Below are 72,089 nucleotides of genomic sequence, written 5' to 3'. Positions count from 1 at the left end.
ATAATAAAGATTGTCTCAATTGTACTTAAGAGGGAGTGAATTGATCGATAAAATAAACAAATTATTTGATAGAATTACAATATGATTTTTTTTGGCAAATATAATGCAAAAAGAAAATTTGTATTTAAATTAAAAGAAAGCCTTTTTTTAGTGAAAAATTGTTGTAACCAAATGTAATAGTTATTGTTCATTTATAAATTAAGTAATTATTTATCAATAAATTATTACTTTTAATCTAATTGATTATTTTCTGTATGACAAGTCTTAAAAAAACTTAAAATAATTTATTCTTTCACGTAATTGATTAAGTTTGAATACAAATATATCAATTATTAGTGAACATAATTGATCATATGTATATATAGTAAATTTTTTCACAAAATTGAAATACAGTAAACATCCGCTTAAGTCCGCACATATTTAAGTCCGCATTCTGCCTAAATCTGCATTTGAAAAAGGAAAAAATTCCCGGATCAATAATTTTGTGATTTTATTTTTAAAACAAAAAAAGAAATCATGTAAACTATATTTTTTATTTGTTCATGTGTGATTGTTAATTAACCATTTTGTAAAATGCGACAAAGAGGGAAGGACACACCTTTAGCTTGATTTAACTGATTTGATGAGCAATACATCACATGGACTGTGGTTTGGATTGGTTCAATAAAGCAATAATCTCAAGACGTTGACGATCATTTAGATGTAGACCTTGATCTTTGTGTTTCATATCTTCTTGACTACTCATCATTTGCAATACGACAAATTGCTTTTTCAATTGATTTTTTTAGAAAAATAGAATTTATTATATGACCCATTGTTGAAAATATTTATTTAATATGTTTTTTTATTTAAATTAGTTATTAGAAAATATTTATGTTTTTAAAAATATCTTTCAATTTTATAAATTAATAATTGTCTTAGAATTAGGAAACATTTTATATTTTATACTCTGATACACTTTGTTATATATTGAGAGAGTATATGAATAAAATAAAGGGTTAAATATGTTTTTGGTCCCTTAACTTTAAGTGAAAATTGGAATTAGTCTCTCTTGAAACTTTGACCTAATTTAGTCCTCAAACTTTAGAAAAGCATGGATTTAATCCTTTCAATCAACTTTTATTAAGTTTATTTGATGTTTCAGATACATTTCACAATAATATCTGAGTTAATATTGAAGTGAATGTGTCAAACGATGTAATCAACTCAAAAATATTATCATGAAATGCGCTTGAAATGTTAGATAAACTTAACAATATTTGATTAAAAAAACTAAATCCATACATTTATAAAGATGAATGACTAAATTGGTCAAAAATTTTTAAGAGTGACTAATTTCAATTTTCACTGAAACTTGAAGGACCAAAAACGTATTTAACGTTACAATAACATAACAGGTTTCTCCATATAAGAGAAAGAGACCACAATTTTATTGTTTTGTCCACATTTTCTATGGACAACTTTTAAAAAACTGTGAGCTAGTTCAATGTAGTTTAAAATAAAAAATGGTGTAGTGTTTGCATATAATATTGTTTTGCACAATAAATCATTTCCCAACATATAGTGAGTGGTTATAGTGTGAAAGGTTAGTTGCATGTTCCATATATGAAAAAAAAACACAAAATTATACTCGATTTAAGCATATCACGTTATTTCTTTTATCAAATGGTGTTTATAATGGGTAGGAGACTGTGAAAACTGGAAGAGTATTGTTTTATAGGAATAAAATTGTTTATTTTGTTTCATACGCTATTCACTTTAAACATTACTAGTGAGAAAACATGTGTTACGTCCATATATATGTTCACTTTTTTTATAATAACAAAAAATAATGAAATTATAATTATAAAAATAAATATAAATAACTATTACAATTTAATTATAGATACTATTTATATATTTTATAGATAAATTTAATTTATTTAATTTAAAAAATCAGTTACCATAAAAGTGGACATCAAAAAGGAAAGATTCCTTTTATATATAGGTATGGATAATATTTAATAAATCCTGACAATTTACTAAATTTATTATTACATGATAGACTAAAATTTATTTAAACAATACGAAAATTTAAAACATAAATATATAATTTAAATTTATGATAATATTTTATATAGCAATACAATGTCAATTACTTTTTTACTAGATGAAAAAAATAAATATATAAAGTTTTCACCTATATATTAATACTTTTTTACTTTCATCAAGGTAACAAATCGCTTCGAGTTATTCTATCAAAATCTCATTAAGTGATACCTTGAATGTAGTGTGTAATTACGAGTTTTGGTCTACGATCGGTTCACGTAAGATGAAGAAAATTACGGATTTAAGAGAATGAACATAGGTAAAAAATACTCTACAACTTTATGCATATTTCCTATTTGAATTTAAATAATTTCTAAGAGAATGAACAAAAGTTAAATAAAATGTTTAATCACGATAATAATTATTTATCAAGATAATTTATATATGTGAAAGTGTTTATTTATTATGAATTCTAAATACAGAAATTTGTAACATCAGATTAAATTTATATAGTTGAGTAAATAAAGTAAATTTCAAATTATTTATTTAACTCTGTAAACAATACAGACAATTTGATGAGAAAGAAATACACATCCATAACTTTAACCAAACAGAAAACAGCAACAAATGAAAACATCTTTAAAATTGCTTAAATGAAAGATTACAAGAAGGAGAGAGCTTTGAACATGATGATAGTCCTTCTATCATGTCAAGCTTCACTTTTTGTATATCAAAGCAGATTATCATATCCTTCAAAAATTTGGCATTCTCCATAATATATTTTGCAAATTCAAACTCCCAATTAGTTCCAGTATAATTTTTCAAAAGACATGTTTTGAGGTTTAATGAGATGCATCTGGGAACACACTCTAGAGAAGACCAATCATAAATGCTAGGTAGACTGTGAAATAACATACACTGTTAAGAATAACAAAGTAAAATAGATGTAAAAGATGAGTAAAAAGTAAAAATAAAGAAACAACGTTTGAAGATAGAATTCAACAAACCTTATCAGTGGAAAGATTTTGAAGCTTGGGACAATGCTCCAACAATCTGAACACATCATGGCAGTATATGGAAGGATTATTGCGATAATAATAATAACAATCCATAATTTCAAGATGAGTTAAACTATGAAATACAGGAATGGGATCACTAGTCTCTCCGTCACCTGCCTACAATAATTGCATCACAAAGAAAATTTCCAAATCAGTTTTTTGTTTAGGGTTTAAAGTATTCATTTCACCTAAAGAATCCATACCCTGACGAAACATACCTTGATGTTTATCTTCAGAAACTGAACATTGCAAACAACTTCCAAGGGAACTACATCTTTATCAATAACAGCTCTAAGCAAATTAGGCAATCGTTTAAACTCGTTTATATCCTCATAGCCACAAAAAGTTGGTTTATATGCAATCTCAATTTTCAAGTCCTCAACATCAGGACATGCAGATAGAATTTGATGAACATGATTACCATCTAAAATATGAATACTGGAAAGATGCAGGACTTTAAGTAAGGGAAAATCAGCCGAAGAAAACACGGCTAATGTCACGCTATTCAATTTGAGAACCCTTAGAGTTTTGCAACAAGCTAGGTCATATGACATATCAATTAAAGTAGAGAAATAAAGATGGAGATCAAGATGTTGAACCGTGCCTCGGGAAGCAGCACCTCTAACAAATGACATTATTACATTACCATCAACAAGCCTTGATTGAAAATGAGAAGTTCTGAGACGCAATCTTTGGATGGGTTGTTTCAAAATCTGGGAAACGATGAAGGTGCAAATGTAAATAAAAAAACCAGGATGTGATAATATATTCCAGTTGGGACAGGGATAGTCCAAATCGAACGCAGGAACTGAGCGCCAGAGAGGTCTCCACCTCTTGGAGAGAATACTGGTTGAAACCGATAGTTTGGTTGGAAGAAAAGAGAGAATGTAACACAACACTTCATCTGGCAAACTGCTTATTCTATCAGTCATTGTTTCGAACACATGAAGTGTTAAATTACGAAAATGATGAAAAGGGTAAAATTGGATTTTCACATGAATCATTAAATACACCAACTCAGCAGGGGCAGACAATAAAATCATCCCATTGAGCTGCAGAATTTTTTTCACTATCCACCGCTAACAACCTTAACAGATTATAGGCTGGCAATGTTACGATGGAGCATCATCTAGAATAGGATTTTACTGCACCCTTCTTTTATTATAAATAAAGGCAATTTTAATTGCTGTAACAGTTTTTTTTCTTCTGGAGATATCAATGAAATTCTATCTTTCATCTTTTTCTTCTAAATGTTCAAAATCTTAAGATGAAGTACACAAAATAATACTCCAAAATCGGAAAATGAAATGCATTTTATAGGTCCCCAACTCAAATACTAATGATTCAGCTTCTTCAAAGAAATATCTCACCACAACTGAAATCCAATGAAACTCTTATCTTACCCACCCGCTGAGCTTCTTATTCCTGGCATTGGTAAACTAAACCTCACCACTCTCTTAAATGAATGTCCAAACTTTAACCATTCTACCAAAAGGTCAGGTTAAGTTATTCAAAGAACACATATGTTCTACCAATTACTTTGTTAATAAGTTATTGTGTTAGTATTTGGGAGGATTTTTCACCAATATTAATATGTTGTTACTTATAAAATTTACTATATTATATACGAAAATGATATTTGAACATTATTTTTAGACTCAGTTTTGACATGCACAACACTTAAGTTTTAAAAATTTATTTTTATTAAATGATATTAACTCTTGCACGTGTGGACAATTTTGGAGGCAAAGGGAAAAGTATTTTGCAGAAAGAAGACAGAAATATTGTGTTTGGCTGAGAGAAGACAGAGGCAATGAGAAGACCTCAACGGGAGACCTATTTTCGTTGCCGTCATCCACACCCACGCCGATAGTGGTTTGTAAGTTTCCTTTGATTGTATCTCACACCTTTCCTAGACCTAAATCATCCTCATTTTTGTAACCCAACCATGATTTGTTCATTTTTTTGGCACAGAGAATCTGCAACCCAAATATCGAAAATGATTGGTTTTTGTGAGATTCAGTACAAAAGTTGAAACATTGGGTTTATGTAAGGAAAAGGTCATATCTTTTGACAATAGGACTCATTGCAAGCAAGGGATGCAGTAGGAGTGATTGCAAGGTTGGGAGAATCAAGTTTTTTGGGTGTTGTTGTTGGAATCCTTCCTTCGTCGACTATCATTTCGTTTTGGGTTCTGTATGTGGGGAGTAATGCTGGAATAAGTGGGGAGTTTTTCTTAATATTATGAACATCAATAACAGTTTTTTTAATGTAAAATATAAACTTAAGTGGGAACTTAAGATGGTCATTTTGATCTTGAGTTATGAACAACAAAAATAAACTATTTCCATGAAGACTAAATTGAATAACAACTTATTTGGATTGTAAACATTACAAATTGTCCCATAAGTAATGTAAATGGTATCTGGGGAGTCATGCTGGATTAACTAGGGAGTTATTGTAAATTTTTTTGATTATCAGTTGCAGTAACCCATTTTCATGAACATTACATCATAGATCAATCAATCACCTAGAAAAAGAAAAACCAAAATGATTGATGATCTTAACCCGCCCTATGGTTCAATTCTCTCGAAGTTAGTAACTTGACAAACAAATCCAACCATGAAAACTAGTTCATCATACCATATGCCATCTGAATAAGAGGACGTTATCGTGCTCAAAATTTTTCACATATAGAACAAATTACAAATCAACTTACATAGTGAGTTTATTAACTTTTTCACTACTTATAATCATAAATTTCCCATCTGTTAGAAAGTGACAAATTAAAGACATGATATAGACAAAAATCATTCACAACAAATTTAAGGTCTAAATGGTTGAAGAGGAAAGAAAGACCAGTGTGAAAAATTGAGAATAGTATTGTACCTCCATCTCCACAAGTTTTAAGCATCCTTCCTAGTCACACCACAGTCCATTAATGCAGCAGCAACAACAACATATGTTAGAACCCAATACCAAACATCCTGAAAATCCACAAACGTTCCTAAATTTCTAACCTAATTTATAAGCCATTTTCCCTAATTTATAACAAAAAGTAGAAAAAAACCTTTACAAGCGAAATGAAGAAAGGTTGAAACACCCATACCTTTTCTCGACCGATATGTGTTTAGTGCAAATGCCCTACAACGCCCCAAGATAGTCCAAAGGATAACCTATTAAGACTCAAAAACACTCAAAGAAAATTATGTTAAACTTTCTCCAGCCAAATCAAAATGCTCGATAAAACCCTAAATCAGTTTTTTTTCTTAAACTTACCAATCACTAGACAAATGGGTGCAAAAAGTGAAGCGAGAGTGAAGTGACCGAATATTCGAGCTTGAAAGGTTCGAGAACTTGAAACGTTGAGGCACTTTAAACATTGGGACGCTTGAAATCTCGGGGAAGAGAAGTTAAAATGTTGGGAGGAGAAGTTGAAATGTTGAAATAAATGAGAAGCGAGAGATAAGATTGGGAAGGAGAAATCAAGATAAAGGATCATTAAAGTGAAATGCAAAGTTGAGAATAAGGGAAAAAAATCCGGAAAAAAACTGAGAGGAAAAATTTTCAAACTTAAGAGGGAATTTGAACCCGAGAAAATTTTATTATTTAAATTTATTAAAATATGTCGGTTAAAACCGTTGTATTTTACATGTAAAATATTGCGGTTTAAAAAGTGACGATTAAAACCACCATATTTTACATGTAAATTGTGGCAGTTCAAAAATCGTCGTATTATATTGTAAAATGTGGCGATTTTTAACAACTATCATAATAAAATCGTCACAATTTACATGATTTTTTGTAGTGATAGTCATTCATAATTTGTAAGATGTCTGCAATGTGTACAAAATGCATAACGCAACTACCAAGTTATTTACACATGTCTCCTCACATTTGTGTGAGTGTTGATGTGATATGATTTTTTTCGTCAAGACTATCTCCAATATATTATTTTGTTCATAAAGACTCCAATGTAATTTATATTGTCTATATTGGATACATTGTACATGCTATTTGATAATTACAATACAATACATAATTTGTACAAAAACCTCAACTCAACTTCCCACTTATTTTAACATGGATCCCCACATATTAGTGATTGGTGATGCCATATTTTTTTTTGTTTAACGATGACTCCAATGGACTATTTAATTGTTCGTAAGGAATTCAATGTTTTTTTTTTCATTTTGGGTACAATAAACATGATCATTCATAATTTACAATTTGTTTGAAATGTGTACAAAATCCGTAACACAACTCTACAGTTATTTGCACATGTCTCCCCACATATATTTGAGTGTTGATGTGATTTTTTTTTCTTTAACAATTTTTCCATGCATCCATCCCATACCAAATTTAGTTGAGTTCTTAGTCTTTGACAAAATGGAAGAACCAACACCAAGGAAAACACATAATAACATACAAAATCTCTGCCAAAAGAAACAAATTTTCCCTATTACATGAAAAAAACTGTTATTGATGTTCATAATATTAAGAAAAACTCCCCACTTATTCCAGCACTACTCCCCACATACAGAACGAAAAACGAAATGAAAGTCGACGAAAGAAGGATTCCAACAACAACACCCAAAAAACTTGATTCTCCCAACCTTGCAATCACTCATACTGCATCCCTTGCTTGCAATGAGTGTTATTGCCAAAAGATATGACCTTTTTCCTTAAATAAACCTAATGTTTCAACTTTTGTGGTGAATCTCACAAAAACCAAACATTTTCGATGTTTGGGTTGTAGATTCTCTGTGCCAAAAAAATGAACAAATCACGGTTGGGTTACAAAGTTGAGGATGATTTAGGTATGAGAAAGGTGTGAGATAGAATCAAAGAAAACTTACAAACCACCGTCGGCATAGGTGTGGATGACGGTAACGAAAATAGGTCTCCTGTCAAGGTCTTCTCGTTGCCTCTATCTTCTTTCAGCCAAACAAAATATTTTTGTCTTCTTTCTGCAAAATACTTTTCCTTTGCCTCCAAAATTGTCCACACGTGCAAAAATTAATATCATTTAATAAAAATAAATTTTTAAAACTTAAGTGTTGAGCATGTCAAAACTGAGTCTAAAAATAATGTTCAAATATCTTTTTTGTATTATATATGTTTCATGAAAAATATGATATATTAACAGAGTTTTTCCTTACAAACTTTGACAAACTATCAATTTTGAGAAAAAAAAATATTACTTTATTATGTTATTTTACTTAAAAAATAAAAAATTAATCTATTTGAATTTTATTTAAGAAAAATTTGTCAACTTTTGTTAGAATTTTTTTTTCAAAAGATAATTTTCCTTTGTTCCACGGTTACATAAAAAAGAAAAACAAAAAAAAGATAGGAGTTCATCACGCACATCTTTTATTCCCAACTATCTTGTCTTAATTTTTTAATAATCATAAATTTATTATTTAATTTTCTTATATGATTTCCACTCATAATATTTAATTTTAACTATTTTATTTCTTAACTTTTTTTTTCTCCTTTTATATTAAAGTGTTTCTCTCACTCTCATTCTTTCTTTCTAAGCACTCTCCGTTTCCTTAATTTTAAGCTTCTCTTAAATTATTATTTAATATATTTCTTGATTTTTGTATGTCAAATATATTTTATTCTAAAATTGTCCCTCTTATTAAATCAAAATATCAATAACTTTTTAATATTTGTAATTTCAATTAAATAAGTTAAATATCAATTACATTTCGATTCTTGAATAAAATAATTGAATATCTCTTATGAGGTAAAATTTTATTTTAACAATATTTATTTTAATGTATAAAAATGTAAAATCAAATTTAAAAAATAGGTATAATTATTCATTTAGTCCCCCAAGTTTTTAGTTTGGTTCATTTTGGTCCCCTTATTATTTGTTAGTTTAATTTAGTCTTTCAATTATTTTAAAAGATTCAATTTGTTTTTCTCTGTTAAGTTGAAGTTAACACCGTGTCTGTACATGACATGTGTCAAGTCGTTGAATTTTCAATTTGGTCTTCTTCTTTGCTTCCTCCAACTACGCCACTTCTTTCTCTCAACCAGGTAGCCCTTGGAAAACCTTATGATAGGCATGACTCAAGCCAGCATAACCTCACCTAAAGCCATGCAGTTCTTAAGTCCAGAGAGTGTCACTCTCCACGCTCTCCCTATGCATGTTCAGAAGCTTAAGAGACTGTACGTTGGGCACGAGGTCGTGGCATGCTCAAGGCGGAAAGATGCGCTTCAACATGGATAGCTAGAAACCTCCCAGGAATCGTGGGTGGAACATAAAAAAGGAGCAATGGAAGCCTCGCCTTGAGGCAACTACTCCATTCCATCAACTTGTGGGCCCTGGCCAACACACACCCATCCACCTTGGTGACAACTCTTTCGAGCGCGACAAAGATCGATTTTGGAGATGTTGAATATTGACCTACTTCTCGTTCCTTGACGGGAGAAGCCACACTAACTTTCTTCCTCTTGGGAGTAGGAGAAGTCGCCCCCGTGATCGGCCTAGCGGCCTTGGCCTTCTACTTCTTCTCATGGGCGACCTTCCACGCCTTATAGTAAACCCCCGAGGACATGATGTCTGCAAAATAAAGAAAGAAGTCAATAATCAATCAAACATGGCAACAACAAGGATTCTGGTAACCTTAGCCTCAAAGAGAGTGGTAGGGTCCTTCGTTTGGGAAACTCAAAGCACGTCCGGATAATTAATGGGTCGAGGAAGCTACCCAATAAGTTTAATCCCCCTCTCCTTTTCGACACTCAACTGACCATCAGGTATCAAATTGAATTTCTTCATAAAAGAGCAAGAGATAGGAAATATTTAAGCTCGACCTCAAGAGAGGAGACCTTCACCTTAAAGAATTTGGACTTGAAATTCTTAAAGGATTGGGTGTACATAATAAATAAAGAGCCACATTAGGTACCATTTAGAGATATCTAACCAATCTTAGCCTTGTGCTTCATTTGATAAAAAAAGATGAGCATACAAGGCCTAAAGGTATGACCGAGTTGGCTACAGACAACTTCAAACAATTTTATGAAACCCCAAATGTTGGGGTGAAGCTGGCTTGGTGCCACTAACAACACGAACAAAAGGCCACACTCAAAAGCGGACAAAGGAAATGAAATATCAAAGTCTCGGAAATACTCATAAACATAGACCAAATTGCATTCTTTCTTGCTAAGACGAGTGAATACCATATCACTTGAAAGACAAGGATGGGTGGCATGTCCCTTTGGATAGAGTTTAAAAGTGGCCATAAGTTTGATCACCCTCACCTCACTTACATACTCAGAAGCATAAGAAGCGACCTCGTTTTGAATCCTAGTAAACTTGGAACCCCTAATAAGAGGAAATCGATCACGCTTCCTAGTATTGAATATAGTTAAACCTGGAATACAGGTAAACCTAGAATCCCTAATAAGAGCAGATGACTTTAACTGCGACGCAAAAGGCACGTTTTTTCGTCCTTGGACCATTTTCTTTTTCAACGTCTTCTACTTTTGAGGAACCGCTACAGTAACCACTGAAAGAAATGATCAAAGGGGAGTAACGATGAGAGACTCCACATCAACTATGATCAATGCATTTAATGCGATGAGATAATGCAATCATTACAACTCTTCAAAAGAAAACCACTCATTAATGCTCCACAACTCCCAATAAAGCTAGCCTAATTCGGCATCATAAATTAAAAGCTTGCGTAGCCCAACACATTCTGAAGCCTGTATAACTATGCTCCTAAGCCTACCTAAGTAGGCAACACTCAAACAAACCTCGTAGGATATGCAGGACAACCTATCACAACTCGGCTTGAACTCTAGACAGAGCTGCAAAAGGCTCCTTCATGGACTAATCAAACTCCAGAGACTAAGGGGGCTTATACACCTACCCGACCCATTAATGCAATTTAATAAGGTCCATTAAGCACAATAATATGGAGATATCCTAAGATACTCCTAAAAAATTTGATATTCTCGTATTAACGATAACTACACCAAATTTTTGTAGTCTAACTATTTTACGATATTCTTTAATACCATATATTTGCAGAATACTTTATATAGAGAGGTAAGTTGGCATAATATTTTTATGATTATCACATAATTAAGGTAAGACATTATTTGATATTGCATTACCAATTTTATTACATGGACCTCAAGATCCAAAAAGCCCTATAAATACCACCTGCATTCTCTAGGGAAACATACACTCTCAAATACTCATTCTCTCTTACTAAATATCTTAACTCTCTTACTCACTTTAGGCGTCAAAAAGTCTTTTGCAGATAGATCTTTCTCTATGTCTTAACCCTCAAGAGTATCTCATTAAGGTCTATCAAAGCCATCAAGATTTAACTACTTGTCTGAAGGCTTGTCTATGTCCCCATTAAGAACAGTTACAAATATAAGGACAGGTGATACTCTAATTATTATTATAAGATATTAATAATGTCATTTATATTTTTAATAATAAATGTGTATATCAAAAAAACAATTATTTAGTGTAATGATTATCCATCCAAAAATGATATTAAGATTCTGAGAACTTGTCATACCAGATAAAATCATGTTCATTATTTTTATAAATGATTAAATAAAAATAAATTAAAATTAAAAATTGAAAAACATAAATACTTAATTTAATTTTTTATAATAATTTATGATTTTATTTGAATATTTTAAATAGCATATACAAAACGCTTTTAGTCCAAAAAGGGATTGGTAAATCCTTAAATTTAACTAGCATCCATACAGGCGCTATCGCGTCTATGTGTACGCATTTTTTAGATATGAATAATAATATATTAATAGGTGATAATATGTAATGTTATTAAGTTAATATATAAAATAAATTTATATTTATTAAAAATAAAGTGAAATGAATAGAGAAATTTATTATTGATGAATAAAAAAAAGAAAAAAAGAAAAACAATTTTATAGAAAATAAGTAAAAATAATCATTAATTTTAAAAAAATTAATAAATAATTATATTATAAATGATAAAATTGATATTATGAAATGTGGACACAAAAGAGAGAATCTCTTTATACATGTTATAAATAAAATGCAAATAGTTATTTTTCTAAAAGAATGAAAACAAGTTAAAATTAATCCAGGACGTTAATTTTATTTTCCAGTTGAATTTAAATAATTTCTAAAAGAATGAACAAAAGTTAAAAATAATATTTTATAATCATAACAATTAGTTGTGAAAAAATAAATATAATTTATATATTTAAAAGTATGTATTTATTATAAATTTTAAATATATAAAATAAACATATATTTTACAAATTATAATTAGAATAGAACAATAATTTACCATACCAGACTAAATTTGTGATTAAACTATATATTCGTGTATAGAGTAAACTAAGTAAACCGCATATTTACCTAATCATAGGTAATATAAACCAAAATTGATAGGAAAAAAAAAATCAAATTATGTAAACAATATGACAACTTGATTAGAAACAGAAACATTCAGAACTTGAACTAAAACAATAAACATCCTCAAACGTCGTAAATGAGAGGTTGCAAGCAGGAGAGAGTTTTGAACATAGTGACAGTTCCTTTATTGTGTCAAGCTTGTTGACTTCTTTATTAGTGTCACTACAGATTACCATGTCCTTAAGAAATTTTGCATTCTCCATAATATATTTTGCAAATTCCAACTCCCAGTGTGCTCCAGTATACTTATTCAGAATACATGTTTTAAGGTTCATTGAGATGGATCTGGGAACACATCGTAAGAAGGCACAATCATCAATGCTAGGTGGACTCTGAAAGCTCCCCTGTCAACAATGGAAACAAAGTAAAATAAATAAAAAAATAAGGAAGTAAATAATAAAGAAGGATATAATTCAACTAACCACATCAATCGAAAGATTTCGAAGCTTAAGACAATGCTTCACCACTTCAAACACATCATGCCAGTGTATAGTAGGATTAAGATGATTATAAAAGTTACTGCGGACTTCAAGCTGAGTTAAATGATGAAACGTAGGAATTGGTTCATTAATCTTTTCATAAGCCTACAAGAGTTGCATCACAAAGAAATTTCAAAACCTGTTCTCTTTTAGGGTTTAGAGTCAAACTAGCATTTCCCTTAGCATAAATTGGACAGTAAATGAAACAGTACCTTAATGTTTAAGCTCAGAAACTGAACATTGCCAACAACTTCCAAGGGAACTACATTTTTATCGATAACAGCTCTAAGCAAATTAGGCAATCTTTTAAACTGGTTTATATCCTCATAGCCACCAAAAACTGGTATATATACATCCTCGATTTTCAAGTCCTCAACATTAAGACATGCAGATAGAATTTGATGAACATGATTACCATCAAAAATCTTAATACTGCAAAGATGCAGGACTTTAAGTAAAGGAAGATCAGCCGAAGAAAAGACCCATAATGTCACGCTATGCAATTTAAGAACCCTAAGAGTTTTGCAATAAAATAGGTCATATGACATATCAATACAAATAGAAAAATCAAGATGAAGATCAAGATGTTGAACTGTGCCACTGAAAGCAGCATCACTAACAAATGACAGTATTTCATCACCGACGAACTTTCGTTGAAAAGGACAAATTCTGAGACGCAATCTTTGGATAGGTTGTTTCAAAATCCGGGAAAGGATGAAGGTGCAAATGTAAACAAAAAGACCGGGATGTGATAATATATTCCAGTTGGTACAGTGTTAGTCCAAGTCCAGAGCAGGAACTGAGCGCCAGAGAGGTTTCCACCTTTTGGAGAAGATGCTGGTTGAAACAGATAGCTTGCTGGAAAGAAAAGATAAAATATAACCCAACACTTCATCTGGCAAAGAGCTTATTCTATCAGCCATTGTTTCGAACACATGCAGTGCAAACAATAATATCCAACAAGGGTAAGTGAAATGCATTTTATAGGTCTCAAACTCAAAGTCTAGTAATGGTTCAGCTTCTTCAAAGAAATAACTCACCCAACTCAAATCCAATGAAACTCTTATCTTACCTACCCATTGACCCTACGTATTCTTGGCATTGGGAAATTAAACCTCACCACTCTCTAAAATGAATGCGCAAAACTTTAACCATTCTTCTACCACTGTCAGGTTCAGTTATTCAGAAGACATGTTCTATCAATTTCTTTGTTAATAAGTTATTATGTTAGTATTTCTAAGGATTTTTCATCTATATTAATATTTTGTTACTTATAAAATTTATTATATTATTGTTCCACATTTACAGAAAAAGAAAACAGGATAGGAGTTCATCACCCACATCTTTTATTCCCAACCATCTTGTCTTAATTTTTTAATAATCACCAATTTATTATTTAATTTTCTGATATGATTTCCACTCATAATCTTTAAACTTTAGCCATTTTAATACTTAAACTTTTTTTCTTCTCCTTTTATATTAAAAGTGTTTTCTCACTTTCATTCTTTAGTTATTTCTAAACACTCTCCATTACCTTCATTTTAAGCTTCTCTTAAATTATTTAATATATTTCTTGATTTTTTTTACGTCAAATATCCTTCCTTCTAAAACTGTCCCTCTTATTAAAGTATGTCAAAATATCAATAACTTTTTAATATTTTTAATTTCAATTAAATAAGTTAAACAATGATTTTAGATAACAAAATTAATTTTATGAAAATTCAAATGTTTCACTACTAAAAAATCATAGATTCTTAAAAAAATAACAGGAAAAAGTCTTTTCCTGCAAATTTTTTTAACAAATTTGTAAGAAAAGTATCATGTAATATGAGAATTTTTAATAGTATATTTTCAGTAATTTTTTTAAAATTTAATTAAATATAAAACATTGAAGTCATTTTAAAAATATTTATTTCTCCTAAAGTAAGATAAAACCCTTATTTAGTTACTTATTTTTTTCAAGTTATAAAATAATTTATTTAGATCGAATAAAGATTTACCTTACTCTTACTCTTATACTCTTATGTATCTTTATTTACAATTAATGTTAAATTAGGATTATACATTACTGATTGAAAAGAAAGATCTTTTTTTTTGTGTGTGTAGGTTGATATATTCACATTTCCCTTTCTTGATATCTTACTTAAATCTCATCTTCTCTTAGGTTTTCATTACAATCACGGTTAAGAGTTCTCCAACTCTCTTCGATGAAAATCGAGAATAAAGTAAGTCCTCGTTTTTTTTTTTGTATCGTTGCCGGGGACGAAATTTGTGTGCATTGGAATGTAAATTTAGAAGACATGAAATATATGATTTTTAATCTTTTTTCCACTCCCATGAGAACAAAATAAGGATTATTCCATCTCCATTAAAATTTCTATGATCTTTCCCTTTCCCCTTCATTAAAATCGCTATTTTTTTAGTTATAAACCAAAATGATACAAATGCCTTTCAATCCAATTTTGTCCCCACCAGTGAACCCTAACCCTAATCCCAATTTCCTTTAATTCGTTAACCTAATCCCCTTTCAATTAAACAACATGCCATTATGTCATAGTAAATAAACGACCACGTCACTGTACAATGCACCACGTCAGTGGAAGAGTGACACGTATACATTGTAGATTTAGGAGCATCTCGCAACATGCAAACTCCAGTGTAGATCTAGCACAACTCACATTCCTTACACCTCCATGAACCCAACTGTAGATTCACCGCATCAACACAACACTGACAATGATCCTTCCATCAAATTTCTCATTGCAACTTCAGCAACTAAGGATGATTCTCTAACAAGGAATTAATTTTTCTGATGTGGAAGATTAGACTACGCTACATCCGCAGAGCATACTAAGAAAAAATCCTACCGAACCATAGTTGTGATACCACTATTGGTAGGAAAAAACACATCATCAATAATAAATATTATCGTATTTACCCCCAAGAATTACCCTATTAATAGAAAAATAAGATAGAAACAAGGAACATAAATAACGTGGAAACCCAAAAATCAGAGAAAAACCATGACCTACAAAGAATAACACTATTGAAAATTTGTACAATACATAGACTACCCTTCTATGCCCTTTGACCCCAAGTACATCCACACTCTCCAAAGCAAAAATTAAACTCAAACCTCACAACATTCTACTATAGTAGTATAAGAAAAGTCAAATACAAGCTAAAATGTGTTTGACTAGGGCAAGGAACATCATGGACTTAGAGTCCATTATATAATCACTAACACTCACCCTATTGGTTATCCTAGGCGATGTGGGACTTTTCAAGATATGTTATTTTCATCAGTCCAAGATTAAAATAAACACATCTTCATTGCCTATACTAGCAATCATACTCTACCATAAGGAGTATCACGTGAAATCAAGTCGTCCTGATAATTTCCACTTGGAATCAAACCATCCCAAGAATTTACACTTTAAATCAAGTCATCCCAAGAATTTCAACTCGGAATCAAACCATCCCAAGAATTTCCACTTGAAATTAAACCATCCAAAGAATTTTCATGCAACATGCATCAATGCTAACAATTGCCCATGTATAATCACCACATGCCTTGCATAAATACCATACACCCTTCATCCCAACGATGCCGCAACCCATGACGCAAAACCATATAACATTGCGAAAAGCCACAATTCAAACGTCCACACTTCGTAGCCACCGTGTCATTTGACTCCCACGCCGAAGACGCAACACCTATCGGCGTAGCACCACCATTGACTTTCATCGAAACATATCTATAAATTGCATAGCACTTCCTCCACGCACATGTCGCAAATTATGACTCATATAGATTAAATCTCCATCGTACATCACTCACCGGGCCATGTGAGCACCAACTACGACATTGTTTGCAGATCCAAGAGCATCTCGCAACAGGCTAACTCCACTACAGATTTAGCACAACTCACGGTCCTTGCACCTCCACAAAATCAACTGCAGATTCACCACATCAACACAACGCTGACAATGATCCTTCCATGAAATTTCTCATTGCAACTTCAACAACCAAGTATGATTATCCAACAATAAGGAATTAATCTTTTCTAATATGGAAGATCGGACTACGTTGCAATCACATAGCATACTAAGAAAAAATCCTACTGAACTATAATTGTGATACCACTATTAGGAAAAATGCATCATTAAAAACAAGGATTACAAGCATATAATGTGGAAACCCCAAAATCAAAGAAAAACCACGACCTCCAAAGAAACACGATGTAAAAATTTGTACAATACATAAACTATCCTCCCATGCCCTTTGACCCCAAGTACTCTCAAAAGCAAGAGTTAAACTTAAATCCCACAACACTCTACTACATGAGTATAAGAGAAGTTAAATACAATAAAGTGTGTTTGACTAGGACAAGGAACATCATGGACTCAAAGCCCATTATATAGTCACTAACACTCACCTCCTTGATTATCCTAGGCGATGTGAGACTTTTCAAAATATGTTATTTTCACCGTCCTAACGTATAGGTGGTAGTGGAACATTTTTATTATGTCAAGAAATGGAGATGTCACTCAGGCTCACTGTGTCATCGAGTAGGTTGAATTGGGACATTATGTTGAGGTGTGGGTTCAGGCTCGATGTGTTGTTGAGGCTTGTACGTTGTTTGATTATGTTAAGAAGTGGGGATGCCACTCAGGTTCATGGTGTTGTCAAATAGGTTTTATTCAAATATTTCAATTATATCGAGGAGTAGGGATGCATCTGAGGCTTGTTGTGTTATGGAGTCTATTGTACTTGGGCATTTCAGATATGTCAACGAGTGGGGAGGCCAACCGGGAAACATAATCCATAGGGTCTGAGCTATTTGAGGAGGAAAGGACAATGTAGAATAGACTTGGGTCATTTGAGTCTTGCCACAATGATGTCACAACCCTATTCGTTATTTTTGGGTCTCCTACATTGCCCACCCGTAAAAAATATGGAAAAGAGACAATTAACGTCATAAGGAATGCTAGTGACAATCAATAGATGCTAGATTGGAGGCATGGCTCAAATTTGACAACCTTTTCCTTACTGACCAAACCTTTGCTCTAGTGTTTGCCAACAAACTCAACGAAGTACTTGTCTGAGCCGGTTTTAACCATCGGCTCTGATACCACTTGTTAGGTTTTTAAGGAAGGGGTATCACTAGAGAGATACAACACCAATGAGACCTGAGCTCAACCATATAAGGCACTGACACCACTCTCAACCCAAAACCTTAAGGCAATGGATTTATGGGTCTTTATTCTTATATAATGCTCTACTTTCTCATTTCTAGCCAATGTGGGACTTAGACTCACACTTGGATTCCTAACATATGCCTTGGTGCTCCAACGATGCTATCAAATGCAGTAGACTTTGCTATGAAAAATCATCAACAAGAGTGTAGAAGATAAAGGTTCTCGTTGTCTTCGTACCTTTAGCGAAGTTTTTGCGTCGATGGTCTTAGTGGGCTCCAATTACTTTTAAATGATAAGATCTTTGGCGCAAGAAGAAGTTGATCCGTATGATCTTGACTCGATTTCTCTATTTATTGTTTTACTTTTTATTTTATTTTTTTTAAGAATATCGAGTCTTAGATGAGAAGGTTGTCCTTCCTCTTGTCAATAAAAATTAATCTACTCGTCAGAACAACCTTGACGTAGATGATGAATCTTGCCTGGTGATTCTTAATCTATTCTAAAATTCCACTTTTTTTAAAATATGTCAAAATGTCAATAATTTTTTTAATACTTTTATTTTCAAATAAACTAGTCTCTGACCCATGCATAGACACAGTTTTTTTTTAAATAATATAATTGATATTATATTTATTATTTAAACAAAAATGTGTAATTAATTTTTAAATAAAATTTTTTAAGAGAAAAGTAATAAAACATATACATTTTTTTTAATAGTAAACTATACATATATATTTTTTATTTAAATATAATATAAAATTACCTCATAAAAATATGATATTGTATTTTTATAAATTTAATAATAATATTTATAGTTTATGGTCATTGTAATATAAACATTTAAATAAAATAAAAATAAATATTATCAATTTTGATTAAATAAATATTTAAAATAAATATTTTTAAAATCCTTTGTATGTTTAAAATATTTATGATTGAAAAATATTTATTTTACCATGTATTAAAATATTGTTGATATTATAATTATGGTAACTTTTTAACAAATATAATTTATAGAAAAATTTTAAAAGAATATAAATTTGTTGTGAATTAAAACTTTGAATGAAATAAAATTAAATAATAAATAATTTTCTAATAATTTTTGCACGAAAATCATGTGAAAAAAATAAAATAAAAATAAGCAGAAAATTTAGTAGTTTCCTGTGGAATTTTAAGATATATTTAACATGTTTTTACTGATTTAAATTTGTAAAAACATTTGCAACAAATATAAAACTTTTATGTGAAATTTTCTAAAAGTTTAAATGAGCAAGAAAAAGTATGATAATAACTAAATTACATTTTTTACCTTTGTCAAAGTTTGTTATTTTTTTTTTGTCAATAATAATAATGAATTTATGTTAAAAAAATATTAATGTGAATATTAATACTAATGTTAATGTTAACAACAATAATGTATAACTATATAAAGAGATACATTAATAACAAAACAAATAAAAAATTTAAATAATTGAAATATGATCCTAAAGTAAATAAAAGTATGGTTTAATTACTCGGAAGGTCTCCGTTTTCGTTACAAAATCTCAATTGGGTCCTCAACTTCAAAGTCATCGCAATTGGATCCTATTTTTTGAAAATTTGTTCTAATTTGGTCATTTCCGTTAGGACATCATAGACGGCGTTAACTGTGTGTCACGTGTCAACTCGTGTTTTTTTTATTTTCTTTTAATATTTTTAATTTTTTTTAATTTTTAATTTTTTTTTACTTTTTTTTCTTGAAAAAATAGTTGACACGTGTCAAATTAGGGTTTTGTCACGTGTCAGCTTGTGATTTTTTAATATTTTTTAATTTTTTTAATTTTTAAATTAAAAAAAACTGTCACGTGTCAAAATATGATTCTGCCACGTGTCAATTATTTATGTGAAAATTGTGATTTTTTAATTTTTTCTAATTTTTTTAATTTTTAAATTAAAAAAAAACTGTCACGTGTCAAAATATGATTCTACCACGTGTCAATTATTTATGTGAAAAATCTTGATTTGGTCCCTATATTTGTTACTTGTCTAAATTTAGTCCTAATTTCTTTTTAAACTGAAGTAATTTCATCTCTTCCAAATTGAGACCAAATTAAAAAAATCACAAACTGACATATAACAAAACCCTAATGTGACACGTGTCAGCTGTTTTTTCAAGAAAAAATATTAAAAAAATTAAAAAAAATTAAAAAAAACCACGAGCTGACACATGACACACAATTAACACCGTCAATTATGCCCTAACGGAAAGGAACAAATTGGAACAAAATTTTAAAAAAATAGGGCCTTCCGTGTGATTAAACCTAAAAGTAAATTGTATGTCTAACTATAATCATAATCATAATAATAAAAATAATACAAATAATAATAATACTCTAGATTATTATCCCGTAATGATACAAATAATAATAATAATAATAATAATAATAATAATAATAATAATAATAATAATAATAATAATAATAATAGTAATAGAATAACTACATGTATGAAAAGATACACATCTTTAGTGTCTTCTTTTGTTTTTACAATTTTATCCTTTTAATTATTATTTTTTAAATTTAACTAATTATTCATAATAAACAAATTATTTTTTCAGTTTTATTATTTTACTAATTTTAGTAACTATTTTTTTTTTATTTAATTACTCCGATGTAATGATAAATCAACAACAAAACGAACAAAAAAATGCAAGTAATTAGAACATGATCCTATAGTAAGTAAAAATAAGATGGGTGTCTAATATAATAATAATAACACATAAAAATACAAAAAATAATAATAATTTTTATTATATGTTGATATTATAAGTAATACTATACTAATATTTTTACTACTACTAATATTATCAATAAATTTAATAATAACAACAATCATATATAATCATAATATTAATATATTATATATGGCTAATACTAATAATAATAATAATAATAATAACACTAATAACTTTACTATTACTAATAATATTAAGAATTTTCACAATAACAAAATATAATAGTAATAATACTAATAGTAATACTAATAATTTCACTACTAATTTAAATATTAATTTACGTATATTCTAGTTAATAATTTTTCTAATTACTTCTTTACTAATAATAATAATAATAATAATAATAATAAAAATAATAATAATAAAAAAATAATAATAAAAATAATATATAATAATAATGTTAATAATACCAAGAATAATATATAATAGTAACATATTATAATAATAATTATTATTATTGTTATTATTATAATATTAATATTGGTTATAATTTTACTATTATCACTACAAATAATATTTATAATAACAATATTATTAATAATTACAAATAGTAATAATACTTATAAAAATATTACAAAAAATAATATTATTAATAATTACAAATAATAAAAATTATAAAAATATTACAAATAATAATATTTCTTATAATTAATATTATAGTTGAAATCATAAATAAATAAATAAAAAATTTGGTTTTTGTAGGATTTGAACCCGGATCCTTTTGTTACACAGTTCTAACATGACGAAAAAATTAAATTTAATGACACTTGTCAATAAAAGAAGATGAGTAATGTAGCAATTTTGGTGGTATCTTCTTTTCTTAATATGTAGTAGATAACTTAAACAATGTGTTTAGATGACAAAAAAAAAAAAAATAGTTCAACAAATAAACAGATTATGATGTTTTCATTGTTCCCTTAAAGTTTACCAATATATTTTTAATCAATCTTAACAAATATATTTTGGTTGTTCACATTAATTAAGTTATTTTTTATGTCATCCATGAAGGTATTTTTTTCGACTTAACTGAAAAATTACCTTTGTCAAAGTGGGTTAAAAACAATTTTAACTAATATTGATTTAAAGATTTCTGGTTATTTAAAAGAAAATATTATGAACTGTGAATACAATTAATATTGATGAAATAAAAAAAATAATTCTAGAAAAAAATCTTAGTAATCACTAATTTTTTTTTAAAAAAAATTATTGACATGTCAAAATTAGCTTTACTAATATTGGTTAAAAAATTGACATGGGCTAAGAAACGACAAAGTTAATAGAAAAAGTAATCACTAATGTTGATCTAAAATACCTCTGATGTACATTGGTCAAAATATAGCCTAAAAACAAATCTAATTGACATAAATTAATTAACAATCAAATTTAAGATAATTGAAAACCTTTTTTCCTTAAAGTTGTAAAAGAACGGATAATTTATTATATTATGATCATAAATTATTAAAATAAATAAAAATTAAAAATGAAAAACCTAAATACTTAATCTAATTTTTTTATAATAATTTTGTATAATTTTAATTTAAATATTCTAAATACCATACATAGAATGCTTTAGTTAGAAAAATGTTGGTAAATCCTTAAATTTAATAAAATAGAACCAATTATTTAAAAAAAAAATGAAAACCAAGTTAAAAATAATCCAACATGTTAATTTTATTTTTCATTTGGATTTAAATAATTTCTAAAAGAACAAACAAAAGTTAAAATAATATTTTATAGTGAAAACAATTATTCGCTAAAAATAAATATAATTTGTATACTTAAAAATATTTATTTATTGCAAATTTAAATATATAAAATAAACATATTTTACAAATTATAATGAAATAAATAAAAAAAAAAACTGATTTACAATGCCATACTAAATTTAAGATTAAAGTGTATATATGCATGTAAAGTAAATTGTTCATTTGCCACCTAGGGATGAATATATAAATCAATCTTGATAGGAAAAAATAAATTGGGTAAACAATGTGGCCATTTTGATGAGAACCAAAACAATCAAATGAAAACATCCTTAGTTGTTCCTAAATGAAAGGTTAGAAATTGGAGAAAGTCTTGAACAGAATGCCAGATTTGATAGGAAAAAATCAATTGGGTAAACAATGTGGCCAATTTGATCAGAAACAAAAACAATGAGAACTTGAACCAAAACAACCAATGAAAACATCCTTAGTTCTTCCTAAATGAAAGGTTACAAATAGGAGAAAGTCTTGAACAGAATGCTAGCTCTTCAATGCTGCCAAGCATATCCACCCCTTGAGTGCGGTGGCAAATTATCATATCCTTCAGAAACCTTGCATTCTCCGTAATATACTTTGCAAATTCAAACTCCCATTTATTACCTCTATAATTATTTAAAAAACATGTTTTGAGATGGAATGAGATGCATCTTGGTACACATCAGTCTTTAGCTATTCTCCTCTAAAAGAAATCCAACTAAAATGCCAAAGGCGAATAATGCTTCAGCTGCTTCAAAGAATTAACTCACCACAACTGAAATATAATGAAATGAAACTCTTATGGTCACACCCATTGACCCTTCATTTCCTTGGCTGTGGAAAACTAAACCTCATCATTCTCTCAACTCCCAAACTTCTACCATTCCTCAGGTTCAGTTATCAAGAACACACCTGTTTTACCTCATAAAATAATAAATACCTTATTTTTATTTTTTATAACAAAGATCAGAAAGTTGTTAGGGTTTCTCACATATATTAATATTTTATTAAAATTTACTGTATTATTGTTTCAAGGAAAAAGAGAAGAAGATACATGTAATGTGACAAACTTCTTCCACATGTTTCATCAATATTCATCAATGGTGTCTTTGGATCCGTATATATGAAGAGTGACTTTAAAACATGTTTGAATATGTTTGTTTATGCTCATTTGAAAGCAAAGATTTATATGTGAGTTATAAATTTTTACATTCTTTAAAATAAAAAAAAGTGTAGAAAAAACCACGTCATCATATTAAAATTATTTTATTATTTTTTTTTAATAATTTAATTTATTTATATTTATTATATTTTTTAATTTCTTTTTTCCGTGAACATAGGAAATATACATGTTATAGTAAATATACATATATATATATATATATTAATAATAACTATAATTATAATTATTATAACAGTATTATATAATAAAAAATATATATAATAATTATATATTAATTATATGGATATTGATAACATTGTATATTATTATATTATTATATATATATATATATATAATTTTAATTTTAATTATTATAATAATTAGTATTATATAATAATAATAATATTATTATTATTATTATTTAAATAAATATCTTTTGTAAATGAATTAATTCTATAAAATAAAATATATTTACATAAATGTGGAGTTAAAATTAAAAAATATATATTATATATTATTTTAAGTTATAATTGAGAATAATAATAATTATTTTAAGCTATTAATTATAATATGAATAAATTATATTTTTGTAATTTCAAATAATATTTTTAATTTTATTTGAATATCATTTCTTTTATTTATATTGAAGATTGAAGGCTAAAATGGTAATCATACAATTTATTCTATTAAAAATTAAATTTTATTAGATTTTATTAATCATGTCATACTCAAATTTTCATAAATTTTCCTCTCATATCCACTCAAATATTACCATATTTTCTTTAATCCAAACAACACTATCTTTACTTGTAAATCAACTCAAATCAATACAAATCCATTCTTCCAAATTCACATCCCAGTCCAATCATAGCATAAGTGTTCATATCCTAAATCTCTCATCTTTGTTATAAAAAATAAAAAATAGTATATTTTTTTATGAACTAATTAATATTTAAGCTTATTTTGTTGAGATTCTCATTTAAATCATAATTTTTAGTTTTTTTTCTATTTTAATCCTTACCTCTTTTTCCTTTTATATATATTTTTTCTTTTACTTGATTCTTCCTCTCACGTTCCTTTATTTTAATGGAGTTATATATTCCTTAATATTTTTACATAAAGTATTTTCCATTCTGAAATTTGGATGTTGGTGTTGAAACCGACAAATAAAAAAACAATTGTGAAATAGGTAACTTGAAATCCTGGATCATTTCTTACAAAGAGTGTTTAGATTAATCTGTTTAGTCTCTATCTCTTTGTATTTGCAACACTTTCTCCCATCTTATTCTTATCTTATAATCCTTCTTTCTCCTCCTAAATTTTCTTCACAAAGGTCAGTACTGCATTCACTCTCTATCATATTTGTTTACTATGTCGTCCGAATATAAGATACTCCCAGAGTACACAGCTTCGAGGGTTGATGGGATTGCATGACTAAGCTACACAACTCAGTCTCATACATGTCGGTCCTGTAAAAAACATGTGTCTAGATCAGGACAATACACCAACCATCATGATAGATATACGATTAATTAATTTGTTTTTAATATATAATTAGGTCAATTGAAAATTAAAATGTATTTTCAATTCAATTTGTTTAAAATTTTAAATATTTTATTTTCATAGTGCAATTTAAATTTAATGAATTTTAATTCATAGATTGGCCATAATACAATTTAAACCATTGACTAATTGGGAAATACTGGCCCGTCGCAAAAAATTATTAGAAATTGTAATTCGCTCAACACAGGAGTGGACCTGTCACTATTTTAACTTTTTTTTAATTTTTATTTTTAAAATTTGTTTATATATATATATATATATATATATATATATATATATATATATACGCTCATAAATAAATATTAAAAACTTATTTAATTATATAAATCTTTTCTAAGATTTTAATTAATTAATTAATAATTTTAATTAGATAAATTAAATTAATTATTATATTAATTATATGTTAAATTATTATATTATAACTAATAATTTGAATGTATAAGTGTTAATAATTTAAATTATAATATTATTTATAAAATAATAATATAAAAAATTTAATTTTTTTAATTATTTTTATATTAATATTTAATTTAAAAAAATAAAAAATAAAAAACAAAAACGGGTGGGCAGGTCAAAAGTGGATTCACCCAGGTTTAACTTTCCAATTTTGCGAGTATAACCAAAATGGGTCGATAAGTTGAAATTTTCAACTTATCTTACCATTTTCACAATCCATTTCAACAGGTAATAAGTCGGTGAACTTTATTAATTCTTTAACTGTTATTCCTTCTTTGGAAATGTTTTTTCTATTAAAAGTAATTTCTAGAATATGCAACATATTGATTTGCGCCGTTAAATTTCTCGGTCCTAATTCTTTTTACCTACCCATAAACTCGACTTGCAGAAAAATTAAAGTTAAGTTTTAAGTAGGTTAATAATGTGGTGGGAGAGGAAGAAAATTCTACTGCCGAAAAGTTTATGCGCCGATTCATTACCACTTCATGTAATATTGTCCAACACCTATAAGGATCGATGAAACTCAAATTAAATCCATTGACTCTTCATTCCCTCGGCATTGAAAAACTCAAATATCAAATATCGCATCAGCTTCTTCAAAGAATAAATGTTTGTTTCCACTTATATTAATATTTTATTACTTTTATCATATATATATATATATATATATATATATATATATATATATATATATATATATATAAATAAAAAGAGAATGTTAATCCGTATGTATCCTAAGACATTGATTAAAAAATAATTAATATACATTAATTTCATTATTTTTGTATCAAAAATTAGAATAATTAAATACATTAATTAAAATAATATAAATGTATATAACAAATTTTACAAATGCAAGAATATTTCTTAAAAGATGATGAGTTCACGTAATTAAATTTTTTATATTGTTAGTTTTATGTGTTTATAAGATTTAATTAGTCGAATGATACTCACTTTCGTTTGAATGTTTTAGTTTGGTCCCTGTTTCTAAAAGAGTGTAAATTACGTTCCAACTTTTGAAAAATTACGTCAATTAGGTTTTTTCATAACAAAATTATTAACGTCGTTAACGGCGTGTCACGTGTCAGTTTCAAATTTTTTTTTTCATTTTTATTTTTTTATTTAAAAAAAATGTACCACGTGTCAAATCTTGGGTGTCACACGTGACACTATTAGTGTCATGTGACAAGGTATTGACACGTGTCAGTATCACTATCAAGTGTTATTGTCTTGATTTCAATTTAAATTCAAATTATAGACTAAAATAGAATCAAAATAAAAATATATAGACCAAATTAAGATTCAAACAGTGACTTAACATGTGTCACTATACTAATTTGATATGCGGTACAATATTGACATGACATATAACATAAATAATTAAAAAAAAATAAAAATAAAAATTTTAATATATATATATATATATATAATTCAAAAAATTTAAAAAAATGAGGAACTAACATGTGGTACATCACTAACTGTTAAATGTTTTTAAAAATATGAACCTAATTAAAATTAAAATAAAATAAAATCTAGGGATCTATTTAAAATTTTGGTACAAAAATGTGAACCAATAAATTATTTTAACCTTAATTTTTATATAATTTTCTCTTAATATTCTCATTTGGAACTGCATAATCTGTAGCCAATTTCACAACCAAATTAATTCTTTATAAACACACATGTTCCCTTTTCTCTTCTTTGTTAAGCTTCACTTATTTTAATTTTATGTGGAAGATAAACATAAAAATTATTTTTTAGAAATAAAAATATTTACTATATTTAATTAACATTATATACACAAGAGAATCATGTTCAATACAATTATCATCATTCATTATATTTAAAATAAATTTAAATCAAAACATTAGAAAATGAAAGAATAAATTATTAATTTAATTTTTATAATAATTTAATATGATGTTCATTTAAATAGCATACATATATTGCTTTAGTTTGAAAAAAAAATGGTAAATCCTGAAATTTGATAAAATAAAAAGAAGTTAAAAATAATCTAGCATTTATTTTGAATTTGAATTTAAATAATTTCTAAAAGAATGAACCAAAATTAAAATAACCTTTTATAATTATATCAATTTTTGGCCAAAAGTAAATATAATTTATGTATTTAAAGGTATATATGTATTATAAATTTTAAATATATAAAAAAAACACATATTTTGAAATTATAAATTAACAAATAGTAAATTTAAGATTAACCTTAATATTTGTATGTATAAAGTAAGTTAAGCGATCAATGCATAAAGCAAGCTTCATAGGAGATAAAAAAATTATCTACACAGTATAGCCAAATTGATTAGAAACACAAACAGAACTTGAACCAAACCAAATGAAAACATCATTAGAACTTGTTAATTGAAAGGTTACAAGTTGGAGAGAGTCTTGAACAGAATGACAGTTCTATTGTCCTGTCAAGCATATCCACTTCTTCATCAGTGTTATAGCAGATTATCATATCCTTCAGAAATCTTGCATTCTCCATAATATATTTAGCAAACTTAAACTCCCAATGAATTCCAGTGTAATTTTCCAAAAGACATGTTTGAAGATGGGATGAGAGGCATCTTGGAACTCGACCTTGTGAGAAGGGACAATCATCAACGCCTGATGGAAACTCAAAATTCCCCTGTTGACAATGGAAACAAAACAAAATAAATGAAAAATATTTGAGTAAACAATAAAGAAGCAAAACTTAAGGATATAATTTAACTAACCATTTCTATGGAGAGGTTTTGAAGCTTGGGACAATGCTTCACCAAACTGAATACATCATGCCAGAAGATAGTAGGATTAACTTCACAAAAACAATCACTGTTAACCTCAAGGTGAGTTAAATTATGAAACAAAGGAATTGGGTCATTAATCCTTCTATTGAGATCCTACATCAAAGACAAAACTTCAAACTCAGTTTTCTTTTTGTTTAGGGTTAAGAATTTTTCTCCAGTTCTAATGATATGTCACTCTTTAACTAAGTTTATTAAAAGAAAAAATACAAACTTTTAAAAGAATAAAAATACCACTTTCAATAAAATTATACAGAAGTCGAAACAATAACAGTACCTTATTTCTTATGATCAGAAGCTGAACGTTCTTGACCACTTTTAAAGGAACTACATATTTCTCGATAACAGCTCTAAACAACTTAGGCAATCGTTTATACTCGTCTATAGCCTCATAGTCGTCAAATGCATCCTCCACTTCCAAGTCCTCAACTTTAGGACACGCAGAAAGAATTTGTGGAACCAGATTAGCCTTACCATCTAAAATCTTAATATCATGAAGATGCAGGACTTTAAGTAAGGGAAAATCAACCCAAGGAAGGGATTTTAATGTCACCATATTTAATTTGAGAACCCTAAGAGTTTTGCAGAAAAGAAAGTCAGATGAAATATCAATTAAAGCATAACAGAGAGTAAGATCAAGATGTTGAACTCTGCCTGTTGACCCAACAGCTCTAACAAATGACTTTATCTGATAACAATCACAATCAGTCATTTGTCCAAAAGAAGTATTTGTGAGTCGGAATCTTTGAATGGGCTGTTCCAAATTGCGGGAGAGTATGAATGTGCACATGGAAATGGAAAGAAATGTGGCTGATATTTTATTCAAGTGGTTACAGGAGTAGTCAAAGTCCAGAGCTGGAACCGAACGCCAGAGAGGTCTCCACCTTTTGGAGAGAATACTGGTTGAAACAGATAGTTTGGTTGGGAGAAAAGAAAGAATGTGACATAACACTTCATCTGGTAGTCATTGTTTCGAACACCTGCACTGCACTGCAAACAATAATACTCTACTATTCTGTAATGGAATGCATTTTATAAATCCCTAATTCAAATCCCAGAAGTGGATAATGCTTCCGCTTCTTCAAGAAATAACTCCCAACAACTGAAATCTAATGAAACTCTTATTTACCACACCCATCCATCTGACTCTTTATATTCTTGGCAGGCATGAACCTATTTATTATTTAACTATATTTCTGATATGATTCTCAGTCATAATCTTTAATTTTAACTATTTTTTTTAACTTTGTTTCCTTTTATATTAAAAGTACTTTTCCTTACTTTCATTTTTTATTTCTAAACACTTAAGTTTCTCTTAAATTATTTAATATATTTCTTAATTTTGTTTATGTCAGATATTTTTTCATTCTAAAACTGTCACTCTCATTTAAAATATCTCAAAATGTTAATATTTTTTAATACTTTTATTTTTCAATTAAATAAGTTACATAATATGTTTAGACAAGAAAATTTACAATTTTATGAAAATTAAAATGTATTTCAATTCAATTTGATTAAATTTTTAAATGTTTTCTTTTCATAATGCAATTTAAAATTTAATGAATTTAATTTTTTTAAAAGAATATTTTAATTATTATTAAATATTAAAAATTATTTTAATAATAAATCATATTTAGTAATTTAAAAATATAGTTAATAATGTTTTCAATGTTCCAATAAAATTTAAGATTTCTTTAATTCACACTAATAAAGATTTATTTTTCTTATTTTTTAATTGAATGGAGTTATCTATAACTATCACAATTATTCTTACTCTTTACATTCTTACTGTTAACATGAATTCAGTTAAAAAAAAAATATGTTAACGGTGAGATGAGGGTCTTTTTTTTTATATATATGTGTCGAAAAAAATTTTAATTTAATATTAGCTAAAAACTTTTCTTAGTCACTATTAAGAATTTTTTTGATGAACTTTTGAATAAAAGTATATATTGGTGAAAGCAAAATTCAGCAACATTATTATCTCAAGCTTAGTGGTTTTCCAGATGTACTCAAGACTACTCTTATGTTGGTGGAGTCTCTCGTGCACGTTGGGCAGCCTACGGTGAAAGTGTTAGAAATATGTTGAAAATAAAATAATGATAAACCAGAAATAAGATAGAAATATGAATAAAAGATATGATTAAGCCAAATTGTTCTTATAAAAACAATAACAATATAAGATAATGTAAATTTGTAAATGAGGAAAGGATAGAGAAAATCTGGGTTGAGGCATGTAAAGTGCTCCTCTCCCAAGATACAGCAATCTCGTCAGATCGATCGAGTGCAGCGAAGGATCACTGAATCTTATGAACACCACTAGTTTTAAGAGATAATATAGAGAAGAAAAAGAAGAACACTCTTGAGAAGGAGAACTCTAGTGTTTTTTGTGTGTCTTTTACTCATGCTTACTCATGCAACTAGGTGGTATTTATAGGTGGAAAAAGGAAACACAAGAGTAAATGACCATCAAACTGATTTAAACCAAAAATAATTTCTAATCAATGAAAATATGAAATTTTTTTTATACATAAATAGAATTTAATTCTAGAATTAACATTGTATTGAAACCCTAGTAACAACAATATATATATTTTTTAAATTATATGAATTTTTCTAACAATCCCCCACATAATTTAAAAAAAAAATATTTATCTTTTAAAACAAAATATTGTATTTCAGGGAACCTTCCGGGTTTTACACCTAGTGCTTATAAACTTCCACCCAAGAAAATGTAGAGACTTAATTGTCTTGAGCTACCTGTAACCGAGTTTTAGTAAATAACACATACAATATTGGTGTTCAATATAGGTTCTAATCAGTGGTTGCACGTTACGGCTTTGTGCATGTATCTTGTTTCATGAGTGTCATTTAGAAACTTTGCCCATATCTCACAATGGCGGCCCCACCATCACACTCATTAGGTAAACCCTCAAAGGGTGGTTTGTGACTCACACCCCTACAAAAATTGTCATTGGGTTTATTAATAGGTATTTTACAAAATAATCATAATAATACATATACCTCAACCTTATTATTGTCACAATTTATAGTATAGGAATTAGACATAACATTTCATCAAATCAATTGGTGTACTTTAGTCAATTGTTGTTACCCATTGAACTCCATTCCATGGGATCGCCATTCATGTGGAGATGGGTGTCGATTGTTGCAACTAATTTATGTGCTTAGTCCCATTCCCCTCGACGACTCAAGTACTTATTGACGTGTCAACCCTTTGGTAAGCGGATCCACAATATTTCTTTCTGACCTGACAAAGTCAAGAGAAATAATACCATCAGTAATTAAGTTTCTAATAGATTTAAGTATCACTCTAAGATGCCTTCTTTTTTCATTAAAGTTTTTGTTAGAAACTTAAGATATGGTAGCTTGACTATCACAATGCATTGAAATAGGAGGTATGGGTTTATTTAACAATGGTAAATCATATCGAAAATTTTTAATAAACTCTACCTCAGCAGTAGCAATATCTAAAGCAATAATCTCTGCTTCCATGGTAGATCGTGAAATAATAGATTGTTTAGTAGATTTCTATGATACTGCACCTCCACGCAAAGTAAAAACATAACTAGTAGTTGACTTTGTGTCATTAGAATCAGAAATCCAATTTGCATAACTATATCCTTCAATAACAGTAGGAAATTTTGTATAGTGAATTCCATAATTAATGGTTCCTTTCAAATATTTAAACACCCTTTCTAATGCAGTCCAATGAGAATGATCATGATTATGCGTATATTTTTCTAATCTACCAACTGCATATGCAATATCAGGTCTAGAGAAAATTGTCAAATGTAATAAGGAACCAATAATTTGAGAATGTTTATTAGAAGAAATGCCTTCACCTAATTTTTTCTTTAATTTAATAGATGGGTCAAAAGGCATTAAAACAGGTTTCACATCAAAATAATTAAATTTCTTCAATAATTTCTCAACATAATAAGACTGCGTTAAAATAATATTACAATCTTTCTGTAAAATCTTAATACCCAAAATAACATCAACAAGACCAAGGTCTTTCATATCAAAATTACTAGACAACATATGTTTCACATCATTTATAACATCTATGTTGCTACCAAATATTAATATGTCATCTACACACAAGCATAAAATAGCATAAACACCATCATCATATTGTTTTACATACACATATTTATCACTATTATTAATATGAAAACCATATGAAATAATAACTAGATCAAATTTTTCATGTCATTGCTTTGGTGCTTGTTTTAAATCATATAAAGACTTAACAAGTTTACACACTTTATTTTCTTTCCCTGACTCAATAAAGCCCTCAGGTTGTTTCATATATATTTCCTCTTCCAAATCACCATTTAAAAATGCAGTTTTAACAACCATTTGATGAATTTATGAATAAAAAATGCAAGCAAGAGCAATCAAAACTCTAATGGTAGTGACTTTTGAAATAGGTGAATATGTATCAAAGAAATCTACACCTTCTACTTGTTGTTAACCAATAACAACAAGTCTTGCCTTAAATTTATCTACAGATCCATCGGTCCTTAATTTTTTCCTAAAAATCCATTTACATCTAATACTTTTACAACCAGGAGGAAGATAAGCTAAAAACCAAGTTTTATTTTCTTTAAAAGAATTCATGTCATTATTAATAGCTTCTTTCTAAAAAGGAGCATCAATAGATCTCATTGCTTCACCAAAAGTTTTAGGATCATCCTCAAGCATAAAAGAATAAAAGTCAGGACCAAAATCTTTAGCTTTTCTTTTTCTTTTACTCTTTCTAGGTTCATTTTGAATAATTTTATTAACATTCATTTGAAGGAAAAACAAAACTATAGATAACATTACCACTGGAAGGCAAACCAAAATTAGAAGTATCATAAACCGTCTTAGCCATTTTATTTTTTAAAGGAAAAACATTTTCAAAGAAAATTGCATCTCTAGATTCCATAATAGTATTATTGGAGATTTCATTCGCTTTAGAATTAATAACCAAAAATCTATAAGTAGTGGTATGCAGAGAGTAACCAATAAAAACTCAACCAATTGTTTTAATTCCTATTTTTCTTTTCTTATTAGGTGGAATATTAACCTTTGCAAGACACCCTCACACTTTAAAATATTTTAAAAAAGGTTCTCTTTTCTTCCATAACTCATAAGGAGTTTCATCACAATTTTTATAAAGAATTCTATTGAGAATATAACAAGCTGAATATAAAGTTTCACCCCACATATTTTTTGGCAAACCATAACTTGTAAGCAAAACATTCACCATATCAAGCAAAGTTCTATTTTTTCTTTTAGCTACACAATTAGATTGAGGATTGTATGGAGGTGTTATTTCATGAATAATACCATGAGTTTCACAAAAAAAAGCACTCATTTCTAAAGACGTATATTCACCCTCTGTATCAGAAAAAAGGATCTTAATTTTTATTTCTAATTGATTTTCTACCTCAGATTTATATATTTTGATTTTTTTCAAAAAATTCATGTTTTTGGTATATTAAATACATATAACAATATTTAGAGAAATCATCAATAAAAGTAATAAAATATCTTTTACCACCACGTGTTAAAACATCATTACTATCACATACATCACTGTGTATCAATTCAAGTAGATTAGTTTCCTTTTTCATGCATGTATGGAAAGCTTTTCTTAGTTGCTTTGATTGAACACATATTTCACATTTTTTTCTTCAAGTCAATAGAATATTTAGGAATAAGATTAAGAGACATCATTCTTCTAATAGAATTTAAATTTATATGACCTAGTCTAGCATGCCACATATCATAACTTTCAACGTTGGTAATAATCAATGTTTATCAAATATTTTATTAGAAGAAAAAGGATAAGACTTTTTTTACCAATTAAAACACCATGTTTAGTAATAACAACTCTATTGGACTCAAAAACAACTTTGTAACCTTGTTGTACTAACAAAGAAGTACTTATGAGATTTTTTCTAATTTCGGAAACATGAAAGACTCCATTTAAAATAAGATAATTTCTAGAAGACAACTATAATTTCACTTGACCCTATCCTAGTACAGTGCAATGCTCCCATTTCCCATACTCACGGTACATGTACTTGTTTCCTGATATAGAGAAAATATTTTTTTATCAGCACACACATGAACATTAGCCATAGAGTCTATAAACCAATCGTTTGAGTTAAAAACATAATTTAACTCAAGGCTAGTGACATGGTACATTTCGAATGGGAAATCAGAGGCAACACCCATAGTAATAGTATTAGCTTCATGTTTGGAATTAGACACAGGTTGGCGACAACACTAAAAACAATTTTTGGCTAGATGATTAGTTCGCCCACAAACAAAACAAAACATCTCATTCCCCATATTTTATCCTTATTTTTATTATTGTTATAAGAAAAGTTGTTTTTTGGTTTAGAGAAAGAAGGTTTTTTCGCAAACTTATTTTTATTAAAACCATGTCTTTTGAATGATTTAGGATTAGGCTTATAAGAGTTCTTAGATTTATTAGAGTTCTCAACAAAATAGGCTTTAGACTGAGAATTTTGAACAAAATTTTGAGGAAAATGATGTTTTTCATCAATACGAAAACACACAAGCAAATCATCAAAAGAGAAATGTTTAGACTTATGTTTTAAACTTCGAGCACAATCAAACCAAGAAGGAGGCAACTTTGAGATCATAAGAGCCACAAACATAATGTCTGGTAAAATAATACTTTTTAATTTCATGTCATAGACAATATTTTCAAACTCATGAATCTAATTAGAAATGAGTTTATTATCAACCATTTGAAATTCAATAACTTTTTCACAAGAATATCTAGATAAACCTTTTTCCACAGATCCATATTTAAGTTCAAGTGCTTCCGATAACTCAAAAGCAGTTTTGGTGTGGCAAAATATTTTATAAATATTATCTGACAAAGCACTTAAAATATGTCCATGACATAAAATATCTTTATTAGAAGAATCAGAAGAAGAAATTGAAGAAACAATCAAGATGATAGAAGAATCAATACAGAAAATAATCCTATTTCAATGAGCCAAAACCTCATTTGTTGTTGCCAACATAAAATATTTTTACCCGTAAATTTTTCAAGCTTACTTGAGAGTGACTTAATCATATCCATGACAAACATAATAAGAAAAGAAAATGGATTTTTTTATACGTTTTTCTCTCTAAGAATGTTAGAAATATGTTGAAAATAAAATAATAATAAACCAGAAACAAGATAGAAATATGGATAAAAGAGATGATCAAGCCAAATTGTTCTTATAACAAACAATAATAATATAAGATAATGTAAATATGTAAATAAGGAAAGGATAAAGAAAGCTTGGGTTGAGGCACGCAGAACGCTATCCTTAGAGAGAATACTCCCCCACTGGACATGCAATACTTAATATTATCCGCTCCTCCCCCAAAATATAACAATCCGTCAAATCGATCGAGTGTAGCAAATGATCTCTGAATCTTATGAACACCACTAGTTTTAAGAGATAATATAGAGAAGAAAAAGAAGAACACTTTTGAGAAGGAGAACTCTAGTGTTTGTTGTGTGTCTTTTCCTCATGCAACTAGGTGGTATTTATAGGTGGAAAAATGAGACACATGAGTAAATTGCCATCAAACTTATTTAAACCAAAAATAATTTCTAATCAACGAAAAAATAAAAAATTGTTTATGCATAAATATAATTTAATTCTAGAATTAACATTGTATTAAAACCCTAGTAACAACAATATTTTATTTTAATTTTTTTTAAATTATATTAATTTGTCTAACAGAAAGTTGAGCAGCTTGTAATGCAATATATTGGTTTAACAACTTGATAATGAGATGAAGCAACTTGCTATTGGTGCAACTTGCTATTGTGTTGCATCCTGCTACTATGAGATAACCTATTGAGGAACTTGTTGTGGTATAATCTGATGTGGTTAAGTCTGTTTTGGTGCCACCAATTGCTCAGTCTCAACCTACGGTCCAGTTTGTGGTTCTTAGGTAGAAGTGACTTCATGTTTGATATTATTGGTATTACTAGTCAATTTATTTTATTTGTTGTTGTAGTCAAAGATGTTAAATTACAAGATACTGGAGTTTATGGTGCAACTAATCACACTACTTGTCGCTCTCTATGGTCTACTCTTGTTAATCTTCATCATTCTTGGTGTATCCTTGGTGATTTTATTTTATTTTTTGTATGTGCTGAAGATGTGAAGGGTGGTGTTGCCCCAAGTCTGATCTCTTGCATTGAGTTTTCATATTGGACCAATTCTAATGAGCATGTTGAAGCTCCATCTTCTTGATCGTTCTACACTTGCTCAACTTTCGGTGAGGTATGCATTATATTGGTAGAGAAATAGTCTTCTTGTTGTGTTAATATTTTACTCTGAAACTGCTCGGATCATCATCCCTTGCTCCTTTTCTTTCTCATTCGGCTGGAGTTTCCAAGCCATCCTCTTTTCCACACATAAGCTTGTGGTGGATAATCAAGGCCTCCTTTCAAATATTCAACAACAGATTTTGAATTCTTCTCCATCAAATTTTGATGCTTTGCTAATTCATGAAGCCAAGAGAAAAGAGGATTTAAATTTTACTCTGGATTATCAGGCTATTCATCGGAAGGAAAAGGCTAAATGGGTTGGTTTAAAGATGGGGATAAGAATACTACATTTTTTCATGTTGTGTTTCAAAGGAGGCGTGATACATAGGGTATTTTTATGATGTTTCATAATGATCAAGTTATTTATGATCTAAAAATGATTGAAGATTCTATTTTATCTTTTTATACTAATTTATATGTTGCTCTTACTAATCATGTTGTTTCTATTGCTACTATGTAGTCTTTTTTTTGCTTCTTATATTCCTTCTCTAGTTAATGATGATGTTGAAGTCTCTACGTATGGTGAAGGAGGTCACCATATGTAGATTCAACTAATCTTGAAATCCACATATGAATGATTCACCCCAATTTGGTTTGAAATATGACCATGGAATGACGAGGAAAAGGGAGACCTAGGATAATAGAGGGCGAGTATAACATGTGCATAACGTGTGCATGATCTTAGAACCTAATCAATACATTAATTCATCCAAAGGTCTTGGTCAATGTATGATTTCTTTAAAAGAGTAAGAATATGTTACATAATATTATGTGATGTTTTGGGTTATTACTTATTAAATGAAATATAGTATGAGCAAAATTGTATGATAGAACTTTTATTATGGCCATAATGCAAGTTAATTCTATAAATATAGGTGTAATATTTTATTATGACCATAATAACTAAACTACTAGCTGTTGCAACCAGAGTCGCGACGGGAAGGCGAACCGAAAAAGGAAAACGGGTTTAAAAAGAGATTGGAGTCGCCACCATAATTATTTTTGGAAAACTATGGAAAACCATAAAAATAAAACGAGTCTGCGAAAAACTAGATTTCAGATCAGGGAGTTGGTTACGCGTAAGGAAGGTGTTAGCACCCTACAGCGCCCGCCCGAGGGTGGTACCTTTAATTAAAAATGCAGAGTCGATGTGGTTTTCAAAATATTATTTTTTCCCTAAAAATAAGTAATAAGACAAAAAAAATGCTAAAAAGAAACAAAAATATTTTTTTAAATTTTTTTGGGCTCGACAAGGATTGACCTTGGTCCTACGTATTCTCATTAAATATGAGAAATCAGAGTTACGTAGTTCTTTAAAAGATATTTGAAAAATAATTGAGAAAAAAAAATATTTGATTTTTTTAGAGGTGAACCTGACAAGGACTGACCTTGCTCCTACGTATCTTACGGTGAAGAATCAAGGATCATGTAGTTCTTAAAAAGATATCTTGTTTAAAAACGTTGATGTTTTTATATTTTGAAATCTTATATATATATATATATATATATATATATATATATATATATTTTTGGTGTTTTTAAATTACTTGAAAACATGTGTCACACGACGCGAGCGGTCGGACAAACACCAAAAGGGAAAGAAAATAAGTTTTGATATTTTTGAAAATTATTTGGAAGAAAGTGTCACACGACGCGAGCGGCCGGACATATACGATAAAAATGAAAGAGAACTTTTTTTTATATATTTTAATTTTTATAATTTTCAAATATATATATTTTTTCTAAAATAATAAATAAATAAATAAATAAATAAATAAATAAAAGGATGAAATTATTTAAAAGGATAAAAGTGGAAAACAAAATATGGGGGTACGTGAGTGATTAATGGGGTGCACAAAGTAAACACAACTCAACAAAAATAACACACAATGACATAGGGGTGCGGGTAAGTAAAATGGGGAGTGTATGAAGAACAATGAAACAGGCCCAATTGAAACACAAGGAAGGGGTGCATGCAGTATGGGCAGGGGTGCGTAGAAAAAAATACACAAACAATCCAACTCAAATGAATGGAGATGCAGAGATAAAAAAAGGGAGTACGCTGTGTAAATCCTAATAGATCCAACACATAAACTAGGAAGGGTGCGAAGACCGAAAGAGGGGAGTGCGCAGAGCAAAAACGTCTCAGCCCATCTTTCAAAAACAAACCCTAAAACCTAAATTAAGATCATAACTTACTACACACACGCGGCTCTTCTTCCCATCACCGCATACCACAACGCCTGTGCCACCACCACACGTCCCACCACCAGCGAGAGACAACGCCGTCGACGCCAGTCACCATCGGCGCTGTCACCGGCGAGAAGCTACGTGAGTCACTTCTTTTCCTCGTTTTTCTTCCCGCGTGTGAGACAAGGTCGCTCCTTCTTCCTGAAGACGCCACTGACGCAGTGCCTGTGACCACCACCGTGAGCGCCTCTGTGCCGTGAACGGAGCGTGTCGCCGGTGATGCCAAGGTTCCCGAACGGTGCCCTTTATCGTTTCTTCTCCCGCGCGAGACGAGCTAGGTTATAGAGTCGCGCCGTCACACATTACGCTAGTCACACCGCGACTAGGTCCGCTTCTATCCAAGACTCCGACTCGCCGGCGGCGATGGTTTTATCTCACTCACTTCACTGTTTTTCGTTTCCAATTCGTGCTGGGTTATGATGATGAATTTGGGTGTTTCGCTACATCCGTGGTGATGAATGATGGTGTAGGTGGAAGATGAAGATGATGATGGGTTATTTTAATGATGGAGAGATGTGAATCTGTTGTTCTGAGCGTGTGGGTTCTGGTTTTGGGTTTTTGTTCTCTCTGATTTTTATGCAGGTGAAGGATGAAGATGATAATGGAGGGATTGAGAGGAGGTGAATTTGTTGAGTGAATCAAAGGGAACAATGGGTTATGGTGTTTTAGTTGGTGAAGGTGTTCTTTTTCATCTTGTTGAGAACATAATGAGAAAAAACCTCCCGTTGAAGAAGGTGAAGGTCCCTCCGAATGAAGGGATCTCAGATGATATTTGTTGTGTCTCTGTTCTGTTCCTTTTTCACCTTGAGACGTGGGATAAGGCTGAAAGCAGATGTTGCTTTCTGCTCCTTCCTTCTTCAGCCATCATGAGCATGGCCAGCTAGCTATCACCCATAACTATCAGACACCTTACGTCAATCTCTTGGTCTTCTCTTTTCATTTTTTTTTCTTAAATAATAAAAAGTAAAAAAGGAAAATAAAGAAAATTGTAAATAAAATAAAAATAAATAAAATAAGATTAAAACAAAAATAATAATAATAATAATAATAAAACAAAACAAAACAAAATAAAAATATAAAAATAAAATAAAAAAATAAAAATAGAATAATAATAAAAAATAAAATAAAATAAAAGTAAAATAAGATAAAAAGAAAAAAATAAAATAAAAGTAAAATAAGATTATGAGAAAAAAGGTAAAATACATTATAATCCGGACAAAATTGGGTGTTGACACTAGCTTACCCTATTTTGACGTGTTTTGGTGTGTGGTTTACCTTTGTGTTATGATTGTGTTACTCACGTGAGTAGAAGGGGATGTAAGTGAATAGAGTGAGCAGCATTGAGACTGCCTAAGGACTTAGGGAACTAAATTTGAAATGTTTAAAAATACTATAGTTATATTATGTACTAGTCTTGGATTACATGTAATATTTTAAAAACTTGTTTATAATTTTTGAAGGATGTACTAAATATATATTTGTACTGACTATTTCACTTATGCTATAATATTAAATGACACTGGTTTTATATATTATGGCATACAAAATTTTGGGGATGTTACACCAATAAAAAAATTGGTGTGTCTACAATGTTGTTTAGTAGTAGAGAAAGTTTACATATAGGAAAGTACTGAATCATGATGTTGAATTATGTGTGTTAAAGCATTTGTAACATAAGTGTTTAGCAACAATATCAATATGATATGAAGAAGAACAAATTGAAGAAAAAACTTTGGATGGATTGTTCCAAATTCAGGGAGAGAATGATAACACAAAGAACAAAGCCAGAAGATAATCTTTTACTGTTGTAATGAGTATACTCAAATTGGTTCTACCTTTTTGGAAAAGAGACTTGTTGCAACTAGGGGTAAGCAAAAATATTTAAAATGTCTGAAACCGTAAATCTCAAAAAGAAAAACAAGTATTTAGTTGGATGTATTCAGATTCGGTTTAAATGAATAAATTTATATGGATAATTGTGGACATAAATAGTTGGGTACGGATACCAGATTAAGCTTTCTTGAATACCTGACATGACTCAAAATTACTAACTATAAAAGCAAAATTTTTCCCTAAACTCTAATTTATTACCACCCCACTCCTTGTTTCTCCCCAACTTTACTTTCTTTTGTGGCCATCGTCACAATTATCATATTGCATTTGTTTTCTACTCACGTCAAGCCCTTACCTTAAAGGTAGTAACTCCTCTGTCTTCAATGGAAACTTCTCCGTTAGCCATGGCGCAGAGTAGAAGGTGCGGTGGACTTTAGGTGAAGCGTGACCTCCAATGAGGTGCAACATGCATGGTGAAGCTTGCGACAGTCTCCAACGAGTGCGCTAGGAGGAGCTGCAGCCGGTGCTGACGCACAATTTGTTGTAGAGCTCGCGTCTTCCAGTTTGGTTTCGTATCTCATTTGAGTGTGTGCGGTGGATAAATTTGTGACGATGAACAGATATGCTCCCACTAGTGCAAGGAAGAGATTTAGCACGGGTTATTTTGGACATTCTACTTTGGTTCAACAACCGAAGCATATCCGAACGTAGTAAAAAAGGGTGATTTTTTGGCTTCGGTTATGAACTGAGCCTAAACTTCTAGAACCAAAGCCTAATCCTTGTCTTCTCATTATTTTGAGTTTTCTCTCCTATCAATACATTAGAATCCATTCACTGTTTTGTTCTTCCTCATCATCATCAACCTTTGTTTTCTCCACCATTTTCCCACCACCATACACAATAAAGGCACAAGATCCATCATCTTCATCTTTGCATTGAGAACTCAGCTTACACCTAAAAAATCCCAATCCAACTAAAAATCCCAATCTGCAAAAATGAGGAAACCCAAAAATTCCAATATGCAAACATTAGGACAACTAGAAATCTCAATCAAGGCCCACGTGGGTTACCTTCACTGTTGTGGAGTTGCAACAAAAAACATAGACTGAATGAAAAAATGCATGAAAACTCACTCATTGTTAACTCGATGTTGGGCAACGAAGATGACTCGGGTTCGACGGGTTGGGTGGAGGTGCTTAAGAACTAAGAAGGAAGAAGGAAGGGTGGAGGAGTGGTGGAAGAGGGAGGAAAGCAACTTTTGTAGGGACAAAATAATTGGCGCGAGTTTAAAATTTTTCAAAAAATAACCTAAGCATATGTTTATGCTTGGTTATTTGTAAAACTGAAGCCTATTCGGTTGTAAAAATAACTGAAGCCTAAACCTCCTGCCCAAAACTTAAATAAAAAAATACTAGTTGCATGTTTGAATTTAATGAGAACTTTTAGGCTTCGATTCTAGACGATAACATGGTGATGGAGATAAGCAAGGACGATGGAGAAGTTGGAGGAACCCATGGATGTAAGGTGATGGATGTTCTCATCTCCTCCCTGTTTGTCTCACATTTCTCATTCAGATAACCCGTTATCCATCCACATTTAACCGGATCCGAAATGACCTGAATCCACTTACTCCAAAAAGTTAAATAGTCAGATATGAATTTCAAATATTAAATTTGAATTGTGTTCGATTGGTCTTGTTGGACCCAAATCCGGCCCAACCCAATCGTTGCTCAGTCCTAGTTGCTACATATTTGGTTGGGAGAAAAGAGAAAATGCAACATAACACTTCATCTGACAAACTGATTATTCTATCGATCACTATTTGGAACACATGTAGTGCAAACAATAATAATGTACTATGGTAAATGGAATGCATTTAAGGTTTCAAATGGGGATAATGCTTCAGCTTCTTCAAAGAATCACGTGTACCCATTGACGCCCACTAACACATTCAAGTTCATTTATCAAGAAGATACATACACTACAAGAAAACTATCAAATAACGACCAATTTTATGTCAAAAAAAATTATGTTTGGAAACTAATTTAGTAACCAATTTCCTAATTAAAAAACTAATTTAGAGACAAATTCTTTTGGTAGCAAAAACCTAGGTAGCTAATGTTAGTGACCGATTTCGAAACCAATTCATAATAGAAACTATTTTAGTTATCAATTTAGATACCAATTATAATCTTTTGAAACTATTTTAGTTACCAATAGTTGAAGTTAATAAATTGGTATCTAAATTGGTTCTTATAGTAACTAATTATTTTTTGTTACTAATATTGGTCATAATCAAAGATTTTTTTGTAGTGATATGGATCCCACATGAAATCAAGCCAAGTTTATCCATGATAAGTTGAACAATATTTTTTAACCCAAATCAACTAAACTAAAATTAAACTAAAAAAGTCAAAATATGAATATGAGAATATGAAAATTTTCAAACTCTTATTCATGAAATTTGTAATTCTTTAATTTTAAATAATCTAATTACTTAGGTGCATTCAAATTTGTATAACATTTGCATTTAATTCATCTATGTGCATTATATATATATATATATATATATTTTTTTTTTTTTAAGATAATTACTTTTATTATATTTGCCTATCCCTTTTATCGTAGGTTTTATAAAAACTAACACTACAAGAAATATTGTTATTATCTAGGCCAATATTTCGTAGGTAATGAGCATTTTTCGTAGATAATTTGAATTTATCTACGAATTACTTACGAAGTAAATTTCATAGGTATACGCTGGTAGTTAACTTTATCTACGAAAATGTATTTCGTAGGTAACTTACCTATGCCCGTTATCTACGAAACTTTTCGTAGGTAAGTTATCTATGAAAACCTGAGTAGATGCCTTACCTACGAAATATTTCGTAGGTAATTTACCTACGCAGATTTTTATAAATAATTTACCAACGCAAGTTTCGTACATAACAATCACTATTTAAATTGTTAAAAGTCAATTGGGAGACGATTTGGATAAGTTTTACCTTAACTATTATTCTTGGCTATTCACAAAACAACACTAAAGTTGTTATAGTAAAGTCGTATTAATATGATAACATAGTTGTTTATGCGATCAAATTAATAATACTTTACTATAACAATTTTAATATTGCTTTGTAAGTATTTAAGAATAATATTTAGCGTAAAATTAACCCAAGCCGTCTTCCAACAAACTTGGAATTGACTTTTAATAACTTAATTGTTATATAACCTACATTAAAATAGTTAGACAAATACAATAAAATTAATTATCTTAAATCTACCTAAGTAATGCACCTACAAGGAACTCGAAATTTTAATTTCTTTCAAAATTATTCATTAAATTTCAAATTCTCTAAAATAATAATTACTTTTCAAAAATACCTTATCTTAACATACTTTTATAACATTTATATATATATATATATATATATATATATAATAATAATAATAATAATATAAAAAATCCAACCACACTATTTACAAGTTTACTATGCCTTTCCAAACAGGACTTATTGTTATTGATTCGATGATCCCCATAGGACGGGGCCAACGAGAATTAATTATTGGGGATAGTGAAATAGGTAGAACAGCAGTAGCCACAGATACAATTCTCAATCAACAGGGACAAAATGTAATATGTGTTTATGTAGCTGTTGGTAGAAAAGCATCTTCTGTGGCTTAAGTGGTGACTACCTTACAAGAAAGAGGAGCAATGGAATACACTATTGTAGTAGCTGAAACAACGGATTCTCCAACTACATTACAATACGTCGCGCCTTATACAGGAGCAGCTCTGGCTGAATATTTTATGTACCGTGAACGTCACACTTTAATCATTTATGACGATCTCTCCAAACAAGCACATGTTTATCGACAAATGTCTTTTCTATTACGAAGACCACCAGGTCGCGAAGCTTATCTAGGGGATGTTTTTTATTTACATTCGCGTCTTTTGGAAAGAGCCGCTAAATTAAGTTCTCAGTTAGGCGAAGGAAGTATGACTGCTTTACCAATAGTTGAAACTCAATCGGGAGATGTTTCAGCTTATATTCTTACGAATGTAATTTCCATATCATGTATCAAATATCTTCCACTCATTCTATCCATCTTCCATTCAGTAATGTTTACAATAAGTATTTAATTTTTAGGGTTACAAGAACTTCCACAATGTATTTTTTTAATAAGAAATATCATTATTTATTTTTATTAAGATTCTCTTATTTTAGTTTTGTACCACACCTAGCCAGCTTAGCCTGATTATAGCCGTAAAATCCGTCTACATAGACCCCAAAGACATAAATAATCACTATGTATGAACGATCAACAGTACCCGGCCTAAGTCGTTAAAGGGTAACCGGCCTAAGTCGCTAACTTAGGATAATTAAGCAAGAACTTGACAAATTCAGAGCACTACCAGCAAGGTCCCTAAGGGCCCACGATAATCGAACTAAGGGGCCTGGCCTAAGATCCAGGCCCACCTACGGCCCAAACAAGGGCCCAGCCCATGACGTTGCTAAACATAATTAATAATCTATAAATATGTATGGAACCTAGTAATTAAAGGTACGCATTCATTACTCCCTTAATTACGATATTTGACTTTCTCAGAGTTTTTGAGCATCAGAGTCTCTTCCGCAGGTAACCCCTCTCGGGTCCAAACCGGTCCAAACCGAGACAGCCACATATGACATATACCAGCCGGGAGGAAGCCTACTGAGAAGATTGCGGATTGGGGTAAGGTAACGCTTGTGTCTGATATATCTTATTTGTTGTCCACATAAACAAGTTTTATGTCAAAGATTTTTTCATTACTCAAAATATGTTTTTTTGGAATGAAATAGTTTATTATAATGAACTAACATTACACAAGACGATCATATATAATAAAATTAATGTTCATTCATTACATTTAAAAGGATTAAAATAAAAATAAACTAAATATTAACAAATGAAAAACATAAATACTTAATATAATATTCTAAATAGCATAAATAAAATCTTTAATTAGAAAAAATGTTGGTATATACTTAAATTTAATAAAATACAAAGAGTTATGTTTTTAAAAGAATGAAAAAAAAGTTAAAATTAATCTTTCTTGTTAATTTGATTTTCCATTTGAATTTAAATAATTTCTAAAAGAATGAACAAAAAATAAAATAATCTTTTATAATTATAACAATTATTAGCCAACAGTAAATATAATTATATTTTTATTATGAATTTTAAATATATATAAAATAAACATATATTTTACAAATTATAAATTAACATAGAACAAAGATTACCATAGCAGACTAAATTCATGATTAAAATGTATATTTGTGTATATAAAGTAAATTGCACATAGAGATCAATATATTTAAAAGCAAACTTCAAAGGAAAGAATCAAATTGGGTAAACAATGTGGCCAACTTCATCAGAAATAAAAACAATTAAACATGAACCAAACCACCAAATGAAAACATCCTTAATGAAATGCTCCAAATTGGGTTGAGTCTTGATCGGAGTGACAGCTCTTTTATCATTCAAGCATATTAACCACTTTGTTTAGCATCAAAGGATATTATCATATCCTTCGCTAATGTTGCATTTTCCATAATATATTTGGAAATTCAAACTCCCAATAATTTCTGGTATTATTTACAAGACATGTTGTGAGATGGAATGAGATGCCACTGTAGACACCTTCTGAAAAAGGGCAATCATCAATACAAGGTGGACTCCAAAAATTATCCTGTTAACATGGTAACAAAATAAAATTAATGCAAAATATGTGAATAAAATATAAAGAAATTTATAATTTAACAAACTCTGTTGATGGAAAGGTTTCGGAGCTTGGCACAATATTGCTTCACCATTTCAAACATTTGTTAGAATTAATATGGTAGGATTAAATAATAATAAATAATAATAATAATAATAATTATTATTAACTTTAAAAGCTGAGTCTTTAATGATTCCCTCCGAAAACCTACAAGAGTTGCATCACAGAAAACATCAAAACCAAACCAGTTTTTCTATTTAGGGTTTAGAGGCTTTCAATAGGCTAATGTTTTTTCAATGTTTTTATTAAATGGATAAAAGCTCAATTTCCCATAAAATTTGACAGCAAACAACCAATGGCGGTTCAAGAACTTGGAAGTCTAAAACAAACTTGGAAGTCTAAAACAAATTTAAGTACGAAACTTTTCATTAAAAATTTATTTTTTTAAACTTTTTTATACAAAATTATTTATTAAATTATTGAAATTAATTTTATTTAATATTTTTTTCAATAGATAATAAAATTAATTTATTAAATTTTTTATATATTTTTAATCATTATTACTAATTACTTTTCTTTATCTATTGTTGCTTTCACGTATCGAGACATAGATGTTAAACTTAAGGATCTTAAGAAATTTGTGGTGCAGGAACATATTAACGATTTCTAGAACGATTTGCGGTAGGCCACACTTTTTAGTAGCAGGATATCCATTGATGATCCCCACTATGATGTGAATATAAGGATGTTTTTGATGGCCGTCTGCTGGATGATGAAGAGATTGAGGCGCTGAAGACTTCGTACGATCGTAAACAACTAATGTCGGCCCTCTTGCTGGAGATGAAGAAGCCGTGAATGAAGAATAAGAAGTTGCCAATGAGTAAGCGTTTATGTCTATGTTGATAATGTCTTGTTTAGCCTGTGATAGGCTTGTAATTGGTCTCTTAGAAACAATGTTAAAAGTTTCTGTAACGATGACTTCTAAATGGTATGTGATAATTGGAGTTTATGCTACAACTTCTTATGAATACACAAGCTTTTATTTTGGATATCTTGAGTGAATTTTTTGTTCTGCTTACTCCATGTTTGTTCATCATGACGAAGCACTTCGCGTAATAGTCATGAAATAGACTATATATGCTCACCTAGGACCGCTTACTTAAGTAAGCGATAGGGAACTTATGATAAGTTCTTGTTCGGCCAAGATCATATACCTGAGTAGGGGTGAGCGGTGGTCGGGTTGGACCGGGTTTGGGTTCAATATGTCAATCGAGTATAACCCAAATTTAATATTTTAAAATCCAATCCGACCATTTTAGTTGTTGGGTTATTTGGATATGGATAATATCGGTTATGGTTAAATACGATCGGATTGTTTGGATTTAATTTTAATTTGAATAAATAAATAAAAATTATTGAATTTAAATAAATATATTGACTGAATTTATAAAATTTAATAGTTTTTGTAAGTATATCAACCATTGATAGAATAACGAATCCGTAGTTACAAAAGAAAGAACATACATGCTTGGATCCAACCCTACACATCCTCGCTTGGTTATGGCACATATATACCCTTACCTATTAATTGAGATGAAAACTACATAGCTCATTTGTAAGTCCTCTTTTGATATTTGCAACCACAAACAGTGCCTCTCAATCTGGAAAACATCAATGATAAGAAATTATCACATGCATAGTCAATAAGAGAAGATAGAACATACTACCTTAGTGATTCTAATTATGACAAGCATTCCAAATGTGTGATATACTTACTAATAATCTACAAACATCAAACTTAAATACCAATTCTTAATAGCTTAATTTAATGCACTTTCTTCCTAGAACATAATAGGTTTCCACTTGGTACAATGTAACAGAGAAACATTCAAATACAACTGATAATATTTTAATATATTTCGTGACTTGTTCTATAGAAGGCCAATGGACCTTCATTATCTAAATCGTTTCAATTTTTCTAAAACTAATATTAACATAAAAAAATATGAATAATATAAGTTATTTAATTAAAGATAGACATGTTAGTTGTTAGTTGTGGTCCTTTCCAAAAACTAATTAATTAAATTGTATGAAGACATCATTATTATTACAAAACATATGGGAAAATTAAAAACTCCATAACTACTATTAATTACAAATAGAAATCAAACAATCATTCCAGCCTCAAAATTAAAAAATCCATAACTATACTATTAATTAGAAGATAGAATATGATACCTTAGTGAATGTAATTATGACAGGGACTCTAGATATTTCACATTCCAGCCTCATACTTCATCAATATTTAGAGTTTTGCTGCCAATTCCAAAACCTAAAAAGCATCTAATTATCATATTTCCAAAACTTTTAGAGTTTTCTTCACTAGCAATGTTATTTCTTAGAGCAGTTAAGAGTCTCAACATTGGTTGTTGTGAGATGATGAACCAACTTCGCTTCCATCCATTGTGTTACCGTTAAATTATGAAATTAATTGAAACAAAATATTATTAATATACACAAAACATAATTACAAAGGAAGTTTAGAAAACAAATAAATGAAACTTGTACTTGTGAAAACCTTCTCAGAAAGCTCAAACTCTTCATTGACATTTGAGTTATAGTGGTCCTCAACCAATTTTTAGCACAGATAAGTGCCTCAACCATTGGTGGATTTAAAGAGTTTCTAAAAGTATCCAAAACTCTACCTCCAATACTAAATGCACTCTCAGAGGAAACTGTAGAAATAGGGGTGGCCAACACATCTCTAACCATTCTTGATAGAATGGGACACTGTGAAGAGTTTATTTTCTACCAAAAAAAATATTAAGTTGGTCATTACCATCAACAACATATTCATTTAAATACCTCTCTAACTCATTCTTTCTATCTATGGTGTCCTTTTCTCTCAAATGCTTCTTAAAGGCATCAGCCCTTACCATATATACAGGAATTTTAGGAATGGTTGATGCATCAGATTGATGTTCAAGTGGTTGCTCAGGTCTTTGTTGTTCATCATGAAGTGATTTGTACCAATCATACATTTTCTTCAAACTGTCTTTTACACAGTTAGTTAATTCAACAGCTTTGTTTGAATTATGTTTGTACATTTCTTGAAAATTCCAAATGACATACTCAAACTTGTATCGAGGATAAAAAATGACACTAAAATATAACAAGTGATTGATGTTGTCAACATTACCCCAATATTTGGGATACTTCAACATCATGTCACAACTAGTAGGTGTTAATATACTATTCAGATTCATGGTTGTCTTGTCAAGTGCAAAATGAATAGTAGCCATTTGGTGAGATGCAATGTGTATACTCACATGCAATGATGTTAAGAAAGATTTAGTGGCTTCATAGCATATTTTAGAAACTTCACAAAATCTTGGGCATGTTTCCAATCACTAGAGTCTTCATTGGCAAGCTTTTCAAATGCAACTTGAAATTTGATTGTTGCATCTAACATCATATATGTGGAATTCCACCTTGTGGGAACATCAAGACACAACAATTTCTTGCATTCAATTTTTGAAAACTCTATGCACTCTCTAAACTTAGCCAATCTTTGTGGTGAAGACCTTGCAAATCTTACAACATTCCTAATACTTGTGATTGAATTGTGCAACTCTTTTAGGCCATCACTCACAACTAAGTTTAGTACATGAGCACAACAACTCATATAGAAAAATTGTCCATCCATTACTAATCCACCTATATTCTTCATCATTGTTTTTAAATATGTAACAGCTACATCATTAGATGATGCATTATCAACATTGAGTGTCGACACATTCCTAATTCCCCAATGGTTTCCTTCAACTTTCCTTCCAATGGTTTCCCCTTTATGATTAGGTATGACTGAAAAACTGATTATCCTTTTTGATACCTCCAATCATTGTCTATGAAATGTGTAGTGAGTGTTAGGTAGCCCAAGTTCTGAATTGATGTCCAACAATCAATAGTGAGTGCTACTCTAACACAATTTGACTTAAAGAACTCCTTTAACCTAACTTTTTCATCCATATACAACTGAAAACAATCTCTAGCTATGGTGAATCTTGATGGGACAACAAACAAAGGTTGTAATTGTCTACACAATATCTTAAAACCCTCACCCTCCACCACCTTGAATGATTGTTCATCCACAATAACAAACATAACAATTGCCTTTCGACAAACTTCAACATTATACTTTTGGGGTGTTGCAAGGAGACTATTATTGCCACTAGTTTTAAAGGTGAGAGTTGTTTGGTTGGGGTAATTAATGGCAGCAAATAGATATTTAGGACACAACCTTTTAAGGTGATTAAGAAGGTTAGATGTTCCATGTATCTTTGGATCACATCTAAATCGCTTACCACAATGATTACATGTTGCAACTAAATTTGTAGATTCAAGAGATCTTGTGAAGTGGTCCCAAACAACAGAGGTTGTTTTCTTACCACTAGCATTTGGTTTTCTCATTTTTGTATTTTGGGAATGAGGAACATCATGTTCCTCTCCTATAGCTCCTATAGGTTCAGTTGTAGGGTTTGGTGGGTCAGATTGTTGTGAACTTGGAGGCAATTATTGGCTATGTCTCTCCATTACAACTATAAAGAAAAAAATCATAATCAATAACTACCAATCATATATGTGTAATTTATTTTAAAAGACACATATCAATTAGCAAAATAAAAAAAACCACAAAAGTAACATGCTCTTTTTATTCAGAAAAAAAAAATTGTATTCAATCATAAGAAAGATAATAAAAAAATATTTGATATTATAAAGGAAACGAAAAAAACTATTTAAAAACAGTAACACATAACATTAAAACTTCTTAAAATACATAATAACATCACATTAATTCCTAAAAATATTATTATTAAATATATCTAAACTTTCTTTTAAAATTGTATACTTTTCAAATGATATTATCATGCAAGCTATAATTTATTAACTAGAGATTTAAACTTTCTTAAATAAATAACTCTTAACATTATATTATCATTCAAGCTATAATTTATTAAATATGATCTAAACTTTCTTAAAACCATAAACTCTTCATGGTAATAGTTATAATTTTTTAAAATTTTACAAAAGATTTTAGCTTTAAAATAGAATTTTAGGATTAAAGTAATAATATAGTTGTTTAAAATAGAATTTTAAGATTGAAGTAATAATATAGTTGAAGAAAAGGGTGAGATTGATACTGTGAAATAACTGAAATGATGGACACAATTGAGGAAATGCAGAGTGCATACTAACAATATTATAGAATTGCAAGATATGAAAATGGGGAAATGAATGAAAGCAATATATAATTTACTAACCTGAAACCCTCAGCTTTTCCAAATGTTGCAATTTTATAGAGCAAGCCAAAAGCAAAACACCCACCAAACCAAGCCAACAAACATGGGTTCTTTCTTCACTATGTGAAATAGGAAATAAAAAAGTTACTTTTTTTGAACGTGAAATGGGAACCATGAGTAAATAAGGGGCAGGGTTGTGGTATGTGGTAGGTGTAGGTTCAGTAAAGGTGCATCAATAGTGTGCAGTAACGTGAGGATGGTTTGTGGTAACGTGAGACACAATGCAATAAATGAGTCAGTTGTAGAATTGGATTGGGTTTTTTACTTTTAACATAGGAGTATAACATATTTAATGGTCCGGTCGGGTATCTTTTAAAAAATAAATCTATACCCGAACCCGACCATATATATCCGTTGAACCCATTTTTTTTATCCATTTTAATCCATATCCATTAAAATCTGACCCATGTCCAATTTTATTTTTCAATTTTTTCGGTTTCCGTCGGTCTCTCACATTTTGCTCACCCCTATACTTGAGTAGTTAGCATAAACCTTGTAAAAATTTCTTATTCAATCAAGATTGTCTGCTTAAGTTGTCGACAATGACCTTATGATGGAATTTGTTCAACTAGGACTGCCTACTTAAGTAGGCGGTAGGAAACTTATGATAGAATTTGGTCAACCAGAACCACTAAGTGGCAAGGAACTTATAATATAAATTTGTTCTACAAGACCGTCTACTTAAGTAGGCGGCAAGGAACTTACGATATAATTTGTTCAACCAAGACCACCAAGTGACAGGAAACTTATAATAAAATTTTGTTGAACTAGAACTGTCTACTTAAGTAGGCGGCAAGGAACTAATGATATAATTTGTCCAACCAAGACCACTAAGTGGTAGGGAACTTATAATAATTTTTTGTTCAACCAAGACCGTCTACTTAAGTAGGAGTCAAGGAACTCATGATAGGATTTGTTCTACCAAGACCAGTAAGTGGCAGGAAAATTATAATAATTTTTTGTTCAACCAGGATCGTCTACCTAAGTAGGCAACATGGAATGCATAATAAATTTTTGTTCAACTAGGATCGTCTACCTAAGTAGGTGGCATGGAACTCGCAGAGAAATTTGCATGCAATCTTTCAAATAAAGAAGAAACACTTATTTTATTGATAAACGGTGCCTCGTTAAAAACTCCTCGACCAAAACCCATCTTAGGGACAAAGACTAGGTGAGGAAAAAGAGTACACCTAGGGTTACATTTAGCCACTTGTCTTTACAACCCAATCATGAGGTGTTTCAACTAAAATGGAATTTTAAATGGGATATATTCCATGTGTTTGGTATTGGCTTTCCAGATAACTGCTCCAAACTATAAGCTCCACTTTTGACATCTTCCTGAATTTTGTATGGTCCTTCCCAATTGGAAGAAAACTTTCATTCCTTCTTTCTTGCATTGTTGGCCATCTGCCATACGAAGTCTCCTTCCAAAAATACTCGTGGATGAAGTTTGGAGTTATATTTTCTTATCGCCCTTTGCTTAGCCGTCATGTTTCTGATTTGTGTTTTTTTCTCGTAATTCCGTTAGTAGATCTAGGCTCGTGCTAAGACTTTCCTGATTGAGTTTCTCATCATAATATCTTCGCTGCAGTGAGGGTTCTCCGATTTCAACCAGTATTATAACTTCTATGTCGTATACCAAGTTGAATGGGGATTCATGTGTGGAGGACTGGAGAATGCATCTCTATGCCTACAAGACTTCCAGTAGTTCTTCTGGCCACCTTCCTTTTGATGAATCAAATCTCTTTCCTCAGTTCTACCAAGATCACCTTGTTGGCGGCTTCACCTTGTTAGTTGGATTGGGGATGTTTGACAAAGCTGGTAACATGTTTTATTCCCAAACCGAAATAAAACTTTTCCAGTTCCTTATCAATGAATTGTCGATCATCGTCTATAATGATGGTATGCAGCACCCCGAGCGGTATATGATGCTTTTCTAGATGAATTGGTGTACCTGTTGCATTGTGATTGTAGCTAATGGTTGGGCTTCAATCTATTTCGTAAAGTAATTGATTCCTACTCTAAGGAACTTGACTTGCCCTTTTCTAGGAGTAAATGGTCCCAATATATCCATTCTCCACTTGGCAAAAGGCCAAGGGGAGTAAATATAATGCACCTCCTCTTGTTTAACGTGGATGAAGTTTCGTGTTTTGGACAGGATATGCATTTACTAACAAAATCATGACAATCTCCTTCCATGGTCAGCCAAAAGTATCCAACATGCAGAATTCTAGTAGTCATTCTCCATGATCTGGAATGGTAACCGAAAACCCATTCAGGAATCTCCTTCATTATATAATCTACTTGCTCATTCGTGGTGCATTTTAGTAACGGCTAGTTGTGACCTCGTTTGTATATCTTTTCTCCCATTAGTGTGTATCGTGTTGCCTTTCTTACCCATCCCCTATCCCTAGGGTTTGATATGTTCCCAGTCTTCATATGTTGTATGTATGGCTCCATCCAAGTCCTTCCGTTGTTGTCTATGTTCATGCAAGTGTTGCCCGTTGAGGGTGTTGTTAACGTTTGCTAGAGTAGCAACCTATATTTCCCTTTTTTTCTTCATGTTGGCTAAGTTGTATAAGGCGTCAACTCTAACCTTATCACTCATTGGGACGTGTTGTATCAATATTTCGTCGAAGCTGGTATCTATGACTTCTTGGACCAGATGATAGTATTAGAGCAGCATAGGGTCCTTTATTTGGTATTCGTTGTTCAAATGGCCTACCGTAAGTCTAGAGCCAGCTCTGCATATATACGTCGTGCTCTGACCTTTCTAGCCAATATTAACCCGATCAAGATGACTTCGTATTCTTCTTGGTTGTTTGATGTTTTAAAGGCGAAGTGCAACGACTTCTCGACCAATATTTGGTTGGGGCCTTTTAACACGATGTCAGCTCCAACTCTCTTGGGTTGGAAGATCCATCAACATGCAAGGTCCACCAATCTTCCCCCTGGGCACGTACTTCATGCAAGTCACTAGCAAAATCGATCAAGCACTAGGCTTTGACGGGTCCGCATGGCTCATATCGTATGTTGAATTCTGACAATTTTGACAAAATCGGACGAAAATATCTTAACTCATTAAATATAATTTTTAATTCCAATAAAAATTAACAGACACTAATAATAATTTAATTAAATTTTACTCTGTAACATAAACTTATAACTAATTTAATAGAAATATATTAATACCAAATATTTTTTGAAGTATTTTTTTTTATTTTAAATATAATTTTATAATTAATTTAATAAATGTATATTAATATTGAAAAAATATAGAGATTTTTTTTTTAAATCTAATTTTATAATTAATTTAATAGAGAAATAATAGTACTAAAAAAAATAATATAATAATATGAATGTTTTACCTGCTTAACCGAGAGCCGACACTGCCAACAACGTTCAAGGGAACTACTTCTTTATCAATATTAACTCTAAGAAAACTAGGCAATCGTTTATATCGGTTTATATCCTCGAACCCACCAAATACATTCTCCATTTTCATGTTCTCAACTTTGGGACATGCGGAAAGAATTATATGATGTTTACTATCTAAAATCTTAATACTGTCAAGATGCAGGACACTTAAATATAGGAAAACCAGCAGAAGAAGAGAATGTTAATGTCAGCCCGTACAATTTCATCAGAACCCTAAGAGTTTTAAAGCAAAGTAAGTCACATGACATATCAATTAAAGAACAAAATTGAGGACAAAGATCAAGATATTGAACACTGCATGCGAACACAAAAGCTCTAACAATGACTTTATCTGATTATCATCAATCATTTATTGAAAAGGAAAACTCCTGAGACAGAATTTTTGGATGGTTGTTCCAAATTCCGGAGAGGATGAATGTCCACGTGCAAAGAAAAAGTCAAGCTATAATGATTTATTCCGGTTGCAAAAGGGATAGTCGAAGTCAAGAACAGGAACTGAGCGCCAGATAAGTTTCCACCTCTTACAAAGAATGCTTGGTTTAGAGAATGCAACACAACACTTCATCTGGAAAACTGCTTATTCAGTCATGGTTTAGAAGCTATGGTGATGAACACATGTAGTGCAATAAAAATAATCTATTAGGAAGGATAAATGGAATGAGTTTTATATGTCCGTCACTCAAATTCCAAGAATGGATAATGCTTCCGCTTCCTTAGAGAATCATGGGATAATGAATCTCTTATCTTACCACCCATTGACTTTTCATTCCCTTGTCATTGGGAACTAAACCTCATCACTCCCTAACAACAATTACGTTTTTAATTACTTATTATGCACATGAAAAAATGGAACAATCTCTTCCCCAGAATGTTGTCAACAATAAAAGTGATGTATTTTTTAATAGCTAATTATTATTTAATTTTTCCACAAGATTCAAGTGATAATGTTTGATTTTTCCATTATAATCGTGAACTTTTTTTTCTCCTTTTATATTTGTGGTTATAGGCCTAATGGCTGCTATCACTAATATGACATGGCTGAACTATCAAGCATCAATCAAGCATCAGGCTTCTTAAAGCTAAGATTTGGGGGTAGTGATAGATCCACTTACCGATCTGATCACTAATAGGCCTAATGGCCGATTTGATAACTCATAAGATAATGGTTGGTTCATTTGTTTAAGCTTGTATATGACTGACAATGATAAACGAATTTGAAGACCCAAAGAGGCAGAGAGTAAAAGGTCATAATGAGACAGTTTCAAGAAGAGAGAAGAAAAGGCCAAAAAGAAAGTGATTGAAAGGGTGACGAGATATGAACATAGGACAAATCCATTGAATGATTATGGCCGATCAATCTTAATTCTGTTCGGCTAGAATAATATTATTAAAAGAAATTTTCTTACTTTCTTTTTAAATATTATGCATTTCATTCTTTTAAAGTTTTTATCTTTTTTAATGTATTTATTTTAAACTAAATAAGATAATAGTGTGTTTGAATAAGATAATTTAATTTTAAGAAAATTAAAATGTAATGAATTTGAGATGCTTCAATTTATTTAAATTATTAAACATTTTATTTTAACCGGTGAAAACACGTGCATGATCATATTTTTTTTATGATTATGACAAATAATAAAACTACTATTATTATTGTAAAATTAAATATTTATTTTAATTTTATTGTAAGTAATTTTTATTTATTTTGTAGTTAATTAGAAAAATGGGTAAGTTTAAAAAAAAGTCAAATAAAAAAGTTAAATTTATAGAAACACGCACTTAAAAACTAAAATTGATAAAAATAATTATTTTAATAAAAAAGTATTATTTAGGATAAGATTGAAAAACAAATGTGGACAAAAAAAAAAGAATTCCCTTCTTATACATTGTATAAATAATGGAATTTAATTTTATTAATTTTTAAATTTATGTTTATGTTTTTAGATAAAACATTTTAATTACTATCAAACATAAAAAAGTATTTTAATACTAAATCATTTCCATTCATAAAAAAAAATTCAATGTGAATGGACTTTCTCTACTTATGTAGAACTTTCCTCCCATTCTTAAATATATATAAAAAAGATATTTTCTTATATTTTTCAATACCATGGGTAAACTACATGGTATTTTTTTTTACATTTTAATGATTAAAGATCTCATATCAATAATTGGGCTTTTTTTTTAATATATGGAACATATTTGTTTAGAAATTACGAAAATAGAAGTCATAAAATAATTATTAGTCATGTTTAATGTTAATATTGTGTATTTTATATTAAAATTATCATAACTCTTAACGATGTTAGCATAAAATAATTAATATTAATGTCGTCATGACTTCTAATAACTTCATTTTTTTATCGAGATAACTTGACTAAATTTTAGCATGGGTTGACATGACCAATTTCGGTCGGACTTGACTCAGTCGAATTTTAGTTGGGATCGACTTGACCGAATTTAGTCGTGGCTAACCCGGTTGAATTTTTTGAATTAGGTTCAGATTTGTTAAGATCTTAACTTGATCCAAATAAAAAGTTTGGACTTTCCAAATTTTAAAATCCATATAAACAAAATAGAAAATCGGGTTTAGAAAATCTAAAAATAGATCAAAACCAGAAAGTTTTGACTTATTTGATAGACTTTTTTATGTTAAAGATATTTCATTCTTGTACCATCCTGGCACACACCAATCTATGGACTCGACCTAGTCCTCCTTTAGAACCCCAACCTAGGTGTTAAGTCTGACTAAGGGGCCGAGTTTAACCCGATGTCTGGTAGGTAATTAGATTTGGGCCTAAATTAGCCACCTTGTGAATAGGTCCACCTCATGTCCCCACCAGGTAGTGACCACAAGCCAATGATAATCACATATAAGGATCGAGAACACGTCGACCTTGGAAGACTTATCCACTTTCACAAATTTAGGGGAAGTTGAGAATGAGAAAGGGAAAAGTTGTACGATGATGTGGTGGACGATTTCTTCAATATTAAAAATCTATCCATTTTCGTAATTATGAAGGCAAATTTTCGTAGAATGAAAAAAAAATCTATCTGTCCTTATTTTGAACACAAATGCGGTGCTTACTCTACAACTGGTAAATGGAATGCATTTTATAGGATAATACTCTACACTTACATAAGCATCGTACTTGAAGTACAAATTGATAATGATAAGTGAAGAATAAGTAAACAAAATAAACAAGAACCTCGTCCTTAGTACAATGCCTAGCATTGTAGATTCTCACAAAGAGCTTGCCTCTAGAGGCATATTCCGTTACAATCGCTAGATGAGTAGGTATTAAAATAACTAGTGTGAAATTGTATAAAACATTACAAATAAATGATTATTCCTCCTGTGCATAATAATAACGGACAAAGTAAAAATACATAAATATTAAGATTTTTAAGAAGAAAATCACAGTTTTGTCATATTGTGGGAAATTGTTGATAAATGAGACCACAATAGCAGCCCCTACCACTCCAAAAACCTTAAACAGTGTAGGCATCAACGTCATCACAAAAAATTGTGTCGATGTGGCTACAATTGCAGTTGTGGACAGTCGAAAAACCTTAACGTTGCGGCAAAACCACAGTTGCAGACAGTTAATTAAAACCTCAAAAAATATACTTACCTCTTTAAACCTAACAATATTGGGATGTCTCAAAGACCTGTGGTTAATAATTTCCCTTTTCATATTTTCATCAATCTATGAGCCACAATAAAGAAAACAATAAATCCAACAATTCACAAGTAAGAAACAACTACTTTGCTAAATGCTAACAAATATAGGAACGTAGGCTTTTAGATAGAGAGAAAGAAAGGCTCGGCTATTTCACATAAAAGGAAACTGCATAATAGCAATTTATACATAGAGAAAAGACAAAGAAGTAAATACACTCAGAAAAAGGAAAAACGGTAACATTTTGATTTTTCTTAAATCTTAACATGCCCCCTTAAGCCAAAATCCAAAAAACGCCAATCGAGTCTCGCATAATTTTTAATCTCTCAGCTTTGAGTGCCTTGGTAAACACATATGCCAATTGTAGCTCAGATTTGTAGTATTCAACATCAAACTTTTCATTATTGACTTGTTCATGTAAGAAGTGAAACTTTGTCTCATTGTGTTTTCTTCTTCCATGAGAGGTTGGGTGTTTAGCCAAGTCTATGGCACATTGTTGTCCACAAGAAGCTTTGGTTGCTGAACAAGTTCTGTCTTTAACTCCTTCAACATCATTCTGAGTCAAGCAGCCTGGCACACAACTTGTGATGCTGCTATATATTTCAGCCTCACAAGAAGACAATGCTACAATAGGTTCTTTCGTGGACTTCCAAGACACAAGTGCTCCTTTATAGTAAAAAAACATACCTAATAGTACTTTTCCTATTGTAAGATACCCGAGAAATTTAGTTAATTAAATAAATAATTAATTAATAAATGTGGGTAGTGAAATTCTTTATGATATTTAATGATGACTTTTATGATGTGAAATAATACTAACTTAAAAGAGGGGCAGCCAAGAGGGCTAGAAAAACAATCCATAATGGACTTTGAATGGCAATTAAAATCATGATTTAAGTGAAATTAGTTTTTGGAACATTAATCCACCATTAAGGCATAATTAAGAGGCCAATTGAGGGTGAGAAGGAGTGTTCTAAGTCGGTCATTGTTGAGAAGGTGAGGAGATGATAATGTCAATTTTTACCTCTTTTTGTGTGTTTATTGTCATGAATAAATCAACTCTTTCCTAGCTTTTATCTTGTTATATCCTCAAGTTTAGTGTGTTTTGTATTGTTTTGTGTTTTAGTTGTTTTATGCTTGTTTTACCTCTAATCTCTATTTTAAGTGTGTTAAATAAGTTAATAGGAAGCATTTGTGGTGGAAGAAAACAAGCAAGAACTCAAGGGAGCATGATTGGACAAGAAAAGATTGATTTTGAAGCAAATACCCAAGTAAGGCGCCACTTGAATCAAGCCTAGTGCTTCAAATACATAATGTTGTCAAATTGGCCAAGGCTGAGTATAACATCCCTAAGGAATATTACTTAATTAAATAAATAAATATAGAAAAAGAAATTCAAACGTCGCAATATTATTATTCCCAAATGCGAGAAAATTTAAAATGTTAAACAACGCGCCACAATATATAAAATAGTAGTAATAAAGGTATTACAATTTCCAAAATCCAACAAAAACCATGAAAACATAATAAATCCCCTAGCTCTAATCCCAAGCTAGCCCTCACTCCGTCGTTTGTGCATCTACTGTAACATCCCGGTAGGATATTACTTAAAAATAAAAAGAATTAAACAATTATGAAATGAAAACCTCATTTATTATCAATCCATTTTCCAAAACGCAAGAAATTTTTAAAACCTTTAAATTTAATATCCACTATAAATAAACAAAATACTCATAATTCTCTATCACAATTTGAAAGTCTAAAACAGTAATTTAATTACATGAAAATGAAATAAAAGTATTTATAAAATCCCCTCGTACTCTGCTCCCTCACTCCGCCACTAAGCATCTCTTGGCTCACCTAAAACATCATCTGCTCCTGGATAACAAGTTACCCAATCATCACCACACACAAACAGATAGGGTGACCTATGAACATAGATATAAATAAATATGAAATACACCCACCCGATAAGTCATAAAATATTTATTATTCCACAAAACACCCACTTTTCCACACTCATAATCATTATGAGTTCATGCATGCACTCTAAATCTTGGAACTTCTTGTGCTTCCACGACCTTCCTCGCTCGTGGTCTAACCTAACTCTTTTATCATCATGCAAGACATGTGCATCTTCTTTCGACTCAAAGTGTCGGCTACAACATTTGCCTTGCCCGGATGATAAAGAAATTCAAAGTCGTAGTCCTTCAGGTACTCTATCCACCTATGCTGTCTCATATTCAGCTCCTTTTGATCAAACAAATATTTCAGACTTTTTGTGATAATTGAAAACTTGAAATTGAGAGTCATACAGGTAGTGTTGCCAATACTTAAGAGCAAACACAATAGCTGCTAGCTCCAAGTCATGAGTCGGGTAATTTTTCTCATGTACCTTCAATTGCCGCGATGCGTACGCCACTGGCCTCCCCTCTTGCATCAATACACACCCCAATCCTAGGTAAGAGGCGTCACAGTACACCTCAAACTTCTTACCAGTGTCTGGAATCACGAGTACTGAAGCGGTACTTAAACACCTCTTCATATGCTCAAAGCACTCTTCACACTCATCAGTCCAGGAGAATGACTGATCTTTTCGTGTGAGTTGCGTTAAAGAACTCACCTTCTTTGAGAACCCTTCTACAAACCTCCTATAATAGCCTGCTAAGCCCAAGAAACTTCTTAACTCCGTTACTGTCTTAGGCCTTTCCCACTTAAGCACCGTTTCAATCTTAGTTGGGTCTACCGTAATGCCCTTGGTTGAGATGACATGTCCAAGGAATTGTACCTCCTCCAGCCAAAATTCGCATTTGGAAAACTTTCCATATAGTTGGTGTTCTCTAAGTACCTCCAATACCACCTTCAGGTGATCAGCATGTTCTTCCCGAGTCCTCGAGTAGATAAGAATGTCATCAATGAAGACGACAACAAACTTATCCAATCAGGGTCGAAAAATGCTATTCATGTAATCCAAGCATAATTTATACACATATAAGGACAACTTCCTCTAACATGGAATTATTGATTAAACTTAAGGAAAAATAATGTTCCTTTGTTCTCCAATGCTTTGCTTTACCCTTTCTCCCAATTCAGCCTTTGGTGCACTCAAAACTCGCCTCTCACTATATAATTTCGTTCTCCTCTCAAAAACCAATTAATCAGCACAGCAAAACCCTTCCTTTCTCAAAAAAATGACCTTTTATAGGTGTCTTTATGATGGGTTTAAGTGCTAAAACGAAAATGGGTGTGTTTAATTTCCATTCAAGGGTAATAATTACTTAGTGGTTTTTCAGCCCCTCTTGGCTGTCCTTCTGCTAGATTTTCTCTACCCTTTCACATTCAAGCCCAAAGCTACTTCTTATAAAAAAAATTAATGGTTAATTCATGTCTATCTGCTAGGTTTTCTCTACCCTTTCACATTCAAGCCCAAAGCTACTTCTTATAAAAAAAATTAATGGTTAACTCATGTCTATCAAGGTTTAAACTCGTGACCCTCCTAATGTTAATTCAATCCATCACCATTCAACTAATTCATATTTGATGATAATTATTATAATCTCTTGATTATACTATCACTTAACAAGCTCAAATATATTATAAAAATAATAATAAATCAAATAACACACAACTGGCATACACAAGACTCAAACCAAAGTCCTTTCACACAATCAAGTACTCTCAGCCATTTGAGCTAGTACTTTTCCATGTCATACCATTTAACATTTAATGACATCAAAGTTCCCACCACCCACATTAATTAATTAATTAATTATTTAATTAATTTCCACGGGTCTTACATCCACAGCATGACCTGTATCATCATTTGCTCCCGTGTAACGAATCACACGATCATCGCCAATCACAAACAGAAAGGGTGAGCTGATAAAATTAGAAATAACATATACAATAGCAAAAGGTAAGTAATACACCCATCTTATTCTTCGTAATTAGTTCTTGGCCAAGACTTTACTCCCCATGGCTTTTTAACCTTTAATCACACAAATAGTTAGCCTTGGACTTAGGAATATGATGCTCACACGAACTTGCCCGCTTGTGGTTCTGCCTCTACGAACCTCCCCGCTCGTAGTCCTGCTCTACAGACCTGCCCGCCTGTAGTCCAACACATGTGATCCCCAGCTACGTACCTCCCCGCACGCAACATCTCTCAAGTGTGAGCACGGAACATACGAACCTCCCTCGCTCGTATCCCCACACGAGAGTAACTAGATATGAACCTCTCCGCTCATATCATCACATGTTCACCACCATCCATGAACCTATCCACTCATGGCACAACATCCCCTGATCCAAGTATAGCATCATTGCTTAAACGCAACACACGCACAAGCCACAGTCTGCAGCGTCATTGCCTGGCACGGCCTAAGTGCCGCTAGGCAAAACCAGTGCAGACCGTCAGGCGGAACTTCCTCGCCGCCAGGCGCCAGACTCCAAGCAGACCCTGTAAGACCCGGGAAAAATAAATAAATAAATATTTATTTAATAAATGCGAGGGCGAGAATCTCTAAGTTAAATAATGTGGAAAGAGAAGACAAGGAATTGTACTAGCTCAAGTGGTTGAGGATACTTGATTATATGAAAGTTCTTGGGTTCAAGTCTTATATATGACATTATGGTGTTAATAAATTATTTAATTTATTTTGTGTGGGGATAAGATCTCGTGACTTAATGTATATGTGTGCATAAATCATCATGAAATATGAATTGGTTGAATGGTTGTGAAATTGTTAATTGATAATTGAGTAAGGGTAGGTTTAAACCTTGGCTAGCAGAAGCAATTGAAATATTATTATTACTCTTATTCTTATTATTTTATTTTACTATTATTATTTATATTTTATTATTATTTTATTTTATTTTATCATTATTATTATTATTTTATTTATTTTACTATTATTGTTATTATTATCATTTTTTGACTTTATTGATGATTTTATTATCATTATTATTGTTTTTTTATTATTGCTTTATTTTATTATTATTATTATTATTATTATTATTTTGCTATTATTCTTTTAACTTATTAGTATTATTGTTTTATTATTATTGTTTTATTTTATTTTATTTTATTATTGTTTTCATTACTATTATTTTTATTTTTATTGTTTTATTTTATTTTCATTAGTATTATTGTTGTTGTTGTTGTTGTTATTTTTATTATTAATATTATTATTGTTTTATTGTCCGTGCGATATTTTAGGGCAATGGTTATGTATTCTTCCTGCTTTATATTGTTTGGTTGTTTAGAATTGTGTTGGACTATGATCCAGTCATGTGATTATGACTGGACAAGCATATTTCATGTTATGGATTGTATGTATAGTGCTTAGAGTTCTTTGGAACTTGTTTCGAAGTGCCAAAAACTAGTAGCAGTGACGCTATTGGTATGGCGCCTAACGGCTTGGGGTGTGTTGCCTGGCGGCTTGGGGTGTGCTGCCAGGTGATAAGGGAAAACAAGAGAAGCTTGGAATGCATGACGTCTGGCGGAAAATGTAATCCCGCCAAGCAATAAAGATTTGGTAGAGGCTCTAAAAAGCGTATGGCGCCTAGCGGCGTGAGGTGTTTGCCAGGCGGTCTGGATCCAAGTTTTGCCTAGCAACATGAGATGTGCGCCAAGCGGTTTTAGGTGCAGAGTTGGATCGCGAGGAGGATTCATGCACCGCTTTGAATGGAGGTAATGAGGTGATCCTTTGTTGGGGGCCCAGTTACGAGTGTAACTTGTATTGGGGTAACACGTGGCCACTCTAGGTTGTAGCCTGGTGGTTTAAGAAGTCTAGTGGAGTGTACGAGATCGTGGCTCGTACGGCGAGGTTTCGGATGATTGTCCTCTTCAGTTTATCTGATAGAGTTTTGGTAGTTTGGGAACAACTACGGACTTCTATTCGTTTCGGGGAACTCCACTTGGTGTCGCGGTGCGAGGCCGTGGCAAATTTATTCCCGCATGTGGACTATCAGATGGTGGCCTATAATTGGAGGGGCGAGTAGACACTCGTGCAGCAAAGATCAATCAGTGTACTCATCAAAGGGTGTAGAATCAAGATGCGTCCAAAAGAATGTTTGGAAGTGGAGGATTGAGGTTTTGGGGCTAACACGGGTTATGACTATGAAATGCTTTAATTATGCCATGTTGTATTTGTCCCTTTTGTAATTGAGCTCACCCTATCTGTGTGTGTGTGGGGCGATGATCATGTAACTTTTTACATGGGAGCAGATGTTGACAGTGGCAGAACTTGAAGAAAATATGTAGGGGTGCCAAATTAGATGTTTTATATATAATTTTTTTTAATTAAAAAAATTATTTTCTTTATTTAAATCATGCAATTCAAACTTTTCAATTTTTAATTTTTTTAATTTGTTGAATTCACATAAATGAGTATTCTAATTTTTATTTCAATTCAAGAGTATTCAACTAATTCATTGTATGTAGTTGAAAATACAAAATATCAACATTTTATAATGTTTAATTATACTAATTTGAGAAAATATAATTAAGGTTTATGCCAATTTCATACAAAAAATTCCTAAAATCATAGTTAGGGTTCATACTAATTTAGGGAAACTTAATTTGGGAGAAATATTGTAATGGAAGAATCATAAATCTAACATGCATATATCATATTAGGATACTTATTCATGAGATCGTGTGAGTATGCATATTTGTTATCTTTGTTCTTCAATTTCTTTTTCCTGATCTGTCTTTCTTTTATTTCATACTTTTTTATAACTTGTTGTGGATAAACCTTATAACCAGATATAAAACCTTAATCTCTTTAATCCAGTTACTAATCCATCAAATTAATTTTTATTTTACTTTTTAAACAATAAAAATATATAATATATATATAACTTAATAAAAATAATATAAATTATATATATATATATATATATATATATATAAAATTAAAAGTTTGGGGGAGCCATGGCTCCCCTTTGTCCTAACCTAGGTCCGTCATTGGATGTTGATGCACGTGAGCATGTGGATGCCTAGAGTCGGAGTGGGGGCCAACTATGGGAGTTTTAATAGTTTTCTTTATAGAAGCTTCATGGACTTTTTTTTGTAATGGTTTTATAAATATTTATAATTGTAATAATTGAATGTGATGAATTTTAGTTATAACTGGCGCGTTGAAATAAAGTTTTAAATTTTCCCTCATTTTGGGAAAAGGAATTATCATAAATGCGATTTTCTACTTATATCCCTATTTTAATTATATAAATTAGTAATATCCGGCTGGGATGTTACAAACCCATTGTCCTAGGGTCTTCCGCCTGGCGGAATCCACCTTGCCGCCAGGCACCGCTCGTTGTAGAGGCCTTCCTGTTGTTCCTATCGCCTAGCGGCCATACTCGTGCCGCCAGGCATTATATCAGTAGCGCACCAATTAGTGGTTCTAGCACCCCTTCATGTATTATACTCAATCCAATTCATTTCCTTCCCTGATCACATATCCATAATCTATTGTCCAACTCCATGCCATTGCACCTCTCCCTTATCTTTCAAACTTAGATATATCTACAACCCATGTTTATCAATTGACACCCATATGGACCACATAACCTCTTTAAGGCATCACCACATAACAAGCCCAACAGCACCACCCTGATTACCATTTACTAATACCAATTTTATGCATAAAATTAATATGTACTTTTTCCCTATATTTAACATTTTTATCCATCTATCCGCTCATAAATACAAAATACACATTCCCATCTCAAGGCATCTAAATTCTCAACATTTCATAAATCATAATCTACACCATTTACACCTCATCCCTTACAAGTTAAACCACCAATGCATAATCAGTATTCCAACCTAGTATACTTCTATTAAAACATATTATCTTAATTGTCCTATTGTCTCAATTACAAAGAATTCCAGTACCCTATTCTCTTCCATTTTCCTTGTCCTAATTTCTGTTCCAATCCACTCATAACCTCTTCCCTCGCGACCAACCAAAATCAAACACAACATTTTGCCACTGTTCTCGTCATTGTCTGGCGGCAAGCTGGGTGCCGCCAGGTAGTACATCAGAACCCAGGTAAACTTCTTGGTTGTTGTACCTGCAATATACCTAGTATGTCCAGAACTCTATCCAGACACCAATTGCAATAAAACACAATAATTCACACATGATTCACCATCCCAGCGTTCTATGATATTATTCTCTCTAACTCACACATATACTGGGCCATGATAATTCAAATTCGAGTTCTTCCCTTCCAAAACCCCACCTCTATCCATGATAAATCTTAAAAAGTGTTCTCACAGCACCATCAGACCCCCAATTCTAGAAGTTTTATACTATTAACACATAGCATCATTCACAAAAGCACATTCAAAAGTCACAACTACCCCTGCGCAAACTGCAAGCCAAGAAAAACGTGAACAGTGTCGCGCCGCCTGGCAGACATTCATCCCTGCCAGGCGGTTCATGTCAAAAATGCAAAAACACAGGCAAAGTCTGATGCATCGCCTGGCGGCTCGGGCTGTACCACCAGGCGGTTTCTGGGCAGAAACCCAGAAACTACGAAAAACAACCTCCAAGGGGTTGGGTTTTCATGCAATGGGACATAGCAAGACATAATCATTCGAACACGGATAAAAGTACAAGGAACAACTCTCCTTACCTGGAATCCTTGCTCCCAATTCAAATTTTTACAGCACAATTCTTTTGAAAAACCTCTACCCAATGCCAATACGAAAATGCAGTGTTTCTCCCCCCTCTAGTTCTCTCCTCTCTCTATTTAATAGCCATTCATCACCTCCAAGTAAACGAAAATCAATTAAAATTTGATTAATGGCTATTCAATAACCATTAGCAAAATATTTCTCAGCCCCCACTAGGCTGCCCTTCTTAGCAACTAGGGTTTTCCTCTCCCTTTTCTTAGCAAATATTTCTCTCAATAACCATTAGCAAGGTTTGAACCCATAACCACTCAATCACAAAGCAAGCGCTCAACCAATTCAACCAATCATGTTTAGTGATAATTCCTATAATTTTAGGATTACATTATCACGACTCACATTCAAATATATCATTAAAATAATGCACAAGTTAAAATAACATACAATTGACATACATAGAGCTCGAACCCAAGTCCTCTCACACAATTAAGTACTCTCAACCAATTGAGCTAGTACTTTTCCACGTCATAGCATACCGCATTAAATGCCTTAAAGGCTCCTATTACCGGCATTTATTAAATAATTATTTAATTAATTATTTAAATTTCTCGGGTCTTACATTAAGCGGTGGCGAATTAGGGTTGAGCGTCACAAGGCTGAGCGATGGAAAGTGGGGCTCAGCGCCATTCAGTTCGCAAAATCTGGTGCTGAGCGCGGCTGAGCGGTGGCTCGCTGACATGTCAAAAAATGGGTTTTTAATATTGTTTCTCGTGAGGGTTTGGACCATTCCTCATTTTGCACAATAGAGAAACACTTTTGGATGCTTAGAGAGCCTCTTCGAGGTTGCTAGGGGTGTTGGGAAGCTCTCCAACTTCTCCTTAGGTCTTCTCCTCCATTCATGGTGGTTTTTCCCCCTTTTGGGGTTGGAGAGGAAGATGGGTTACGAATTGGAGGTGTTGATGCAAAAGGTAGGCGCAATTGGAGCATAGAGAAACTGCTAAGAACCTTGGGAGAGGGCTTGCATCTTCTCTTTGGTTTCAATCTCTTCTCTATCTCTCTAATTTCTAAAACCTAGGTTCTCCACCATGGAGAGCTAAACGTATTTGTTGAGATTAGATGTAATGAACTAAATTCTTATGTATTTTGTGATGTTAATCCATATGCTTTTTCATTTGTATGTTAGCATTTGATCTACATGCTTAATGTTTGCTTTGGTTTGGCCACCCATGCATGATTTATGGTTCTTGAGGTGTTAGGAAATGTCTTTTGAACCTAGAACTAAAATTGAATGCCTAATGGAGCTTGTATCTAGGGATAGAACATGATTCATTAGTAATCTTAAGACTCTTGAACTTAATGCATGATTTGACTTGTTGAGGATTCAAGGAATTGTATATAATCTATGTTAAATTTCTGTTGCACGCCAACTGTTTGATAAAATACCAAAAAGAGTTTCTTTGTGTTTTTGTGAGCTTTGTTATCTATTTGAGTTGTGAATTATGAGAGTTGTCATGTGTTGCACAAGTCCCTGTGGAGAGAACGATATTTATAATTTGCTATGTGCAACCGGTGCAAGGGGAGGCCATTGTGTGATGTTCATGGGAGGAGCAAGGGGAGGCCATTGTTGATTAAAGAGGAGCTCTAGATTCATCAATTTTAAGCAAGGAATCCAGGTTAGGGAAGTTGGACTCCGTAAATTTAATTTATGATATTCTTATGCATGATAGTATGTATGTTTGGTAGTTTCAGTGTTGCTTAATACGTGTAATTGCGTGTTTATGGAATTTTTCCAGAAATCGACCGACAGGCCTTCAAAGTCGCCAGGCGACTCATCCATTTTCTGTGCAAATTATAGGTTCTAGAGAGGAACTGCCTGGCGTCATGAATTAGCTGCCAGGCGGCGCATGTGTTCCAACCTAGTTTCTGGGTATTTTGTATGAACCTCCTGGCGGTGATGAACACTCGCCAGGTGACGCAAACTAAATTTGCTTGATTTTTTATGTTTTGCGCGTTCTGGAAATGTAAAACACTCGTGGGAGTCTCTATGAACTGTAATATTGAGTACCTTGACAAATTGGGGTGGGAGGACCTGTGACTACTACAATGCGATCAATTAAAGATTTCATGGGTGTTAGAGTTGTGATAATTTGGGTATTTTGGGTAGCATGATCTTTATTGTGCTTGATGGTAAATTCTTTGTGTAATTGAGTAATAGTTATATATCGTGAATTGGAACGTGACAAACAAAGGTTGCGAGGAAAATGGGTTGGTTGGTATGAGATGTTGGTGTTTAGGATTCACGTAGGGTGCAAAACCAAATCTGGTTTTGTCCAGATAGTAAGGCACCGCCTAGCGGCTCATAGCTTGCTGCTAGGCGATAACGGTGACAATAGCTTTTGTAGTTGGTTTAGTGTGGCTCGAGTTTAAGGGTGCATTCAGAGGTTCAAGTGCAATTCAAAGTGAGCTATTGCAGGGATGAAATACTAGAATCTGGTGGGAGTGTATAAAAACCAATATTACACAAGTATTGGTGTAGCGCCTAGCGATGGTGTTTGACCTGCCAAGCGATAGCTATAAACATAATGGGGCGCTAGGACGCGTGGCACCTAGCGATAAGGGTAGTCCCGCCAAGCGATGTCTGTAAGGTCAAAAGCTTTAAAGGCACATGGCGCCTAGCAGTAAGAGGTGTCTGCCAGGCGATCTGGAATTGGCTTTCGCCTGGCGACTCTTGAGCAACGCTAAGCGATAATATAGTAGCAAAATGTTTGTATGCTTTGGATTACATGGTCTACAAGGCTTTGGATGTTACCTTAAAGATTGACTTGCTGGAGTATTCCTTGAGTTGTGGCTCGGGATAGAGGATAAACACTGGCCTTCCTTGATTTGTGGCTCGGAATGACATCTTTTGAGTTGTGGCTAGGGATGTCAAAAATATCTGTACCCGCGAGTATCTGCGGATAAAACCCGCAATGGGTAGGAAACGAATATTAAAAGTGGATACCAGCTACCCGCGGGTACGGGTATTTTTTATACCTACATGTTAACGGGGCAGGTATGGGTATCACAGTATCCGTACCCGTGGATACCCGTACCTGCTAAACTTTAATTCAAAAGAATACCCTTATATATATATATATATATATATATATTAGTAAAAAACATTCTGATATAATATTTTCTAAGTTGCACATCTTATCTTCTTTTGTCTTCATTCTTCCAGCTTCAAGTATTTGTACGTTGTCTTCTTCCAAGTACACCCCTTGACATTTTTCTCTTTCCCTTCTTTAAAATTGGGCATAATATATAGACAGTGACATTTATGGTATGCTTGTTGTCAAATGATGGAATCAAAATAAGAATACTTGGCACGTGGTAGTTGGGGTTTATTATTTGATTATTTTTCAAGAATCAATCGGAGAAAGTGGACTTGTTGATCAAAACACTAATTAAAGAATTTCCATTGTGATGAACATCATTTTATATTTATTTTTATAATTATTTGGATTTGTATGGACTTGAGTTTGTTTAAACTTTATTTAAAATTTGGCAGTGATGTATTTTATTTTATTTTATTCGAATTTATGATTAAATATTTATTTTTTAAATAATTTTGTAAATACCTACGGGTACCCGTGGATACCCGCAAATATGAAAAATATAGACGAGTACGCGCATAACAGATACTTGACGGATATGGGTACCGGTACGGGGCGAATATTTATCCAACGAGTAGGGTACGGGAGAATATGAGCATTCCTTGAGTTGTGGCTCGGATTGGCGAGTGTTGCAGGTGTGAGTGTGTGAGTTGTGGCTCGTACGGATAGGTCCCGAAAAATTGCCCTCTTCGACGGTGGTCAGAGAGTTTGGTAGTCTTGGGACATATACGAACTATTGTTCGTATTGGGAACTCCACCTAGTATTACGGAGTGTGGTCCGTAGTAGGTTTCCCATTCGTGTTCTACAAGTTGTGGCTTGTAGGTGTGGCAACAAAAGGGATCTTGAGG

The 72,089-nt window shown here is 31.3% G+C and overlaps 3 protein-coding genes and 2 pseudogenes across 4 annotated transcripts; all 5 read right to left on the bottom strand.

Annotated features, from left to right (window-relative positions):
- Positions 1 to 2,920: 2,920 nt before the first annotated feature.
- LOC114184405 (F-box/FBD/LRR-repeat protein At5g22700-like) lies at positions 2,921 to 4,018 on the bottom strand. The gene is made up of 3 exons (XM_028071717.1): positions 3,305 to 4,018; positions 3,036 to 3,203; positions 2,921 to 2,929 (listed from the first exon to the last, which is right to left on the bottom strand). Exons 1-3 carry the CDS (start codon positions 4,016 to 4,018, stop codon positions 2,921 to 2,923), a joined length of 891 nt encoding a protein of 296 aa, XP_027927518.1.
- An 8,536-nt stretch (positions 4,019 to 12,554) lies between these two features.
- Positions 12,555 to 13,939, bottom strand: LOC114184404 (putative FBD-associated F-box protein At5g38565). Its single transcript, XM_028071716.1, has 4 exons — positions 13,839 to 13,939; positions 13,229 to 13,529; positions 12,960 to 13,121; positions 12,555 to 12,881 (listed from the first exon to the last, which is right to left on the bottom strand). Exons 1-4 carry the CDS (start codon positions 13,937 to 13,939, stop codon positions 12,555 to 12,557), a joined length of 891 nt encoding a protein of 296 aa, XP_027927517.1.
- Positions 13,940 to 28,184: 14,245 nt separating this feature from the next.
- On the bottom strand, positions 28,185 to 29,862 carry LOC114184403 (putative FBD-associated F-box protein At5g44940). 2 transcript variants are annotated; one of them, XM_085672848.1, is made up of 3 exons: positions 28,993 to 29,862; positions 28,647 to 28,811; positions 28,185 to 28,558 (listed from the first exon to the last, which is right to left on the bottom strand). In XM_085672848.1, the coding sequence occupies exons 1-3, from the start codon at positions 29,503 to 29,505 to the stop codon at positions 28,274 to 28,276; spliced, it is 963 nt and encodes a 320-aa protein (XP_085528974.1). In that variant the 5' UTR covers positions 29,506 to 29,862; the 3' UTR covers positions 28,185 to 28,273. The 2 variants fall into 2 exon arrangements, with proteins under 2 accessions (XP_085528974.1, XP_085528975.1); XM_085672849.1 differs by having other exon boundaries at positions 28,392 to 28,558; positions 28,647 to 28,692.
- Positions 29,863 to 35,021: 5,159 nt separating this feature from the next.
- LOC146886146 (uncharacterized) lies at positions 35,022 to 35,862 on the bottom strand (annotated as a pseudogene).
- Positions 35,863 to 42,002: 6,140 nt separating this feature from the next.
- LOC146886145 (zinc finger BED domain-containing protein RICESLEEPER 2-like) lies at positions 42,003 to 55,816 on the bottom strand (annotated as a pseudogene).
- Between the last annotated feature and the right edge of the window lie 16,273 nt (positions 55,817 to 72,089).

The sequence above is a fragment of the Vigna unguiculata genome, chromosome 5 (assembly GCF_037176805.1).
Source record: "Vigna unguiculata cultivar grain cowpea cultivar isolate G323 ecotype 2 chromosome 5, ASM3717680v1, whole genome shotgun sequence".
Taxonomy (NCBI): domain Eukaryota; kingdom Viridiplantae; phylum Streptophyta; class Magnoliopsida; order Fabales; family Fabaceae; genus Vigna; species Vigna unguiculata.
Note: the sequence above shows the minus strand (reverse complement) of the source record. Positions and strands in the feature narration are given on the sequence as shown.

Coding starts and splice junctions, on each gene's coding strand:
- LOC114184405 (XM_028071717.1), bottom strand. CDS start 4,018: ATGACTGATAGAATAAGCAGTTTGCCAGATGAAGTGTTGTGTTACATT. Junction 3,204..3,304: donor TTCTGAAGATAAACATCAAG/GTATGTTTCGTC, acceptor CAATTATTGTAG/GCAGGTGACGGAGAGACTAG.
- LOC114184404 (XM_028071716.1), bottom strand. CDS start 13,939: ATGGCTGATAGAATAAGCTCTTTGCCAGATGAAGTGTTGGGTTATATT. Junction 13,530..13,838: donor ACCAGCATCTTCTCCAAAAG/GTGGAAACCTCT, acceptor CAAAACTCTTAG/GGTTCTTAAATTGCATAGCG. Junction 12,882..12,959: donor GAAATCTTTCGATTGATGTG/GTTAGTTGAATT, acceptor CATTGTTGACAG/GGGAGCTTTCAGAGTCCACC.
- LOC114184403 (XM_085672848.1), bottom strand. CDS start 29,505: ATGTGCACATTCATACTCTCCCGCAATTTGGAACAGCCCATTCAAAGA. Junction 28,812..28,992: donor TTCTGATCATAAGAAATAAG/GTACTGTTATTG, acceptor TCTTTGATGTAG/GATCTCAATAGAAGGATTAA. Junction 28,559..28,646: donor AAAACCTCTCCATAGAAATG/GTTAGTTAAATT, acceptor CATTGTCAACAG/GGGAATTTTGAGTTTCCATC.